The 66,653-nt window shown below is 49.0% G+C and overlaps 1 pseudogene; it reads right to left on the reverse strand.

Moving 5' to 3' along the window:
* Positions 1-20,320: 20,320 nt before the first annotated feature.
* On the reverse strand, positions 20,321-38,808 carry LOC103005970 (developmental pluripotency-associated protein 2-like; annotated as a pseudogene).
* Between the last annotated feature and the right edge of the window lie 27,845 nt (positions 38,809-66,653).

The raw sequence follows: 66,653 nt of genomic DNA on the forward strand, positions 1-66,653 counted from the left end.
GACGTGCAAAAGGCTACAATGCAAGTAAGTGTCTTTGTGGTAAAGCAATGCCAATCCCACCAGAGGCAGACACAGGACCCAAGGTAGAAGAAGAAGGTAAGAGAGAGGCCCCAGGTCTGCAGGGGCCTGAGGACAGGTCACAGATGAGCAGGGAAATGCAAAAACACCAGGGCAAAGGTGGCAAGTGTTTCATAAAGCAAACTATATTTCATTTAAAAGGCCATCTGGGGACTTCCCTGGCGGTCCAGTGGTTAAGACGCCACGCTTCCACTGCAGGGGGCACGGGTTCGATCCCTGGTCCGGGAACTAAGATCCCACATGCCATGTGGTGCAGCCAAAAAAAAAAAGGCCATCCATTGGTCATTCATTCTAAGAGTAAACAATTCCTTAGGAAGAGCTTTCTTTTTCAAAAATGATCAGCTCAACATCACTAATCATTAGAGAAATGCAAATCAAAACCACAATGAGGTATCACCTCACATCGGGCAGAATGACCATCATCAAAAAACCTAGAAACAATAAATGCTGGAGAGGATGTGGAGAAAAGGGAAGCCTCCTGCCCTGTTGGTGGGAATGTAAATTGATACAGCCACTATGGAGAACAGTATGGATGTTCCTTAATAAACTAAAAATAGAACTACCCTATGACCCAGCAATCCCACTACTGGGCATATACTCAGAGAAAACCGTAATACAAAATGATACATGCACCCCAATGTCCATCGCAGCACTATTTACAATAGCCAGGACACGGAAGCAACCTAAATGTCCATCGACACATGAATGGATAAAGAAGATGTGGCGCATATATACAATGGAATATTACTCAGCCATAAAAAGGAACGAAACTGAGTTATTTGTAATGAGGTGGATGGACCTAGAGTCTGTCATACAGAGTGAAGTAAGTCAGAAAGAGAAAACAAATACCGTATGCTAACGCATATATATGGAATCTAAAAAAACGGTACTGATGAACCTAGTGGCAGGGCAGGAATAAAGACGCAGACACAGAGAGCGGACTTGAGTACACAGGGGGTGGGGAGGGGAAGCTGGGGCGAAGTGAGAGAGTGGCACGGACATATATACACAACCAAATGCAAAATGGATGGCTAGTGGGAAGCAGCTGAATAGCACAGGGAGATCAGCTTGATGCTTTGGGACCACCTAGAGGGGTGGGATAGGGAGGTGGGGAGGGAGGCTCAAGAGGGAGGGGATATGGGGACATGTGTATGCATATGGCTGATTCGCTTTGTTGTACAGCAGAAACTAACACACCATTGTAAAGCAATTATACTCCAATAAAGATGAAAAAATATTTTTTTAAATGATCAGAATAGGGACGTCCCTGGCGGTCCAGCAGTTAGGACTCTTGTGCTCTCACAGCCGAGGGCACGGGTTCAATCCCTGGTCGGGGAACTTACATCCCCGCGAGCGGCGCAATGCAGCCAAATTAAAAAAAAAAAAAAAAAAGTATGTGTCTGTTGCCCTTAAAATTCTTACTTGGCAAAGCAAGAAGTCGGAAACATTAAGTCCTTCCAATTAAAAAGGAAAACAATGGCTCTGGGAGGCCGTGAACTTGAGGGCACCTCTCCATCGCCCAGCTTGGCACTGGCAAGCGAGGCCCTCTGCAGGGAGAGCTCCAGAAGGAAGGCCTGTGGGGAGAAACAAGTTTTTCTGACTTCTTTCTGAGAACCAGACGGAGCTTCCTTTTCTCTCCACGCCCCCAGCCCCGCAACAATCACCACATGAAAGCTCTGTTGTAAAAATGTCCCAGAGCAAAAACTTGCTCAATCTAGACTCAGGGACATGGCGTGTGTGCACAGAGGCCGGTCCCATCCGGGCCGGTGGTGGCCAGAACACAGATCCCAGGGGACCAAGGGCCAAGCTGACCTGTAGAGGCCCTGTTTGAAACCAGAGCTGCTTTTCCCATCCAGGGCCCCCAGCCATCCCAGGGGTGGCCTGGGGGCTCTGCAATTAAAGTATTAAATTGTGACGCCTCCTGGGCCGTCCTCCCCAGCGTTCCGGGCTCCCTGGAGCAGGTGGGTGGGGACCAGGTGGGAAAGCCACCTGTATTATCAGCGACATGGAGCCCAGTGAGGCCAGAAACATCCATGGCTGGAAGAGGCACAGTGAGACTGGCCACCTGGGGAAATAGAAACAACACAGACCCCCAGGCCAAGAACGTTGACTGCTCTAGGGCCTGGCTTCTGCGGCCTGAATGCAAACTGCACCGACGGGCAGAATGGGGGTGGGGGTGGGGGAAGGGACCACGCTGGCTTGCATCCTTGTGACTTTTACACACACAGGCGCTCACGCAGGTGCACACACACCGTTTTGTGGTACGACCCCCTCCCTTCGCTCACCTGGAGGGAGAGTTGAGATCCCTCTCCAAGGGCTCCTGGGCTGGGCTCCCCCAAATAGTATTCTGAACAGCTTCCACTCATGGGGCCCATCACAGGGAGCACTGTGACAAGGGACAGTCTGTCCTTGGACACCCTCCCCTGGCACCCCTGGCAGAGGACTGTGGCCCACCCCCTGTGTGGCTGAGAGCTTCCGTCCTGGTCTCCTTAGAGCGACCAACAGCACCAAGAAGGAAAATGTCTTGGTGTGGTTTCTTGGCCTAGCAGCTGCATCCAAGGATTAACAGGTCTGTAAACAGGCTCTTTTTAGAGAAAGGCTCCATTTTTTCAGATGTACTTTTTTCAGATCTCTTTACCACTGAAGATCCCAAATGGGGTTGATGCTGTCCTTGGAAAAGGGGGAAATTATTTTTGAGTCATTAAATGGAATGGAAACGAAGAAGGAAACTCCATTTGCAGTCTGTTGTTCAGTACAAAAGTTGGTTATTTGATCTAAGAGCCCTTGTCGGGTCCGCTGAGTTTTCTCTCCTAAAACCATCAGGCTCCCCAAGAGGCAACCTTGATGCCGGTGAGTAGTTTGTAAAATGGTGATTGTGAGAATCTGGAAGGCACGGCCACCCACTTTCCTGAGCCTCTGAAATCTGGAAGCGAGGCCAGGGGAGCAGTAAAGGGGTGTGGTGCCCTCTGGCGAGAGCGGCTCAAAACGTCCCGCCCGAGCGCCCAGAGTGGGCGTCCGTGGACTCGGGCCTCCGTCTCCAGACGCCCAACATCTTCCCACCTTTGTGCAAAACCCCAGATGACTAGTTTTGCATGTGGCCTTCGGAGTCTGCATCCTCGGGCAGTGTGGAGCTGACGCGGTTCAATCTTGGAAGACCTAATTGAGATTTTGGCCAAGTGGGGAGGGAAGTGTTTATCCCAGGGGAGATACACAGACCATGGAGGGGCGGAGATCACGGAAAGCCAGATGGCTGAGGGGTCCAGGCCTCGTGGTCCCAAACGCTGACCACAAGACTCAGGCAAGGAAGCCATAACCGGCCAGCTGTCACTACTGGAGCCCCAGGGTTTTCCTCCAAGATGAGGAAGGACCGGGCAGACACCAGGAAGCCTCCAAGTTGAACCAAGCAACTCTGTCCATCTGGGATCAGAGCACTTGTCAGATATGATTACAGAAATTCCCAGGGAAGATTCAAAACAAAAGCCACATGCTTGTTAAAGGGACTGTTCTCGGAACAACCCAACACCAAGACTCGTCTTCTGGGTCAAGTGGAAAAGTTTGCGAAAGGCCAAAGAAGATGGATTCTGGGCTTTCCGGGCCCCAGTTAAAGCCTAGAGGAAGTTATAGGGAGTGAGCTCTGGACGCAGCCCCGACGCTGCAAGAGTCTCTCCAGGCTCAGATTTACACGCCTGACGTTTCCAGGTCCCAGACCGAGATTCCATTCAGGGGCGGATGATTTGATTCCCGTAAATAACATATGTGGCTGCGCAGCGTTGATCAGGGGATCTGGGCGTGAACCGCGAGTCACCGGGGATCCAACAGGAATGTCTCTCTCCGCCATATGTGTTATTTGGAAGCTGAGCTCTTTCCAAACATTCTGATATTCCTTGGAGGGATTGGCCACAGACTCAGAGCCAGGCAAGAGGGGCTTCAGTGGACCCTGACACGTGGAGGAAGCCGAGCCCACCTCCTGCAGAGGGTTTGAAGGTCCTTGAGGCTGGGCTCTAGGAAGGCCCAGAAGGGACCCTGAGAAAGAAACTCAGAAGATTCCTTCACAACGTTATGGGCCCCACTAGAGACAGTCTGAAGCTTGCATGTATTCTCTGGCCTTAACATGCCAGATTTTAGATAGGTTTTTTTTCTGGAAGTACAAGAACACCAATGAGCAAATTTGAAAACATCCTGTACTTTCAGTGGAGCAGGAAAGCAAAAGCTTTCTCAGATTCAGAGCCTTGGTGTTGGTGCTGGGGGGTAGTCTGCCCTCCAAGGAGGGACTTGGGCTTGGGAGGAAGAGGCCTCCACACTCCCTTCCTCCCTCTGATGTGTCCATCCATTCTTTTTTTTTTTTTTTTTTTTTTTTTGGGCCATGTGGCATGTGGGATATCTTAGCTCCCCGACCAGGGATGGAACCCGTGCCCCCTGCATTGGGAGCACAGAGTCTTAACCAGTGGACCACCAGGGAAGTCCCAATCCATTCTTCATCTTTGTGATGTCTACAGCTCTCACCCCTATTCACGTTTTTCTTATTCTTACTTTTGTGACATATACATTTTTTATTGAGATATAATTCACACACAATACAATTCACCCTTTTAAAGTTATACAATGCAGTGGTTTTTAGTATATTCACAGAGTTGTGTAACCATCACTCCAATCCATTTCAAAACATTTTTATCACCCTAAAAGGAAACCCTGCACTCTTTAGCCATCATCCCCTAATCTTCCCATCCCCTCTAGCCCTAGACAGCCACTAATCTACTCTCTGTCTCCATGAATTTGCCTCTTTTGGACATTTCATATAAACGGGATCGTACAATATTCTGCTTTTTGTATCTGGCTTCTGTAGTTAATATTTCAAGGTTCATCCATGTTGTAGCATACATCATTACTTCATTTCTTTTTAGGTATGAATAATTTTCCATTGCGTGGAAATACCACATTTTATTTATCCATTCACCAATTGATGGCCGTTTGGGTTGTTTCTAATTTTTGGCTATTATGAGTAATGCTGCTATGAACATTTGTGAACACAATTTTGTTTACACATAGGTTTTCATTTCTTTTGGGTAGATACCAAAGAGTGGAATTGCTGGATTATATGGAAACTCTATGTTTAATCTTTCCAGGAACTTCCAGGCCATTTCCACCCCTAGTCACTTTACATCTAACAGTTGGTCAGTCATGTCTGGCAAAACAATCACAGAATCACCGGACCTTTCCAGAAAGATTCTAAACAAGTACTAGGGTTAAATTTCAATTTTAGCTCAGAAAGTTGGCTAACCGGCTGCTTTGGTTAGATGAAATTAATGGTTATACTTTTTAAAAATCCCATTTTGTTTTAACTTTTGCTGAGAAACATGCTAATTCAATTTGGCACGTCATAATTTCATCCCTTAGAAAGAAGGGAGCAGGGAAGATCATCTGACTTTCCTTGTCAGCTAAGATGCACCACCTTCAAGGATCACTCATCCATTCACTAATATTTTTTTTTTAAATGGAGTATAGTTCATTTACAATTTTGTGTTAGTTTCAGGTGTACAGCAGAGTGATTCAGTTACACATATATATTTGTATTCTTTTTCAGATTCTTTTCTGCTATAGGTTATTACAAGATATTGAATATAGTTCCCTGTGCTGTACAGTAGGTCCTTGTTGCTTATCTATTTTGTATATAGTAGTGTGTAGCTGTTAATCCCAAACTCCTCATTTATCCCTCCCTCCACTCCTCACTGGCACTAATTAAGGGCCAGCTGCAGGTCAGGCCTGGGGGCTGGGTGCTCCAGATCCACAGACGAACAAAATAGACAGTGTCTTTCCCTTCCTGGGCTAAGCTGTAGTATGGCAGAGAGAGTCAGACAAAGCAGACAAAATTATTTCTTTGCAGGTAACAGAGGAAAGAGAGAAAATTACAAAGGTGTTGGGTGGCCAGGGGTAGGGGTGGGCTGCTTCAGACAGGATGGTCAGGGAATTCCCTCTGAGGAGGTAGATTAGTTTTGCTGTCATAACAAGTTACCACAAATTCAACAGTTTAAAACAATACCCATTTATTCGCTCTCAGTTCTGTAGGTCAGAAGTCTGGTTGGGCTCACCTGGGTTCTGGGCTTAGGGTCTCACACGGCCAAAATCAAGGTGTTGCCTGGGCTGGGGTCTTCCCTGGAAGCTCTCAGAAAGAATCCACTTCCAAGCGCATTCCAGTTGTTCACAGAATCCAGTTTCTTGCAGCCATAGGACTCTGTCTTATTCTGTTGGAGCTGCTGTAACAGAATACCATAGACTGGGCGGCTTACACAACAAACATCTACTTCTCACAGTTCTGGAAACTGGGAAGTCCAAGATCAAGGCGCCAGCAGATTCAGGGTCTTGTGAGAGGCCACTTCCTGGTTCGTAGACAGCTCTCTTCTGGCTGTGTCCTCACATGGTGGAAGGGGGCCAGGGAGCTCTCGGGGGTCTCTTTTATAAGGGCACTAATCCCGTCCATGAGGGCTCCACCCTCCCGACCTAATCACCTCCCTAAGGCCCCACCCCCAAACACCACCACACTGGGGACTAGGTTTCAACATCTGAATTTGGGGGAACACAAACATTTAGTCTATAGCAAGGACTGAGATGGGAATTCCCTGGCGGTCCAATGGTTAGGACTCTGCACTTCCACTGCAGGCACCACGGGTTTGATCTCTGGTCCGGTAACTAAGATCCCGCGAGCCCCATGGCTCGGCCAAAACAAAACAAAAGCAAGGACTGAGGTACTATCTTCCGGCTGGTGTCAGCAGAGGGTTGGATACTCTCAGCAACTCTGGGGCACCCACATTCCTTCTCACGTGACCCCTCTATCTTCAAAGCAACAGTAGTATCCAGTCTTCCTCATACCTTGCAGCCCTCGACTTCTTCTCCCACCAGCTGGAGAAAGCACTCTGCTTTTAAGGGCTCGTGTCTTCCCATCTTAAGGTCAGCTGTGTCATAGAACATCACACAACAGCAGGAGTGATGTGATGTCTCCTCATATTCACAGCTTCCAGGGTTTAGGACATAGAATGGGGAAGGGCATTTTTAAAATTCTGCCAAGAACAGAGGTTTGTTTGTTTGTTTGACCTAGAGATTATTATATATTTTAAATTAATTTTTATTGAAGTATAGTTGATTTACAATGTTGTGTTAGTCTCTTCTGTACAGCAAAGTGAATCAGTTATACAACATATATCCACTCTTTTTTAGATTCTATTCCCATATAGGTCATTACAGAGTATTGAGTAGGGTTCCCTGTGCTATACAGTAGGTTCTTACTAGTTATCTATTTTATATATAGTAGTGTGTATATGTCAACCCCAATCTCCCAGTTTATCCCCACCCCAGTCCCCCCTGGTAACCATAAGTTTGTTTTTTACGTCTGTGAGTCGATTTGTGTTTTGTAAACAAGTTCATTTGTACCTTTTTTTAGATTCCACATATAAGCAATATCATATGATATTTGTCTTTGTCTGTCTGACTTACTTCCCTCAGCATGACAATCTCTAGGTCCATCCATGTCGCTGCAGATGGCATTATTTCGTTCTTTTTTATGACTGAGTAATATTCCATTGTATGTAAGTACCACATCCTCTTTATCCATTCCTCCATCGATGGACACTTAGGTTGCTGCCGTGTCCTGGCTATTGTAAATAGTGCTGCAATGAACATGGGGGTGCAAGTATCTTTTCAAATTATGGTTTTCTCCGGATATATGCCCAGGAGTGGGACTGCAAAAGCAGAGGCTGATGCTGAGACCCGGAGCAGGAGGAAGAGGTGAACATGTGGGCATGGGAGGCAGCATCCTCTCTGGGGGAGGAAGGCACTTGGTCTGCGTGAGGGATGGAAAGGCCAGCGTGCGCTGCAGGAAAGCATGTGATGTGGAGCACGGCTTGAGAGGGGGTGAGCTGCAGGGCGAGACCCTCTCAACCATCAGGGTGGTGGTAGACAGCCGTGGACAGGACAGAGCTGGAAGTAAACCAAACCCAGGACACTTAAAGGAGACTGCCTTTGAAAATTAAACCCCTGAAATAGCTTTTTTAAAAAAAATAGCTTGATTAAGATATAAGTTATAACTGACACGCGATACACAGCACATAGTTATAGTGTACAATTTGAAAACCTTTAACATATGTATACATCCACGGAAACACCTCCACAATCAAGCTAATGAACATATCCATCACGCCAAAAAGTTTCCTCAGGCCCCTTATTAGTTCTTGCTCCTACCACTCCTGCTTCCCCATCCCCAGGCAGCCACTGATCTGTCGCTATAGATTGGCTTGCATTTTCTAGAGTTTTACATAAAAACAATCATACAGGGGCTTCCCTGGTGGCGCAGTGGTTGAGAATCTGCCTGCCAATGCAGGGGACACGGGTTCGAGCCCTGGTCTGGGAAGATCCCACATGCCGCGGAGCAACTGGGCCCATGAGCCACAACTACTGAGCCTGCGCATCTGGAGCCTGTGCTCCGCAACATGAGAGGCCGTGATAGTGTGAGGCCCGCGCGCCGCGATGAAGAGTGGCCCCTGCTTGCCACAACTAGAGAAAGCCCTCGCACAGAAACAAAGACCCAACACAGACAAAAATAAATAAATTAATTAATTAATTTAAAAAAAAAAACAGTCACACAGTATTTTATGGAATGAATTGTACCCCCCTTCCCAAATTCATATGGTGAACTCCTGACCCCCACGACCTCAGGGGGACTTCCCTGGCGGTCCAGTGGTTAAGATTCCATGCTTCCACTGCAGGGGGTGCAGATTCATCCCCGGCTGGGGAACTAGGACCCCGCATGCCGCACGGTGCGGCCGTTAAAAATATATATTAAAACATAAAAATCGAACAAATGTAAAATATAAAACTGGGAAATAGTGTCTTTAAGAGGTAGTTAAGTTAAAATGAGGTCATTAGAGGGCCCTAATCCAATATGACTGGTGTCCTTATAAGAAGAGGAGATCAGAATACAAACACACACACAGGGATGACCATGTGAGGACACCAGAAGGAGAGCCATCTATAAGCCAAGGAGAGAAGCCTGGGAAGAAACCAGACCTGCCAGTGCTATGATCTCAGACTTCTAGCCTCCAGAAATGTGAGAAAATAAATTTCTGTTGTTTAAGCCACACAATCTGTGGTACTTTGTTATGGCAGCCCTAGCAAATTAATATAAGTATGTGTGGGTTTTTTTCTTTTTTCATGTGGCAGAATTATTTTGAAATTCATCTATGTTTTTGCATGTATCACTAGTTCTTTTTTTTTATTGTTGAGCAATATTTCATTGTACGGATATACAATTAATTTATCCACTCACCTGTTGATGGAGGCTTAGGTTGTTTCCAGTTTTTGATTATTATAAATAATGCTGCTATGAACATTTGTTTTTGTATGGACATATATTTCCTTTTCCTTTGGATAAATTCTTAGGAGTAGAATGGCTGGGTCATAAGGCTGGTGTATGTTTAACTCTTTTTAAAACTGCCAAACTATCTTCCAAAGTGGTTGTACTATTTTTCATTCCCACCAGAAATATATGAGAGTTCCAGTGGCTCCTCATCTCCATCACTTGGCATCGTCAGTCTTTTTAATTTTAGCCATTCTAATAGGTGTGTAGCCGTATCTCATAGTGGTTTTAATTTGCAGTTCCCTAATGAGTAATGATTTTAGCATTTTCTCATATGCTTATTGACCATCCAGTAAGAAAAATACAAGCTTATTAAACAAAATAAGCATTATTTATTTGTTCAAATATTTCACCCATGTTTTAATGGGTTGTTTTCTTAACTTTTGAAAGTTCTTTATATATTTTATCAGACATATGATTTGTAAATATTTTCTACCAGTCTGTGGCTTGTCTTCAGTCTCTAACGGTGTCTTTCAAAAAAGTAGAACTTTTAAATTTGGATAAGCTCAATTTTTTAATTTGTTATTTTATGAATTGTGCTTTTGGTGCCATATCTAAGAAATCTTTGCCTAACCTGAGATTACAGGGTTTGCTCCTGTGTTTTCTTCTAGAAGTTTATAGTTTTAAGTTTTACATTTAAGTCTGTTTGGGGTTAATATTTTTAAATGATGCAAGGTATGGATCAAGGTTCTTTTTCTTTTTCTTTTTCTTTTTTTTTTTTTTTTTGGCATATGGATATCCAGTTGTTCCAGAACATTTGTTAAAATGACTATCCTTTTTCCATTGAATTGCCTTTGAACCTTTGTTGAAAATCTGTTGTCCATGTTTGCTTGGGTCTATTTCTGGGCTCTCTATTCTGCTTCACGGATCTATTTGTCTTTATGATAAAACCACACTGTCTTGATTACTGTAGCTTTACAAGGCTTAAAATCAGGTGGTGTGAGACCTCCTCCTTCGCCCTTCATTTTCAAAGTTGTTTTGGCTATTCTATGTCCACTACATTTCCATTTGAATTCTAGAATCAGTTTGTCAGTTTCTACCCCAAAAAAGCCTGCTGGAACTTTGACTGAGATTGCATAAAATCTACAGACCAATCTGAGAATTAAAAACTTGACAGTATATTTTAAATTAAGATATAATTTACATACCATAAAGTTCACCATTTTAAAGTGTACTGTTTGGTGGTTTTTAGTATGCTCACGACATAGTGTAACCATCACCACTATCAAATTCCGGCACATTTTCATCACCCCAAGAGGAAACCCTGTACCCATTAGCAGTTAATTCCCATCGCTCCTTCCCCCAGGCAACCACTAATCAACTTTCTGTCTCTGTGAATTTGCTTCTTCTGGATATTTCATATCAATGGAATCATACAACATGTGACATTTTGTGTCAGGCTTCTTTCACTGAGCAGATTGTTTTCCAGGTTCATCTAGGTTATAACAGACATCTTAACAATATTGATCCACAGCACCTAAATCAACGGAGAGGTAGACCAACTTGGGACAGTTTGCAGAAACCTCTTTAAAAAAAAAATCATTAGTTTATTATAAGAAACATGGAAATTATTTACACGATGAAAAGATTTCAGAACTTCAGTGGAATGGGCACCTTCACATGATGCCATTTCAATAGTGAATTATTTCAGTCTACATATTTTCCAAGAATGTCACCATCTCTAAATAAGAAGTAATCCTTGTCATCTAGAACTACTTTGGTGCCTCCACATTCTAGTAGAACTTTATCTCCAACTTTAACGCTAACTGGTTGAATCTCTCCACCCTTTCCTTTAGAGCCCAATCCAACAGCTACTACTGTTGCTTGCAATACTTTCCCTTGAGATTTTTCTGGAAGCATAATGCCTCCTTTGGAGAAAACGCTTTTTAGAATGAACCCCCTGGAATCAGCTTTTGTAACATATATATCTGCTTATATATCTTACTCAAAGTAAACCATGTGATTCGTTTCCGGTTAACTGAGGGGACGGCTGGCTGGTTAAATAAAATCATTGAACTTTAGAACTGACGGGAAACTTAGAAATTGTGTAGTGAAGTGGTTGCAAGCTGGTTGCCCAGAGGCCAACTTGGCAACCGGAGGTGTTTGTGTGGCCTCTACAGGATGTCCTTAATTTGTGAGCCAACATTTCAGAATTTGGGAATTTTCACAAAAAATTCTTTAAAAAATCAGACATCTGGCAGCCCAGGGCCCGCATTTTGCCTGGAGGTGACGGGCTGGCTGAGGGGAGGAGCCTCTTCTCCAGGTCTCCTTGGTCGTCACCACCCCACAGGCCACCTGTGTCCCCAGACCTGCCCCCTTTCCCTGTCAGGTTATCTACCCTGCCTGTAAAGAGATGAATTTGTTCCTCCCCCAATAGTCAGTCTCTCCTTTTTATAGATCAACCCCGGGGAGGTTACCCAGTTTTGCAAATAGTGAGTTAGGGGCGAGCCATGAACGTGACACTGAAGCCCATGGCTTTTCCTGCTGTGAGCGTCCCCTCCACCAAGGTGACCGTCTCATCCCAGTTTTAGAACCTAAAGTCCTGTAGCCCGGAGCCCTCCCAGTTCCAGATAAACCGGGATGGTTGGTCACCCTCCCTCTCACTTCCCATCCTTCTCTCCCAACAAAAAACATAACACGAGGGAATTTCCTGGCGGTGCAGTGGTTAGGACTCAATGCTTTCACTGCCCGGGTTCGATCCCTGGTCGGGGAACTAAGATCCCAAAAGCCGTGCCGTACGGTCAAAAACATAATAATAATGACACGACATAACACAATAAAGTGGAGGTTTTTTTACCTAAGTTTCATCTTTCCTCCGGCCAGCTTGCTGGGCCAGACATGGTGCTGTCAGCACCGCCATCCCTGGCTGCTTCCTAGTCCAAGCGGTGTGCAGTGGTGCCACCCTGACAACAGTGACTGGGGGTGGGGGGGACATTCTGGGCTTCCAGGGGCCGCGCGGCTGACACCAGGCCTGGTGATGGAGTCCACCTGGCACGGAGGGGCCTGGGTCCCAGCTGCCAGCAGCACACTCACCCTGGCTGCCAGATGGCAGAGCGCACCCCTGTTTATGATTAGGTGGCTGACTGCACTGGGAACCCAGCAAGCCGATGATGAAAGCTGTGAAGAGAACATTGTTATTTGACTTTTCATACTTTCCCAAGTAACTATGCCACTCACTGCTGCTTGAATTACTAAGGCCTTGGACGTGAGGGCCGAGATCTGTTCCCAAGCAGACTGCTCTTTTTTTTTTTCCTCTGTCACCTAGGCGCTCGGCATTGTTGTCGAAATGTTTTCCTGGGCTCACCCGTCCTCCTAACTCAGTACATTCCCTCGGAGAGAACTTGGCGCCCGGGAAGCCCGGATGGCCCAGCAGCCTCACTGCCCAGGTCCTCTGCGCCAGCTCCGCATCCAGCAGACAGCTTGCCGCGGGCAGGTGACCCCACTCTCCTGTGATCAACTGCAAAAGGCGGCGGTGGAGACGCAGACACAGCCCCTTTCCAAGGAGACACTGCTTTGCACAGGCAACTTCAGGTAGAAAGGAAAGGACCCTGCCGGACACGCGACCTCCAGGCCCCACTCTGGGGCCCTTAACTCCTTCCTTGGGCCACCTGGGGACAGCCAGAGAAGGTTCCTAGACCCAAGGGGCTCTCGGGTCTCTGCTGTCTTTATTACTGCTTAGAAAAGCTAGTAAACAGATGGTTTGGTTTAGAGAAAATATGCAGCCAGGGTTATTAAAAAGAAAAAAAAAAAGCAGAAAAATGAGGAGAGGAAAGGGAAAGGCAGGAAGGCTTGTACACAGCAGGACCGGTGACAGCTCGTAAATCCCAATGCCACTGGTTCTGCATGTGTCTCTGGCTGGGCTTACGGGGTCCTCACTGAGCCCATCTGTCCCAAAAGAAGCCCCAATGAAACCAATCGCAGGTGGAAAACACACTGCTCCCTCCTCACCATCCCACACGTACCCATGACACTCTGGTCAGGTGGGGCTGGGGGCTCTTAGAGCCAGAGAGGTCACGTGGGCTGCCCTCTGGAGGGGCGGGTCACACCGTGGATGGTCACAGGGAAGCTGTCCCTCCCGCAACGGTGAGGGAGGATGAGCGGTCTCCGAGACGTCCCTGAGCGAAAGGAGCTGAGACCACGGATTTCCTGCGGGAATACCAAGGACGGAGGGGGCGGAGGGCCTGGTTACGTCCCTGCTGGTGACCTCAGCCGGGATAAAGCTGCCAGCCCACTTGGATCCTGAGAGCCTTCCTTCAAGGAAAAGCCAAGGACGTGCGGGCTCAGGATTGAACCACAGGACGGGAACTCTTTTTTTTTATCATCTGCAAAATGGGGCTAACAATACAGCTGACCCTTGAACAACTCAGGTTTGAACTGCTGGGTCTTATATGTGGATGTTTTTTGTTTTGTTTTGTTTTTTTAATTTTTATTTATTTATTTATTTATGGCTGTGCTGGGTCTTCGTTTCTGTGCGAGGGCTTTCTCTAGTTGCGGCAAGCGGGGGCCACTCTTCATCGCAGTGCGCGGGCCTCTCACTATCGCGGCCTCTCCTGTTGCAGAGCACAGGCTCCAGACGCGCAGGCTCAGCAATTGTGACTCACGGGCCTAGTTGCTCCGCAGCATGTGGGATCTTCCCGGACCAGGGCTCGAACCCATGTCCCCTGCATTGGCAGGCAGATTCTCAACCACTGTGCCACCAGGGAAGCTCAGGACAGAGACTCTTAAGCAAGGAGGGGGCAGAGATGCCCCGTACCCCCTCCAGGAACCCCCTTCCCACGCCCTCAGCATCTCCCGGAGGGGGGCACCGGGCTGCCAGCATACAGTGGGTTGGGGGAGGGGGGAGCCCAGGGAAGAGGGAGGATCGGGGTGCAGCACCGTCTTCATGTCAGCAGTATAATATTCCAACCCAGCTCCAGAGGAAACTTGTCCCACATCTAAGGCAGAGAAGCCACGAGATGCCAAAAGAAGCAAGGTGCAATTCCTAAGGATCTGTAAGAAACTGAAAAGAGCAAGGCTTCTGTGCTTAGGGTCTCATACAAGGTGGGCAGAGGTTTCTCTCTCTTTTACTTCCGCTAAAGCAACATACACGGGAGTAGGAAGAGGACGGGGCCTGCAAGGAGCTGGGAAGGGGGCCCCAGGCAGATGCAAACAGCAGAGACCACTCAAGGTCAGCCCAGGGCGGGGCAGAGGGCGGTCTAAGGCAAGGCTGCTCCAAGTGTGGCCCACAGACCTGCGTTGGTCAGCGAACAGCATGCCCACAACCCACGGAATAAGTATAGAAATCGGGAGTCAGCACTCAGAAATTTCTATATGCCTTTTGCCCCTCGTTAGGTTTGTCCTATCATATTTTGTGAAATGCAATTTTGTGACCATTGAGTCTAATAATAAGAAAAGAAGTGGGAGCTTGTATTTTGGATGGCTTTTATTTCTTCCATTTTTTTTTCTCACCTATGTCATGGTTATTGTATTTCACAAAGGCAGCAGTCTGTGATGGCTTGGAAATGTTGAAAACTGCTCCTTCTCTGCAGATACTCACTGGCCCAAGGGATGTGAAGCACCAAGAAAAAAATCCCCCTCCTCAGGACTTCCCTGGAGGTCCAGTGGTTAGGCCTCCGCACTTCCACTGCAGGGGGCCCGGGTTCAATCCCTGGTCGCGGAACTAAAATCCCACAAGCCAACCCCCCAAATAAGAAAGAGAGAGAGAGAGAGAGAAAGAAGCCCCTCCTCAACCGTGGGACAGAGAGTGAAATCCTTGCGGCAGCTGGGGCTACACAGGGGTACTGAGCCCAGGACTGCCAACCCCACCGAGACACACAGGTTAGGGTAATCCCTGCCCTGCCCTGACCAGGCGTAAAAACAAGGGCGATCAGAGCCAGCCCTGCAGTGGCCAGGTTCACCGGACAGTAAAGAAGATGTGGGTGCCCCCAGCGTCCGGCCACGAGACACGAGGACTTCTGGGAATGGGGGCTCTGGAGACCCACTGGGCAGGCTTTGTTATGACCCTGCGGCCCCCTCCTTTCTCCCATCATGCACGTCAGGTGGAGACTCGAGATCCACAGCACAAGGGAAAAGGATGCTGTGGGTTTTTTTCTAATATCAGACCACGCCCACCCCATTCTCTACATGCTCTCCATCCCTGTGGCGACACCCACATGGCCTGTGGGACAGGGAAGGTGTCTTCTCCTCCTCTGCGTTCTCTCCTCCCCGGAATGGTGGTGAGAAGGGCCACGGGAACCTCCTAGAACCTAAAAATGCTGTTGGCTTCAACCCAAGAGGGAACATAGCGTACGCTTCCCTGTATGTGAAGTAAAAAAACAGGCAAAACTGTGAGCAGCTAGGATCATGGTCACCCTGGGGTATAGTGACGAGGGGACAGGGGACCTTTGGGAGGGCTGCTCTTGTTGGGGTGCTGGTGAAAGGGAGAGTTCACTTTGTGGAAAAAAAAAATTGTACCGTTATAACTGGTCCATTTTCCTCATGCACATTATGCTTCAATAAAAAGTTGGAAAAACCTCTCGTTTCCAACCATAATGATGAAAACAAAATAAAATACCGGGGCAGAGTCTTGCTCGATTCTCCTCCTGGTGTGTGAAAAGCACCGAGTCGTAGGCCCCCCGAAAAGAACAGTTACCCTGTAAGAGAAGCTGGGATCTGTTTTTTGGGTCACTGTTTTCCCAGGTGGTCGGGGGGGTGGGGGGACGGTTGACTCATTTTCCTTGCTCCCCTCCTGCCCTTGTCCCCTCCATGTGGGACTGGCCGGGGGCCAAGGGCTGGGAGATTTGGGCTGTTGCCTTGGTAATGCTTAAATATTGGCTTCAGGTTATGATGGTAAAATAAATAAGCAGAAGCCTTGGGGAGCTCTAAGTGGCCCTGCCCGGTGTTCCAGATGCCTGTCAAAGCCCTTGTGACGACTTGGACTTGACTCACCAACAGAGAAGCATGGAGCTCTCTCCTGGGGAACGCAGCACAGGTTAGCGGCTGCGTGTGCCCCGGATACTCAGAGACCCTTCACCATACTAGATGCCCGGTCTCGATAGACTGTCCTAAAATCCTTGCTCACAGCCATGTGGTGATACAGAGGCCAAGAACCCCAATTCAGAGCCTCGGGAAAACTTTCTCTCTGAAGGTGGGGTGGGCACAGAGGAAATTCATGGAGCTAAAATCACTGCTGAAGGTAAGATATACTCACTTTCAGAAAGTGAGGGCCAAGAAAATAAGAGTTGTTTCTAGAGCCCAGAAGCCACAATGCCCTGCCTCGGGGTGGGGTGGCGGTGGCGGGGTGGGGGGGGAGTACACTTCCAGGACCCAGGAGCAGGGGAGCCGAGATTTGCAGCAGTGGCCGAGAAGATGACGACCCTGGTCCAGGAAGTAGCACAGAACTTTGCCCAAGATAAATTCTCCATTCCAATCCCAGCTCTGTTGCCAAGAAGCTCTTTGACTTGGAGGTGTATAACAGGTCCTTAGCAGCTCTGGGCCTCAGTTTCCCCATCTGTAAGCCATTATTTTTATAGACGGAGGCGGGAGAGAGTGGGACTCCAGCCCCGGGAACAGTCCCTGCGAAGCTCATCCCATCACACTCTCCCCGGGCAGCTGCGGCAGATGTGCAGTGCGTATTCCAGGATTTACGACGCGGCTGCCCTCGGGGAAGTGGAAACTGTTCGCCTCGCCCATTCCGAAGCATCCAAATAATAAACCTCCACTGAAGTCTTGGCTCAGGCGGTCTGCTTGTCCTGCTGTGTGTGCAGGGGAGGGAAGAGCACACAAACTTGGGCAGGGGTGGGGTAGGGATAGCTCCCTCTGGGCAACGCTGAAGCATGGGGGCGGTGCTGGGAGGGGCCCTGAGTGTTTGACACCAGCATTAGGTCACCACTGTCTTGCCCCTGGGGTGTGATATGTCAGCAGGCAGCCATTGGCCCGCATGCCATGATTCACAGCGGCGTGCATTCCTCACCCTGGGCCAGGGCCGCCCTTCCCAGCCCTCTCCTTGCTCCTGTTCCCTCCCGGCTCCCTGCCAGGGCTCCAGCCTCTGGAAGCCAGGAGGGAGTGGAGTGAGGCAGTGCACCAGCAGGGCCAGTGCCCCCCCGGACGCACTGGGGATGCTCCTTTTGACAGGTTGGTCCTCTCCAGAGCCACGGGCTGCCCCCTGAAAATTTATCGAGCTCTCCTGCTGTTCCGTCTACACGGTGATAACAGTGGATGTTTATTGAGCCCCTTCTGTATGCTGTGTGTCAAATACTCTAGGTGATGACTGTCCTTCGAGGGAGTGTTTTTGTTTCCTAGGGTGCCCATTACAAATGACCATAAACGGGGTGGCTTAAAACAACAGAAATTCTTTCTCTCACACTTCAGGAGGCCGGAGGCTGGAAATCAAAGTGTTAGCAGGCCATGCTCCCTCTGAAGGCTGTTGGGGAGAATCCTCTCTGGCTTCCTCCAGCTCTGGGGGCTCCAGGCCTTCCTTGGTTATGGCCACATCACTCCCCTCTCTGCCTTGGCTTCACATGGTCTTTTCCACTCTGTGTATACCTCTGTGTGTCCTTCTCTCCTTTTCTTTCTTTCTTTTTTTAAATTTATTTATTTATTTATTTTATTTTTTGGCTGTGTTGGGTCTTCGTTGCTGTGCGCGGACTTTCTCTAGTTGCGGCAAGCGGGGGCTACTCTTCGCTGTGGTGCACGGCCTTCTCACGGCGGTGGCTTCTCTTGTTGCGGAGCATGGGCTATAGGGTGCACGGGCTTCAGTAGTTGCGGCACGCAGGCTCAGTAGTTGTGGCACACGGGCTTAGTTGCTCCACGGCATGTGGGATCTTCCCAGACCAGGGGTCAAACCCGTGTCCCCTGCATTGGCAGGCGGATTCTTAACCACTGCACCACCAGGGAAGTCCCCTCCTCTCCTTTTCTTACAAGGACACCAGTCATCAGACTTAGGGTCCACCCTAAATCCAGACTGATGTCCTCTGGGGATCCTTAACTAATGACATAGGCAAGGACCCTGGTTCTAAATAAGGTCATATTCGGAGGGCCTGGGTGGACATGAATTTCGAGAGCCCCCTTTTTAGTTTTTTTTATTTTTTTACTTTTTGCCTACACTGTGCGGCTTGTGGAATATTAGTTCCCCCACCAGGGATTGAACCCGGGCCCTCAGCAGTGAGAACACAGAGTCCTAACCACTGGACCACCAGGGAATTCCTGAGGGACCCCTTTTTAGAGATGAGGAAACCAGGGACCAGTGAAGCAAGGTGGTTGGTCCGGAGTGCCCCAGCTGGAAAGTGATGGAGCGGAGTCAGGATTCAAACTCAGGCCCCATGGCCCCAGGACCCACTGTAATACTTCTGCAGGACCCCAGCATCTGCAAGAATTCCTACCCTGCACGTCCAGGCAGGAGGTAAAACAAGTAGGAAATCCTCAGCTTTCAGGAGCAAAGCATCGTCCCATCCTCCAGTCACTCTCTAACTTCAGCTGGTGAACAAATCCCCGAACGGAGTTTGTAAAATCCCTCTCAGAGGTTCTGACCCAGTCAGCAGGATCTGCATTGTAAACAGGACCCTAAACCCCAGATGACCGGGTACAGGTGATGCAGGCGGGTCCAAAACCATGTCCTGAGAATCCCCGAAGCATCACTGAGATCAGACCCTGGAGTTAAGATCAGCCCATCACAGCTCAAGGCAGGAGCAGGGAGCACAGCTCAGCCAGAGGGACCGCTCCCCGTGTCTGTGCCAGATGAGTCCAGAGGGCCAGGCCTGCCAGGGACCAGAGGGCCTCATCCCGCCACAGCCAGCTGGTGCCGAGCGACCCAAGGAGGAGTGTTTGGAGTCAAACTCCCATTCCTGAAGGAGCTAATGCAAGCTCATTCTGGGAGAGCCCCAAGGCAGCTCTGGGCTCTGCCCAAACCCCAGCATGGAGGATTTGGAAAAGCCCAGAGAATGAGCCAAAACCCTCTTCCCCCTTTACAATTCCAGCGCCAATAGCTTTTCCCCAAGACCAGCCCTTTCATAGTGGCGTCATCTGTGAATCCTCAGTGCCAAGCGGTGATGGAAATCCGGCATTCCAAGTCTTCCCGGCCAATTGGAGCTGCAGCCTCGTACCCTACGGAGTACAGCTCCCGTCCACCACCCAAAGCCGGGAGGAAAACAGGTACAGCTGGTGAACAAGACGTCCTTGGCATCTCACTAGAGCCCTCTCTACCAGGTCTCATGAAAAGACATGAGCTCAGCTTTTGGACCAACCACCCAGGTCTCCAGGGCCGCTGCAGTGGGCAGTGGCTCTGCCAGTGGCCACACCCAGAATCACCTCTGGCTTAAAATTCACTGCAAGTCCCAAACCCTCTGAGGTTTAAGAAGGGAAAGAACAGGGGAAAAAGGAAGGAAAGGCGTCACACCATCCAGGCGGCCCTGTGAAATAAGGAAGCATCCCAGGATGCCTGGAGAGTAGACATCCACTGTGTTTGGGGTTCGTTTGTTTGTTTCTAAAAAACATTTTTTTAATTGAGGTAAAATTGGTATATAACATTATGTTACAGATGTACAACATAGTAATTCGATATTTGTGTACACTACAAAATAATAGACCACAATAAGTCTAGTTACCATTATTACCATACAATTACGCCCCTTCGCCCATCTCACCCACCCCTCACCCCTTCCCCTCTGGTAACCTTTTATTTTGTATTAAGACATGGACCATCTATGTTCCTTTTTTCCTTTAACTTCCTTTTTTTTTTTTGGCTGTGCAGTGAAAGCACCAAGTCATAACCCCTGGACCACCAGGGAATTCCCTACATGGACCATCTAAAAGCAATGATGTTGGTGTGTCCAAACCAGGTTTCTTCCTCTTCCCCATTGCAATTTATCTTTTCATAATTTTCTTATTCTTCTTAGCACATTCAGGGTATAACATATTATCTTCTAGGTCTGGGGATGGGAAAGTGCAGGCAGGTAACATAAAGAGAGAGTTCACCCTCCGGCGAGTGTCAGGCACCCAGGCCTGACCTGCATGGAACTGCAGGCGAAACCAACCTTCTGTGTCTGCCAAGAGCGGTCTGCCAGGGACCACACACCACTGGACAACTGAGGCTTGCAGCAGAAAGGACTCAACAGAGGTGGGAAGGGGCTATGAATTCACAGCCTCAGGCTGAACGTTCTTGCAGCAATTCTTGACCATGCTGCCAGCATGGCTTCCTGAGCTGAAGTTATCACTCCAACCACAATAGGCCTTTCCTGCTCTCACTCGTCCTGCTTTCCCGAACACTTGTTCTGTTGGTCACCATCTTGCGTTTCCTTGAACGCGACTGCAATCTGGACTCCTGTGATGACTGAGGAATATACTGATCTTTTTCAGGAGTCTCAGATAAACCCCTATTTTCTGGCCATCGGTACAGTTCCATAAGGTGTCCCAACTCGCTTTATTAACTGGAGGCATCATGGGCGGCAAGGGTTAAGCTGGTTTACTACAACTAGATTTGGGGCAAGCCTTGAACTCTTCTTTTGTTTGAGGAGGATGAGCTTGATCATTTGTATTCAGTGGCTCCACATTGACTTCTTTTTTTATATTTTTATTTATTTATTTATTTATTTATTTATTTTGGCTGTGCCGGGTCTTAGTTGTGGCACACGGGATCTTTGTTGTGGCATGCGGGATCATTTAGTTGTGGCACACAGACTTCTTAGTTGCGGCACGCGGACTTCTTCTTAGTTGCGGCAGGCATGCGGGATCTAGTTCCCTGACCAGGGATCGAACCCGGGCCCCCTGCATTGGGAGCAGGGAGTCTTACCCACTGGACCACCAGGGAAGTCCCTCCACGTTGACTTCTGAAGTTGAAGAAACACCTGGTTCCCTTTGACGGTCTTCAACAATTCCCTCATTAACTGGAACCAATGTAAGAGTCACATTTTCTTCATCTAATGCCTCTTCAAAGAAATTCTTCTTGTAATTTGGGTATGCCATTTTTCTGGGGTTTTTAAAAAGAATTTTATTGAGGTGGGATTCACATAACATAAAATTAACCATTATAAAGTGAACAACTCAGTGGCATTTAGTACATTCACAGTGTTGTGCAAACACCACCTCTATTTGGTTCCAAAACATTTTTATCACACCAAAAGGAAACCCCCTGCCCATTAAACCACCATCAGTCCTGTTCCCCCTCCTCCCAGCCCCTGGCAACCACCAATCTGCTTTCTGTCTCTGGATTTACCTATTCTGGACATTTCATATAAATGGAGTCATACACTATGAAACTAGACATCTGTTGTTTGTAGCTGCCCAGCACCCCATTTCCCCCTCTTCTGATCGTAGCACCCACATTTTACTTTGGGGAAGCCACCCCACCCCTCCCCTAAGTCCACTTGGCTGCCCATCGCTGCGTGCAGGGGCGGGCACATGACTCAAACCTGGCAAATCAGTCAGCGTGATTGGTTCAGGGATGGGCTTGTGACTCGATCCCCCTCAATGAGAGCAGCCACAGGACTTCTGGAGCAAGTGGCTTCTCTGCTTGGCTCACTGATCAGCAGAATGGGAGACTGCGGTTGCTGACAGCCACCTTTGTCACCATGGAAGGAGTGCCCACCTGGGAAAGAAACCCACCTGAAGGAAAGCAGAGACAAAGCACTTAATCCACGCAAAGGGCTCGTGTGTCCGAAGCAAAGAAAGCCAAACTGAGGGCGGGAGTTTGCAACAAAGCAAGGATTTTGTTGCAGGGCGCCAAGCAAAGGAATGGGAGACAAGTCTCAGATCCACTCCAACTTGGTCTCTGAGTTAGGGATTTCTAAAGGGGAAGAACAAAGGAGCTGGGGTTAATCATCTTAATCATCTGTGGTCTATGTGTCTTTGAACCCGTGGTCTGTGAACCAGGGGCATCTGTGTCAACATAATCTGTACAGGTCATCTTGACCTGGAAGATATCCCAGAACATCACATAAACTGTGATGCTTATTGGAAAGCTGTGACTCAAGGCACATGACCGTCACTACTCCTTATTAACTAGGCAAACGTGTGATCAAACAGGTATGGCCTAGGACAGAGAGGAATAAGAAGACCAAGAACAGAAACCTGGGTACTGGGCTTCCCTGGTGGCGCAGTGGTTGAGAATCTGCCTGCCAATGCAGGGGACATGGGTTCGAGCCCTGGTCTGGGAGGATCCCACATGCCGCGGAGCAACAGGGCCCGTGAGCCACGACTACTGAGCCTGCGCATCTGGAGCCTGTGCCCTGCAACAAGAGAGGCCGTGATAGTGAGAGACCCGCGCACCGTGATGAAGAGTGGCCCCCGCTCGCTGCAACTAGAGAAAGCCCTCGCACAGAAACGAAGACCCAACACAGCCAAAAATAAATAAATAAATTAATTAATTTTTAAAAAAAAGAAACCTGGGTATTATTTTAATTATAAATTAGTCATTATAATGACTAATAAATTTTAATTATAAATTATAATTATAATTATAAATTTTAAAATTTAAAATTATAAATTTTAATTATAAATTAGTCGGTTTCAGCAGGAGGCTGGTTCTTGTCCACATTGTCTGAGCACCTGGATCCAACTCTGCCTGAAGGTAGCCCTATCCTCAAAACATTTCACTTTTGAAAGTCGATCGCATCCTTTTGTGCTCAGGCTGATTGGAACTGGGTTTCTGTAATATGCAACTAAAGAGACCCAAACAATACATGTGGCATTTCACTCACCTGCCTTTGCATACTCCCATCCTTTACGAAATCAAATACAACTCCTTAGCAAGGAACGTACAGTCTTCCTGATGCAGCCCTGTCTCCTTCCTCCTTCATCCCTTGTAACCCCCCCTCCTCGTTTAATATGCCAGCCACACAGTTCATACACACACACACACACACACACACACACACACACACACACACACAAAATGCTTTTCGTGCCTTAGGGTCTCTGCTCTTTCTGTCTCCTCTGCCCAGAATGCTCTCATCACCCCCACCCGACTCCCAAACACTTACTCATCCCTTATCACTTGATTCAGGCATTACCTCCTCCAAAAAGCCTTCCCTGACTCAGTGCCCCACCTCTCCTCCAGCAGAAAGCCTTGTCCCCCGGGCTCCACACAACCCTGCGTGTGATTCAGTCACAGATCTTCACCACACATTGTTGTTCATTATCTGCCTATGTCTGGTCTCCACCCCGCCCCCCCGCCCAAACAGGGATCCTCCAGGGCCAAGTGTGTGCCTGGCTCTGCTGACATTACAGTGCTTGGGTCACAGTGAGGCTGAACTGCTTTATTTTTTTTTTTCCTTTATTTTTTTGGCTGCGTCCGGTCTTAGTTGCGGCATGTGGGGTCTTCGCTGAGGCGTGCGGGATCTTTCGATGCAGTGCGGGCTCTTCGTTGCCCCGAGGCACGTGGGATCTTAGTTCCCCGACCAGGATCGAACCCGCATCTCCTGCATTGGAAGGCGGATTCTTTACCACTGGACCACCAGGGAAGTCTGTGAACTGCTTTAAAAGAAAGCTTATTTCCCAAGTTTTTCCCAAAGATACAGACTTTAAATGTATGCAGCAGCCTTCATCCAGGCAAGCGTCAGCTCTGTTCTGTCCTGTATTAAGGATGCAATGTCTAAATAGAGACACAGACATAGAAAACAAATGTATGGATACCAAGGGGGAAGGGAGGGCGTGGTGGGAGGAGTTGGGAGATTGGGATTGACACTATACACTATTAATACTATGTATAAAATAGAGAACTGATGGGAACATATCGTATAACACAGGGAACTCTACTTAATGCACTGTGGTGTCCTAAATGGGAGGGAACCCAAAAGAGAGAGGATATATGTATATGTGTGGCTGATTCATTTTGCTGTGCAGTAGACGCTAACACAACATTGTAAAGCAACTATACTGCAATAAAAATTAATTAATAAAAAAATAAAAATTCAGATTTTGAAAATCAAAAAAAAAAGGATGCAATGTCTAATATTTCAGTGATTGGTCTTTGTTTTGGCTGAGATTGGACTCTCCCGGGAGCCACACACCGCCCCCCCCCCCGCCCACGGCTGGGGGAAGGCGAGGATGGCGAGAGATGCGACCCGCTCACAGGGAGGCCTCTGACTCCTACTCTTGATGCCGGGGAGCACGGAGATCTCTCCCCCAGCCTGCGATGACCCTGATCAGGCCCTTCGATGCCACCCAAAGCCTGTCTAAGGCTTTTCGTAGCGGCCACAATCATGCCTTTAAATGTGAGAGCCCGGAGGCTGTCAGAGGGGGTCATCTGTCGTCCCCCCTTCCTCACCGATGACTGATCTGCGGACCGGCCAAGGCAATCATGTCAGGCCTCTGCCTGCCTCTGGCTAGCTGGCTCCACGCACTTAAATGCAATGTCTGAGCCTCCGTGAGCAGAGAGGGGCGTCGGGAGGTGACAGTGGCGGGGTGGGGCTAGGAGGCTGCCAGGCGCGCTTTTCCTTGTTTCTGGGTGTCCCAGAAGGGACCGCCCCTCTGGATGCCGCTTAAGGTGTGAACAGATGGGGTGGGGCTGAGCTGGGTACCGGGGACATGGGGAACTGGCTATCCCGAGTCAAAGGATGAAGACGCACAGGTGCCTTTGCCTCCATAACAGGCAACTTCAGCTGGTTCCCAGTGGTTTCCTTCCCCCACCAGTGCCTCCAGCTACTTGTCAGGGAGTAAAAGTTGCCTCTCTGGACACTTCATGCCTCCTGTGACTTCTGGTCTAACTTCCCTGGACCGAATGCACGCCTGGGCCCTAGAATTCTAATGACCCGGCCCATCCTAGGACTTACTCAGGGAGAATGGGTCCCACTGTCCTGGCAGGTGTTGGGGAACCCACTGTTGGCTTCTCTCCTGGGGTCAGCAGGTCAGGACCGGGCGGATTGGAAGCCTCAGCCTCTGAGAAGCCAAGCCACTCACCAGCCACCTGCCTGCACTTGAAGCACCTTCATGGCCCTCGTACTCCCCTCCAGGGTCACTCAGTGACCCTACAAGCTCCCAACCAGACCCAGCTGCCCCGGCGGACGAGCATGGGACCCAGCTGCCAGAGTCAAAGGTTGCTTCTTAAGGATTCATTTTTCCAGGAACAGTCTATTAATGTGAGAGAAGAGGGATGTTTCATTCACTTATTCATTTATTAAACCTTCATCCAGACCCACTATGAACCAGATGCTGTGCTAGGCAGTATGTGCGGCGCAGAGATTTAAGGCAGTGCCCACCCTGGACCCAATAACAATAATATGAGTTAAAAATAGCTAAGTGGGGCTTCCCTGGTGGCGCAGTGGTTAAGAATCCGCCTGCCAATGCAGGCAACATGGGTTCGAGCCCTGGTCTGGGAAGATCCCACGTGCCGCGGAGCAACTAAGCCCGTGCGCCACAACTACTGAGCCTGTGCTCTAGAGCCCGTGAGCCACAACTACTGAGCCCGCGTGCCACAACTACTGAAGCCCATGCACCTAGGGCCTGTGCTCTGCAACAAAAGAAGCCACCGCAATGAGAATCCCATGCACTGCAATGAAGAGTAGCCCCCGCTTGCCACAACTAGAGAAAAGCCTTCGTGCAGCAATGAAGACCCAACGCAGCCAAAAATAAATAAATAAATAAAATTTTAAAAAAAAAAAAGCTAAGTGCTCGGGAATTCCCTGGCAGTCCAGTGGTTAGGACTCTACAATTTCACTGCCAAGGGCCCGGGTTTAGTCTCTGGTAGGGGAACCAAGATCCCGCGAAATGTGCAGCATGCCACAAAAAAAAAAAATATTTGCTAAGTGCCAGAAGAGCACAGTGACCAAGTGCTCTAGGACCTGGGAGACAACGAGAGAGCCGGGGTCCCTCTGAGGCTCTCGCCCTCCCTGATTTACTTTATGTGACAAGAACTTACAGAGCCTTCGGTGCCAAGCGTTGTTCTAAGAACAAACACTAAGCCGTTTCATTCTCATAAGAGCTTTGTGGGGTCGGTATTATTATAACCATATTTTATGGAAGCTGGGGGGCACAGGGCACAGAGAGGTTGAGCTGCCCAAAGTCACGCAGCTGCTAAGTGGCACAGGGCTGTTTGCACCCCAGCAGGCTGGCTCTGGTCTTGCTCTTAGCCAGCCCACCAGGATCTAAATGACTCTGAGGTCAGAGGTCAGCCGAGCCGAGGGCTCCACGCAGGGCTGCAGGGCTCTCAGGCTGGATAGCTCTGTCTCTGTCCACCAGCCACCAGGGCTGGACTCCGGGAGCCACATGGGTCCGTGCCGTGCAGCAGCAGCAGGTGGCCTCCCGCCCCTCAGAACAGGGTTCTACACCCGCATTCAACTTGAATGGACTGTTTTTGAAGGAAAAGCAACACAATGAAACCCGACACTGGGTAAAGGGCCTCTCCTTCTACCAGTGAGAGGGGATGGGCTCCGAGAGGGAGCCCCAGGACCCGTGCGGTCCCTTCCTCCTGGACCGCTGACCACCACGTGAACGCCAGCCAGAGAGAACATTCCGAGGCCCCTGGCGGCCTCATCGCCTCTCCCAGGGGTTTGGGAGGGGGCCCGCCTAGGAGCTTGCAGCCTCCCTCATGAGGGCTGACTCTCTCCTGGGAAAATGGACAGGTGAAGTTCTAGAAGCAGGAGTGGATCATGTTCCAAATGGTCTCTGCTCTCAGAAAGGGGCAGCTTCTGGATTGGGACAGCCTCACTCGGATGGAAACTCCACCAGGGCCCGACTTCTGTCTTCTTCACCACGTCTGTCATCCCAAAGCCCCACAATCGTCCTGTAAAGGACGAGACAACCAGCTGTTTAAGTCCACAGGTCCCACCACACGGCTGAGACCATCACTCTGCCACAGCTGCTTTCCCTTGTTCAGTACGTAAGGATGGGCTTGGCTTGTCCCAGTAGAACTTTATTTATGGACACTGACATTTGAACTTCATATTATTTTCACGTGTCATGAAATAGCGTTCTTCTTTTGCTTTTTTTCCCTCCTAAGCGTTTAAAAAGGTGAAAACCACTGTTCATCTTCAGGTTGTACAAAAACAGGTTGTAGCTGGATTTGGCCAACGACCCCTGACATGGTGGCCGCACAACCCTTGGGATCAAACCCAAGCCCGAGGGGCCTCACACTCCGCCAGCCAGGGCCCCCCGGACCCCCCAGACCCCATGTAACATCTGCGGTTCTCAGTTCACACCTCTCTTGTGGGTTCTTCTGGACCATTCCTCCTCCCTTTCCTGCGCTTGATTGTTTTTAAGGCCCAGTTCAAGCATCCCACTTCTGGGAAGCCTCTCTCAATACACAGTTGGGTTTAGATGCCCTTCTCTTTATCACTTGAGCCCCAGAACCGGGCCCCGGTGTGGTTGATACCAAGTCTGAGGACAGCGGTTTGCTCCTTGGCCTCAGGCATCAGCCTGGAAGCTCCTAAGTGCAGAGCCTGGGCTTTCCATCCCCATCCCAGGGCCTCCACGGGGCTTGGAACATGGTAGGTGCTCAATAAAGGCTTGTAGGAATAATTCAGCCTTCCTCTTCCCCCTCCCCTTCTCCTTCCCCCCTCCCCCTCCCCCTCTCCTTCCCCCCTCCCCCTCCCCCTCCTCTCTTAGTCCCTAAGGTGTTGGTCCCCAGGGCCCAGGCCTGGGCTCTTCTTTTCTCCATCCACCCTCACACCTTCTGTGAGCTCACCCCACATCGGGGCTTTAAGGCCATCAGCTTCCCACTCATATCTCCAGCTGGATATGGGGCAGGCATCTCGAGGCTTCCATGCCCCACACCTGCTCCTCTCACAGGCTTCCCCATCTCAGGTGCCATGCCCCCAAACCCTGCGGTCGCCCCTGAGCCCTCTCTTCCAGCCCCTCTCTCACAGCCCCTGTCTAATCCATCAGAAAATCCTATTGGCCAGACTCTCAAAATACATTCACCACCTTCACTGCTCCTGCTGGCCCCAGCCACTGGCCTCTCACCTGGATGGAGGCCGAAGCCTCTTAATTGGTCTCCTCTCTCCCTGGTCTCTGCTTGACCCCCCTTCACACAGCAGCCAGAGGGACCCTGTGACAGCATAAGCTGTTGAGCAAGTCGCGCCTCTGCTCAGAGCCCTCCCGTGGCGCCCATCTCCATGGACGAGTACATGATCTTAAGAGGGGTCTGTCTGCCAGGCACCACTGAAGCGCTTCACTCATTGCCCCTCAGGAGAGCCCTAAGGTAGGGCCTGAGAAACAAAGGCCCAGCGAGGTTAAGTAGCTTGCCCAAGGCCACACAGCTAGCCATGATAGAACTCAAATTCCTGACATTGGCCTTCGTGATCACACCCCACTCTCTGAGGTCAGCTCCTCCCCCCCAAAGGGAGCACCTTTGTCCCAGGTACCCTAGTCCCCTCCTTCTTTCTTTCTTTTAAATATTATTTTTGAATAAATACTACATGTGTATAGCCTCCAATTTAAAGTGTATACAAGGGGGGAATTCCCTGGCGGTCCAGTGGTTAGGACTCATCCCTTTCACGGCTGGGGCCCGGGTTCAATCCCTGGTCGGGGAACTAAGATCCCACAAGCCATGTGGGGTGGCCAAAAAATAATAAATATATTTTTAAAAAATTTTAGGGCTTCCCTGGTGGCACAGTGGTTGAGAATCTGCCTGCCAATGCAGGGGACACGGGTTCGAGCCCTGGTCTGGGAAGATCCCACATGCCGCGGAGCAACTGGGCCCGTGAGCCACAACTACTGAGCCTGCGCGTCTGGAGCCTGTGCTCCGCAACAAGAGAGGCCACGATAGTGAGAGGCCTGCGCACCGCGATGAAGAGTGGCCCCCGCTCGCCACAACTAGAGAAAGCCCTCACACAGAAACGAAGACCCAACACAACCAAAAATAAATAAATAAATTTAAAAAAATTTGTTAATGTACACAAGGGGAATAGAGTAAATCTCTCTCCAACCCCTGTCCACCCACAGCCACCCACTTCTCCTCCCAGTGGCAGCCTCCTGGAGTTCAGCAAAGCGCTGCCCCGTAGGTGTCACGGGCATGGAGTCGTGCGCCGTGGTCTCTGCGTTATACGTGCAAAAGGTCTGGGAGTGCTGGCTGCCTCTGATCAAGTCACTTGTTCTCTGAGGGCCTCAGTTTCCTCACCAGCAAATCGGGGGACCAGAGAAGATGATGCGAATACTTCTGCTGCTCTGAAGGTCAGCTTCAAGTAGTAACAATGATAAAGGAGGTAATAGGTATGAAAGTACCTCGTCAGCGGGAAACATTGAGGCATCATGACCCCGTGGGCAGAGGAGCCATGGAAATCAAAGAGACTGGCCTGGGAGCAAACAGCCCAGTGTGTGCTCGGCTCAGACCGGAGGCCAGAAGGGCATTGGTTGTTGACCCCGGTATTCCAACAGCATCCCCTTCATCTGGTCCTTCATCCATCCTTCGCTCCCTGGATGGATAAAGATGCTCTCCAGCCGGCTCATGCATCTGCTCCTCTTTGCTAAGCTCTCTTCTGAGCCTGTGTTCACAGGCCAGAGCCCCGGCCACCGCCCTGAAGACCTGGGCTGCAAACCCACATGGCATTTCCAAACTTGTGAAAGAGACAAGGGGCCTGGAGATGAAACATCTGAGTTGGGGAGGAGGTGGCCACTTCCAACAGAGCAGCTTCTAAGACTTTGATCTTGTCAAATGTTAGCTGTATCGAGCCATGGAGCATGTCTACGGCCCTTGGGATGCTATTATTCTCCTAAACAGGCTCTTTGCCCAGAAATCATCTTGATCCACAGCCTATCACTTTCTTTTCATAATATCACAGCCTTACTCCTACTTACATCCTCCCAGACTTTCCCAACCTCTCCTTCCATCTGGGACCCTTCACATCTGCCAGATGAGGCCGTGTCTCCCCAAAATCTGTGCTACGGCTGTCATTTCATCTTTGCTCATAATCAGGCCCTCCAGCCTCTTCATCACTTTTATTGCCTTTTCTCCTCAAAATTCCCTCCAGAGTCGCCAGTGAACTCTCCATGTGAAGACCCAAAAGAAAATTCTCCCAATAAGAAACATCCTCTTATCTCCAAGGGTGCTATTTTTGTGCAAGGACTTCTCATCAGCCTGATTGCAGACACGATTTTGGCTGGATCGAGCATATTTTGTGATACTCGTGGTATCACATGCTGTTATCTGAGCGTGGGTTTTCTCCCCACTCCCAGCCTGTTTTCCTGCTCTCCCTGGATCCTCTTTATCAAGCTGTAAGAGGAAACTGCTTTGTGTTATGATCTGTTTCTGCCTAAAGCACATTCAACCTGAGGAACAAAGCCGTGGGGCTCAGCAGGTAATCCTGGAGCCCTGGGCCCACACCAGCTACCTCCGCTGGTCGTTCCAGCATCCCAGGGCCCCTGCAAATGTCCGTGGAGCATCTTCCACGTGGCAGGTAACGCCAGAGGGCTTGGCCACATTATCTTATTTCCTCTGAAACAACCATCCTAGGAGGTTTCCATTATAGGGAGTGGACACTACGGTTGGACGGGTTAAGTAACAAACTTGGCCATACAGTCGGGAAGCAGCAGGACGGGGATTTGAACCCAAGGCCTTATCTTTCCTGTGGAACCCGTAATGCCTCAATGGTTGTGGCCGATCGGCCGGGACACCATGGGGCTGGTGCTTCTGGTAAAGAGAGACTTGTTCTCCAGACACTGCTCTACCTCCAACAGTAAACAGCCAATGCGCTTCTGGTCTCTGATCCAAGCTGAGCAAAAGATACGCCAATGACTGCACTCGTGCATCTACTTCCCCAAGAACTGCATCACACCGTCAGTCCTTATTGAGATGGGAATGCAGGAAAACTCCAGATGTTGGGCACAGAACTTTCCTGTACTTGAGCAATTGGTGTTTTGTTCTTCTAGGTAGGACTTAACATTTACCCCTTTAATATTGAATACATGAAACACGAATGTTCATAGCAGCACTATTCACAAAAGGTGGAAACCACCCACGTGTCCATAGACAGACGACTGGTTGAACGCAGGGTGGCACAGCCATGCAATGGGATGTCACTCGGCCATAAAAAGGAATGAAACTCTGGCACACGCCACAACCCGGGTGAACCTTGTAAACATGCTCAGTGAAAGAAATCAGACCCAAAGGGCCACATAGTCTATGATTCCATTTTATTTATGTCCAGAGGGAATTCCCTGGTGATCCAGTGGTTAGGACTCTGGGCTTCCATGGCAGGGGGCACAGGTTCAATCAATCCCTGGTCGGGGAACTAAGATCCCGCAAGCCACGTGGCGTGGTCAAAAAAATTTTTTTTTAAGTTCTTTTTTTCATTAAAAAAAAAAAAAAGAAAAGAAATGTCCAGAATAGGTAAATCCATAAAGACAGAAAGCAGACAAGTGATTTCCAGGGGCTGGAGGGAAGAAGGAACCGGAAGTGGGTGCTTAATGGGTGGGGGGCGCCTTTTGGGGTGATGATAAAGGTCAGGAACTAAATAATGGTCATGGTTGCACAACATGGTGAATGTATGTAATGCCACTGAAGTATACACTTTAAAATGATTAAAATGGTAAACTTCATGTGATGTGTATTTTACCACAATAAACGAAAAGTAAATGGGGCTCCAGGCTGGCGTTGCAGAGCCCTCTTGGCTGACACAACAGCTCAATCATCCTTCACTGGGTAAAGTGGCTGGAAGGGAACATGATATGATCTTGTACTGCCCATTTGCCCATTCTGCCCTCCAAGATATGATGGAGGCCCTGGCATTTTCCTTACAGCAACGAAGTGGAGTTAGCCTCGGGGGGTCTTGTCATTTGTAGACAGTATGATGTCCGAGATTTGCTTCAAAATAATACAGGATGAGGATGCAGAAGAGTGAGTGGAGATGTAGGCAAAACAAGACTGGCCATGAGTTGACCATTGCAGATGCTGGCTGACAGGTATGTAGAGATGCATCATAATATTCTGTCCACTTCTGTATATGCTTGCCATTTTTCATAATAATAAAAAAATGAAAATGGCACTTTTTAAGCTTTTGCAGAAATTTTTGAAAATATAGGAAAGTTTGAGAACTGCAGCAGTCATCTAGAACACCACAGCCTGGAGACCATCCCTGGTGGTGTCTTTGTTCCATCCCCTCCGGGTCTTTTCCACGTGCACGTGCAAATCGTGCTCTAAGTACTATGCTTTATCACTTTGGAAGCTTATCATCAGGGGTACCTGGCTTTGGCTACCAAGTCACTGGCGTGCTGTGCAAGGAAAGGATTTTGGAAGTGCTCGGGGTGGAAGGATGGGGTGGGCTGCCTTTTAAATAGAGTGGTCAGGGTGGGCCTCCTGGAGAAGGTGGCTTTTCTCAGGACTTGAGGCGAGACAGCTGGCCATGGGTTCATTTGGGGGTGCTCCCAGCAGAAAGGTCAGCCAGAGCAAACTCCCCAAGGCCAGCAAGTGCCTGGCCAATTGGAGGCACCACGAGAAGGGAGGGAGAGGGACTCGGCCATGAGGTCAAAGAGATGAGGGGGGTGTATTTGCTTTCTGATGCTGCTGTAGCAAATCATCACAAACTTAGTGGCTTAAAACATCAGTAATTTATTTTCCTGTGGTGTCCTGAGGTCAGAAGTCCAAAACAAGTCTTACGGGGCTAAAATCAAAGTGTGGGGCGGGTTGGTTCCCGCCGGAGGCTCCCGGGCAGTCTGTTCCCGTATCTTCCAGCTTCCAGAGGCCGCCCGCATTCCCTGGCTCATGGCCCCTCCACTTCTGCCTCTGTGGTCACAGAGCCTTCTCCTCTTCTGGGGTCAAATCTCCCTCTGCTTCCCTCTTATAAGGACACTTGAAACCACACTTAGGGCCCACCCAGATAATTCAGGATGATCTCCTCCTCTCAAGATCATTAACTTGATCACATCATCAAAAGACCCTTTTCCCATGTAAGGTGACATATTCACCAGTCCCAGGGGTTAGGAGATGGCCATCTTTTGGGGCGCTGTTATTCAGCCCACACAAGGGCTCTGATCAAAGAGGGTCCTGTGAACCTTGTAGCAACTTCAGCTTTTTCTCTGAGTGAAATGGGGGCCGCAGGAGGTTTTGAGCAGAAACATGATCCGATTTATGGTTAAAAGGGTCAATGTGGCTGCTGTGTTGAGAAGATTCTAGAAAGGCAAAAGGGAGACTCCATAGGGGGTTATTACAGTAATCGGGTGAGAGAGGAAGCAGGGGAGGTGGTGAGAACAGTCGAATCCGGAACATCTTCTCATGTCACGTAGAACTGAAAGGATTTCCTGACAGGTTGAATGTTGAGTGTGGGAGAAAGAGCCAGGGATGACCCCGATGTCTTTGGCCTGGGCAACTGGAAGGATGGAGTGCAGATCACAGGGGTCAGGAGCCGGTTGGGTTGGGGAGGGCAGAAGTGGATCTGCAGAAGTTAGGTTTGAGCTTCCTGTTGGGCATCTCGGCCAGATGGAGAGGCAGGTGGATGGGGGAGTCTGGAGTCAGGGGACAGTTCGGGCTGGACTGATGGCTGGGAGGCACCTGGGAGTGACCAGAAGAGCAGGGGTCCGAGGGCTGGGTGTAGGGCACACCAGCATTGCCAGCTGGCAGAGGAGGAGCAGCCGTCAGAGAAGCAGGAGAAAACCAGGGGAGCATCACCCGTGACACAAGAGCCATTTCAGGGGAGCAGTGAGGGCAACGGCAGCCCAGAGCCTGAGGCTGGGAACGTTCCAGACCTCGCTCTGCACCCCAGTTCTAGAAGGAGTCCTCAGAACTTCTGCCCACCTGGGTGAAAGATGGCCCGTCAGATTCAGTCTTTTTTTTTTTTCTCACCATTTTAACCATTCTAAAGTGTGTAACTCACTGGTTTTGAGCCTCTTCACAATGTTGTACCACCATCACCACTATCTGACTCCAGAACATTTTCATCACCCCAAAAAGAACCCCCACCCCCATTGGCAGTCACTTCCCATCCCCCTCCCTGCAACCCCAGGCAACCACTAATCTTTCTGTCTCTATGAGTTTGCTTATTCAGGTCATTTCCTATCAGTGGAATCATACAGTATGTGGCCTTTTGTGTCTGGCTTCCTTCACTGAGCATCATGTTTTCAAGGTTCACTCATGTATCAGTACTTCATTGCTTTTTATGGCTGAATAGTATTCAGTACGGCTGTGCTACATTTTATCTGTTCCTTTGTTGATAGACATTTGGGTTGTCTCCACTTTTTGGCTATTGTGGATAATGCTTCTATGAACATCTGTGTCCAAGTTTTTTGCACAGACCTTATGCTTTCAATTCTCTTGGGTGTAAACCTAGTCTTGGAGTTGCTGGGTCTTGTGGTGACTTTAAGTTTTTGAGGAACTACCAGCTCATTTTCCACAGGGACCGCATCATTGTACAATCCCCCCACTGTGCATGAGGGCGGTCAGAGTCTTTTTGAACTGTAACGGTTCACGACCCTGCTCTAATTCCTTGTGTGTGCACACATGTGTGTACGGGGTGGGTGTGATCCAGTGGACCCCAACCTCTTTAGACTCTAATTTTAGAGAAACCAGTTTTAACGACCAGTCTAGAGAGTATCATGGCAACCTGCAGCTTCTGTGTTCTGGACCAAGCTCGCTGAGGGAGGGGCAGGAGGCCCCCAGGGGGGTCCTGTGATGTTCTCATTTCCAGGGTGGGAGAGAAAAAAGCCTCCTCGTTCATCAAAACCACAAGGGAATGTCCAGCGTAGAGAAATCTACAGACGGAAAGTAGATTGGTGGTGACTTAGGGCTGGGGACAGGGGATGGGAAGATAGTCGGGGGATAACTAAACCATATATGGTTTGCTTTTAAAGTGATTTTAAAAAACTAACATTGTAGGAGGTGATAGTTTCACATATCTTTGAATATACTAAAAATGACTGCATTGTACACTTTAAGTGGGCGATCTGTATGATATGTAAATTATATCCCCCAAAACAATTGTGTAAGAAAAACCCACAAGGGAGACTGGAGAAACTCTGGGACAGAAGCCAAAGAAATAAAGTTCTCTGAAGAAAACAGCAGGAAAGCCCAGTTTTCAGCTACAAGTTTTCAGCAACATTCCTGCAATCTCGACCCTCGCCTTGACTTCATGCACATCTCTTAGGTTTGTGCCCAAACTTTCCCCCACGGAGGAGTCAAATCTCAGCACATCTCAGAGGAGGTGGAGAAAAGAGCCAGGAGGACCTGTCCAGCCCCGCCACTCTGGGTCAATTCACGTGGTCTCAGCTGCCCCCTGGTGGACACTGGGGACTGAGCCTTAGAAAGGGGCATACGGAGGGAGCTGGCGGCTGGACCAGTCTGAATAGCCTGGCATACTCTTCCCAGCCCACAGGGGTACCTCTTGGTGTCTGAGTCCCTTTGTACCCAAAGAAGGTCAGTCCTAGCCCCTGTGTGACCCTTTTTAAAAAATTTAACTCCTTTTTATTATGGGCGTTTATTATAGAGAATTGCAAACATTTTTTAAAATAAAGAAATAGTCTAATGAACCCATACGTAGCCACCACTCTGCTTCAACAATTACCAACACGTGGCCAGTCTCATCCTCATTTCGTCTTGACCTCCATCCACTCCCTCCAACTGTATTATTTTAAACCAAATCCCAGAGAGCATATTCCATCTGTAAATATTTCTGAATGCATGAAAGATAGACTCTTTTTAATCTCATCACAATACTATCACACCTAAAAAAAAAACTTCAACATAATTAAATTAAATTTAATTAATTAATTTAATTAACTAGTCATAATTAAATATGACTAGTGTCATATTATCAATAGTCTCCTCAATGCCAAAAATATTCCTTTTTTTTTTTTTTTTTTAAACAGACTGAATCAGGATCCACCAAGTTTGGTTGGTCTGACATTTAAATTTCTTTTAGATAAAAAGGTTATAGGTTCCCTGTTCATCTTGCATCTTATTTGTTGAAGAAAACTGCTCTTCTATTTTTTCCAGCTTTATTGAGGTATAATTGACAAAAAATTATATACATTAAATGTACAACAAAAAGATTTGATATACGTACACATTGTGAAATGATTACCATAATCAAGCTAATTAACACATCCATCACTTCACGTAGTTATTTGTGGGGGGGTGGGTGTGTGTGAGTGGTGGGGGGTGAGACCACTTAAGACCTACTGTCTCAGTGTTTTTCTATTTTCACACATAATTTAGATTTGCAAGTGGCCTGGGATCGCAGCCGTGTTCACAAACAGAGGGAGTGGAGGCACATGCCGACCGTGTTTGTGGTTGGAGCTACAGTTTTATTTGCTTTTCTGTCCCAATTTTCCCAGCTCTCTGTGGCTCTGTTGCTTTTATCATGGAAAAACTATTTTTAAGACAGAAAATACACCTGAGACTCTGTCAGAGAAAAATGACAAATACCACACAATTGATGTCTTTCAAATGACCAGAACCTAAAATTTGTCCAGAAGTCCTTCTGAGATTTCCGAGCCTGTGAAGGAGGCGGTGAGAAACACAAGGATCTCTGAGATCCTGAGTCCAGGTCTGGGCAGGTGAGGCCCCCGCTCGGTTCCCAGGTTGGCCCCAGTCTACACAGGGAGCCCTGGACCCCTCTCCCTTAGCTGCCCCTCTTCCCTGAGCTCGGAGGCCCTCCTCTGCTCTCCTTCCAGAACAGTCTGCCATCCTCCAGCCCTGGCGGCCCTGTCACACAGCCTGTTTGCTGGCAGCACTCTGATATCCAAGGCAACATCAGTGATTTTAAATACTGTGACCAATTCAGATGTCACTTTGGGCCAACTTGGCCCTTTGAAATTTAGATAAACATGGCTCAAATGCCCTGATTTCACAACCTGCTCAGGTCCAGACTAAAACCCCAAATGGACACACGGACACACAGTGTTCTCCCCTCCTCCCCCGTGGTTCCCACTCTGCTCTCCCAGCAGTGGCGGCGGTTGGGGGGTCTCCATTCAGCTTCTGGTCAGCAGACCTGTGCCCTTTGCCAGTTTCCTCCAGAATCCAATCATACTTAGGATGTCCTGGGACGGGTACCTTTACTAAGATACTAATGGCCATGTGGGTGGGTTCCAGGGCTCCCTCATCAGAGGGCTCGGGGGTGGCTCTTTAGCTGGGCTAGAGCTGAGGGCACATTGACATGAAAGTTGTCATCAGCCAACTGAGGACAGCACCAGAAAATAATCCAGAAAGATGTTATTAATAAATACTTTTCTGGGACTTCCCTGTTGGGGCAGTGGTTAAAAATCCGCCTGCCGATGCAGGGGACACGGGTTCGAGCCCTGGTCTGGGAAGATCCCATATGCCGCGGAACAACTAAGCCTGTGCGCCACAACTACTGAGCCTGCGCTCTAGAGTCTGCAAGCCACAACTACGGGCACTTAGAGCCCATGCTCCGCAACAAGAGAAGCCACCACAATGAGAAGCCCGCGCACCGCAATGAAGAGCAGCCCCCGCTCACCGCAACTAGAGAAAGTCCATGCGCAGCAGCGAAGACCCAATGCAGCCAAAAATAAATAAATTTAATTTAAAAAATAATAACATTAAAAAAAATTTTTAATAAATGTTTAAATAAATAAATAAATAAATACTTTTCCTTACAAACACATTACCTAATAGGGTTTTTTAAAGTGGAATCTAGAATTTTCCCCTAATGACTGATCAATTACTTCACCAGTACATTATCGTTTTCTCTTAATTTCTTCCTTTCATGAGTTAACCAGCAGTCCCATCAATTTGGGAATTTGAAACACATACTTTGCCAATTTTTTTATCCTTATTTGTGGTTGCTGGAGAAGATGAGAGTGGATAAATCCCCTCCAAGTGCTGGCACTCAGCGTCCCTCAAAAACCAGGTGGCAGGGCCCTTCCCTGGACTTCCTGCCCCTTGAGGGAGGGTCCCAAGGGAGGACCTGTCTGTATACCCAGCCCTAGCAGCCCGCCTTAGTGGGATGGGCTGTCCAGGGCTGGTGTGGGCTTTCCAGAGGGGAAGGGGTTGTCTCCTTCCACCTCTGGGGATGTGTCCTGGGAGAGCCCAAGGGACATGGGGTAGGGGGAGATAGAGGACCAGGGGTAGGGTCTCCATCCCAGGTAGATTTGGTTATGGGTGTGTGAAAGGGTTTAGAGCACAATCCTGCAAGCATCCACCAGTCCTGTCCTGGGGATGGCGACCCCAGGACCCGAGAAGAGGAAGCTGGGAGAAAACTCAGCATGGCCACCTTTGGGGACCTTGATTAGTGCGTCATAAACCGCTGGCAAAGCAAGCTGCAGGCAGCTGCAGGGGCGAGTGTGGCCAAGAGACGGCCAGAGCGGCCGCTCCCGATGCGGCCACCAGGGGGCGCAGCGGTGTCAGCAGGAACTCGGGGAACTGACAATTCCCTCCCGCCGGCTACCACTGCTGTCCAGCTGTCAGCCCCGGGCCATCCACCCGTGTCACCTCGGTAATCTTCACTGACGCCCACGTGAGGTGTGATCGCCATGTTACAGACAGCCACAGACTTGGCAAGTTTCCCCGCTGAAAAGTGGTGAAGCAGGACTGGAGCCCAGACGCAGTCTGCCCACAGGTGGGAGACCCCCCAGCCCTTGTTTTTTATTTTTGCTGCTGCTGCTGCTGTTGTTGGCTGCGGGGCATGTGGGATCTTAGTTCCCCGACAGGGATCGAACCCGCGCCCCCTGCAGTAGACACGCGGAGTGTTAACCACTGGACCGCCAGGGAAGTCCCCACCCAGCCCCTGTTTTACAGTCACCGTTGGCGCCTCAAGTGTCCCCTCCAAGGCTGATGAGGCCTGGGGAGATGAGGATGACCCGGGCAGGCCTGGATGTGGGACAACTGCAGGCCTTCGCCTCTCTAGACAGCCTCTCGTGGGGGCCCTTCTCCTGTGAGCCCCAGCTTTCCTTCCACTCCCAGCTCAGGGGCTGATGACCAAGGTGAGGGGTTTTTGGCTCAGTGAATATTTTTTTAATGGGCTTTGTGTTTCAGAACAGGTTTAGGTTCACAGCAAAATGGAGGGGAAAGTTCAGAGATTTCCCATTTACCCCCTGCCCCCTCATACTCACAGCCTCCTCCACTACCACCATCCACCACCAGGTGGTACTGTGGCTACAGTCAATGAACCTACATTGACACATCATCACCCAAAGTTCATACTTGACTGTGCGGTTCATTCTTGGTGTTGTACATTCTATGGGTTTTGAGGAATGTATAAGGACAGGTATCCATCATTGGAGTGTCATACAGAGCAGTTTGACTGCCTAGAAATCTTCTGTGCTCCTCCTATTAATCCCTCTCTCCCCACATCCCCTGGCAACCACTGATCCTTTACCATCTCCATAGTTTTGCCTTTTTCCAAAATGTCATGTATGTAGTTGGAATCATAAAGTATGTAGCCTTTTCAGATTGGCTTCTGTCACTTAGTAACATACATTTAAGTTTCCCATAGTCTTGGGACTTCCCTGGTGGCACAGGGGTTAAGAATCCGCCTGCCAGTGCAGGGGACACAGGTTCAATCCCTGGTCGGGGAAGATCCCCCATGCCGCGGAGCAACTAAGCCCGTGCACCACAACTGCTGAGCCCGTGTGCCACAACTACTGAAGCCCACGTGCCTAGAGCCCGTGCTCTGCAACAGGAGAAGCCACTGCAGTGAGAAGCCCCGCGCACCGCAAGGAAGAGTAGCCCCTGCTTGCCGCAACTAGAGAAAGCCCGCGTGCAGCAACAAAGACCCAACGCAGCCAAAAATAAATTTTTTAAAATACATTTTAAAAAAGTATGATGTTAGCTGTAGTTTTTTTGTAGATTTTCTTATGAAGTTGAAGAAGTTCCCCTCTTCCTAGTTTGCTGAGAGTTTTAATCATGAATGAGTGTTGGATTTTGTCAAATGCTTTTTCTGCATCTATTGATATGATCATGTGATTTTTCTTCTTTAGGCTGTTGATGTGATAGATTACATTCACTGATATTTGAATGTAGAATCAACCTTACATACCTGGCATAAATCCCACTTGGTCATGGTGTTGAGTGAATAATTTTATGCACTAGCCATGTGACAAGTTATGCATCCCAAGCGCTACCACGCCCGCCCACCCCAACAAAGTTGACGCATGAGATTGCAGTGCTCGTCCTGACTCATGCCTCTGATTTGGAGAACTCCTTCCTTCCCTCAGTTTCCAACTTTTTAGAGCAAGTAGATGTGGCCAGGAGCCCACAATCCTGACATTTTCCTCCTCTCTCCTCTGCTCTCTCAGGGCTCTGCCCACTTGAACTGGAAGCCACCCCAAACCTTATGCAACAGATCAGGGGCCTAGCAGGTCTGGATCGCCCTTCTGTTGACTCTACATCCCCTACATGGTGAAACACAGGCTCCGTGGCCGAGCCCCTAGGCCCACACAATGTCCCCAGCTGGCCTTTTCAGCCTTGCTTGCTCTTACCTCCCCACTCCAGTTCCCAGCGCCTTAAACTCTGGCTATAACAGATAATAAATCAACAGGTGGTGCATTCATCCTGCACATAATTACCAAGAGCCCCTTTATGCCAGGCCCTAAGCTTGGTTCTGCAATACAAGGCAAACTAGACCCAGTCCCTGCTCTCAGGAACCTTCAGTGCAGTGGGAAAGAGATGTGAGTAAACCAACCCCTGTAACACAGTTGGGGAGTCAGTGCCAGAACAAGGGTGACACAGGGGTCTCTGGAAGCTCTGCAGTCTCCAGCCTCTCTGTTCCTTCTCTTCTACTCACCTCTTTAAAAGTTCTTCCTGGGGAATTGCCTGGCGGTCCAGTGGTTAGGACTCGGCGCTTTCACTGCTGTAGCCAGGTTCAGTCCCTGTTGGGGAACTAAAATCCCACGAGCCACAGCCAAAAAAAAAAAAAGTTCTTCCTGGATTCTTGGTGCAGCAAACTCCTATTCATCCTGCAAAACCCAGCTCAAATGTTTTCTCTTTCATGAATCGTTTCTTGGTTGTCCTTTCTGCTCAGGCAGACTTAACTGCCCCTTTGTCTTTGCTTTTATAGCATTTGATGCGTGCTCCAAGGCCCACCTTTGGTTTACGCTACACTGGATATTCCTGACCCCAAGTACAACTCCCTAGGAGAGTGTAGTGCTGGTCCCTACGTGGCCACCATGTCCCACCAGGCAGCCTGGGCTTCTGCTTTCAGGTCCAACTGCATCCCCCCAATTCTCCCTCTGGTGCCAGCATGAGACCTTCCCCAGTCCCCCTCCTTTCTGCTCAAGCACTTTAATCTCCAGTCTTCTCCCAAGACTAGAGGAGCATCATTTAAAGCATCCTTGAAAGCGCACAGTGGCACTGGGCATTGGGAGCCTGGACAGGGCCACCCTGTATGGTCGGGCAGGATGTGCACATCGCACATCAAAGGGGGTACCATTCACATCACGGGCACGCTGGACATCATAGATTTGTATGTTTAGTGCACCAGTTTCCTGACAATCAAGGGTCTTGAGGAAGGGCTGCCTTTTACGAATTTTCACAGGGCAACGGCCCTGGGCCTGAGGTAGCCGAGGCTGGAGGAAGCCAGCTGCCTCGGGTGCTGAACAACACTGAGGACGCTGGGCCCAGGGAAGTCGAGGGAAGGAGGGGGAGCGGAGAGCATGGTTCCAGGCGCAGCCTCAGCCCTGGGCTTCCCCCTGTTCTGGACTTTCTGCTCCTGGTGGCTCCCACGGGGCCAGGTACAAGTGGCTACCGATGAACAGAGGCCTCCAGGCAGCTGTGTGCGGCTTTTACCATGAACTGTGGGCATGTGAACTTTTCAAAGTCAAGTGTGGGTGAAGAGGCATCTAGATGGAGATGGAGAACAAGGCTGTGGGTGTGGTGAGCAGCGTGCTCAGCCCCAGCTGTGCGTGACCTTGGACAAGTTACCTCATTTCTCAGCTTCTGCATCTGTGGGTTTGGGGCAGCGAGGCTACCCACCCACCCCACGGGCCTTTCGTGGAGTAGAAATAGGACTTCACGTGTAAATCGCTTAGCACATAAACCTGGATACGGGTGACCATCAAAGAATAAAACAGCAGTGGGTGGGAGGCCCAGCAGGAGGCACCGGGCTCTGGGACCTTTAGGAGACCACAAACCTGTTTTAATTACTTTACAAAATCAGAAGAAAAAAAATGAATATATTAGTAATGAATGTATAGCGGCAAATCCAGCCTGAATTATGTTTGTCTTTATACCAATGCAGTTATAAAATATATCTTAAAAAATTTTTAATGAAGGAAGGGACCCAGGAAAGCAGAAGTTCTCAGGGCCCGTGGAAGTCACAGCACAGCCCTGAGCCCCTGAGTGTGCGAACGTTCTGGACGCCCGTTCTTCGGGGATGTCAGTCCACTTTGCAACGAAATAACAACGAAGCTCTGAAAAGGACACAGTGGAGGACAAATTCTAGGCAGATGCTCTTGGGCCCCCCCCCATGCCCACAGCCCCACTGCTGTCCTGAGGGAGAGTGGAAGACAAACCACACATCTGTACCTTCGAGGCCTTGACAGTGGGTGACAGAAAGTATTGATCCAGTGATTTGATTCTGGGTTTCCCTGGCGATGTTCAGGTTCAGATTCTCATTGGAGAAAGAGAAACAGGAAAACACTTGGCACCAGAGACTCAAACAAACCGCTCTGATCCAGGAGGGCTGGCGGCTGCCAGAGCTTATAAATAACCGTGGCGTGGCCCCAGCCCTGGAGCCAGCGCGTACAGGCCGTCCCGCCTGGGCCTCGGCTGGCACCCGTGGCATCAGCGAGCTGCTATTTGCTGCTAGAGAAGGAGGGAGTGGCAGAAGGCGGCTCGGGTGACTTTCATGGGTGCACTTGCTCTGGTCCCACAGGTAGACAGGCTCCCAGCCGGCCAGCGTGGGAAAGGTCACGGGGCTAATGTTACTGGCCTTTTGAACGAGTGTCCCTCAGAGCCCCGCAGCCTGGGACCCGAACGTGTTTATTATGGAATGTGTTTTAACAGCCCATGCTGCTTTCTTCTGGGGCGAAAGGATGCGAGAGGAGGGGTGCACGTGGGCAGCCCCCTAAGAGCCGTCGGGCTTAGAAGCTGTGGCTGTGTGCAGGGACAAGGGGTCACCACCCTCGGGGGGTCTCAGTGAGCCCATTGTCCCATGGGCACTGTCCCTGACCACTGTCCCTTCTCACGGGGCCTGGCTGTGCCCTGCCAAGCTGTCAACATCTTGCCATCACTCCCACTTACGCACACCAAAAGGAAGCAACAGGCCAACCTGCCTGTCACCATCTAGGTTAGACTCAGTGTCTCCCTGTACAAAGAGGGGATGCTCTCTGGGGCCACTTCCGGGTCTGACCTCTGGTTCCCAGCCTGACGAAGCGTCCCTCTCCTGACTAGGGTACTTTAGGGGTCGGCAGGGGTGGGAAGAGCTTCCGAGGAGAGGACCTTCTGGGCAGGGCAATAGACAACCCCCAGGACCACTTCCAAAGCCTGGCCACTGAGGTTCGGGTTTAACCCTTTAATCCCCCCCCAGCCCCCCACCCCGTCCCGCGGCCCCTCAGGTTCCTGCAGTGCTAGCTGGTGCACGGAATGGAAGATCTCGGGGAGAGGCCAGGCCAGAGGCTATCTGAATTAGATTCCCAGTGTTCTTTTGAGTATTAGGGAGCCAAGGGCAAGAGCCCTGGGGGAGCTGACCGCACAGCAGGTCCCTGCCTGGCCACGGCCCGATCACAACCTCCCACTGCATCTCCCTCCCACGTGGGCAAAGCGGAATACTAGTGTCCACCGCGCAGGTTATTCCAGGGATTAGATGGTGTAAGTAGGTTAAGGCTTAGCCTACATAGTCCCTGGCACATGGCGAATGCTGCTTTATCTTAATACACCTTACAGATGAAGAACAGAGACGCAGGACTGTATTAATTTCCTGGGACGGCCATAACAAATTTCCACCAACTGGGTGGTGTAAAACAACAGAAATGTACTCTCTCACAGTTCCAGAGGCAGAGTCTGAAATCAAGGTGTCGGCAGGACCTGGGTCCCTCCGAAGGCTCTAGGGGAGGAAACTTCCTGGCCTCCAACAGCTTCCAGTGGCTCCAGGCCTTCCTTGCCTTGTGGCCGCCCCACCCCAGTCTCTGCCTCTGTTCCTCGCGACCTTCTCCTCCTACTGTCTTTTGTGAGAACACCAGCTATTAGATTTAGGGCCAATGACAGATAATCCAGGATGATCTCAAGTAGAGATTCTTAATTACATCTGCAAAGACCCTTTTTTTCCAGATAAGGTCACGTCCACAGGTTCTGGGTGGACCTATTTTTTGGGGAGGGGAGGGCACCATTCAACCCACCACGGGGCCTAACACCCCACGTGAGTTCATGGTGAAAGGGAAGATAAACCAGCTCCTTCAAGGCCCGCCAGTGGTGGATGGGGAGAACCGGGCACCAGGAAACACGGAGGGTCCAGATTCCCCACCGACGTGCTGACAGGTTACAAGCAAGGCCAACAGGTCTGCAGGTAGAGCTGGAAATGGAGGGAGAGCGTATTCTTCGTAATTGCTCTGAAAAGCCACCTGGCCTCCCCCTGCTTCCCCCGTGACAGGTCACTCTCATTGAGAACAGATGCGTGTGACTCTGTACATGTGACACTCCCTCTCAGATTAGCTTCTGGAACTGATTTCTTTGGCTGCTTTGCTATTTCCTAACCCTGCTGCTGTAATCACATCCACATTTGATCTGGCATCAGAAAGTGGTCCCTGCCCCGAGACAGGGCCACAGTCCTGCAGACAGGGCTAAAATTCTGTCACTTGCAAAATTGTCCCCCGTTCCAATCCCAATTCGTGTCTTAGAGCAGAGGGAGACAAGGGTCCAAAGGTGAAACGACCGCGACTGTTTTCTTTGTGCACGACCTTCTCCATCTCTGGGACCCACAGCCTAAGAGGCTTCACAGCTGTGCATGGCCAGCTCCTGTGTAAGGGCAGCTCTGGCACCTTTGAATAAGCCTCCTTGGCAGGTCCTGAGTCAGCCTGAAGCCGAAATTGGCGCTGTCATGAAAGTAACAATGAGTCAGCCTGAGAATTCACCCTGAGTGTGACTAATCTCAGTGGATATCACCTTAAAGCAATCGATAAGGGTATGGTTTTGTTTGTTTTGTTTTGTAACAGCTTCATTAAACTGTAGTTCACATAGCATACAATTCACCCATTTAAAGTATACAATCCAATGGTTTTTAGTATATTCACAGACTTGTGCAATCATCACCACAATCAATTTTAGAATGTGTTCATCACCCCTTACCCCTTAGCCATCACCCCCTAATTCTCCCTCCCCTCAGCCCGTGACAACCACTAGTCTTCTCCTTCTGTCTATAGATTTGCCTATTCTGGACATTTCATATAAATGGAATCATAGAATACGTGGCCTTTGTGTCTGGTTTCTTTCCCATAGCTTAATGTTTTCAAGGTTCATTCATGCTGTAGTCTGTATCAGCACTTCATTCCTTTTTATGCTGAGTAACATTCCATTGTGTGGATGGACCACATTTCGTTTATCCATTCATCAGTTGATGGACATTTAGATTTTTATGCTGTTTGGCTATTATGAATATGTTGCTATGAATATTCATGTATGCAAGTTTTTTAAATGTTGCTTTCCTTTTGAAATCACCAGCCAGAAGATGTACCAATGCCCTTAAGAGAGCCACATGCACTGTCTAGCCTGCCGCACTAGGAAAGCGTGGGTTATAAATCCTTCAATGGGGCTTCCCTGGTGGCACAGTGGTTGAGAATCCGCCTGCCAATGCAGGGGACACGGGTTCGAGGCCTGGTCTGGGAAGATCCCACATGCCGCGGAGCAACTAGGCCCGTGAGCCACAATTGGTGAGCCTGCACGTCTGGAGCCTGTGCTCCGCAACAAGAGAGGCCACGATAGTGAGAGGCCCGCGCACCGTGATGAAGAGTGGCCCCCGCTTGCCACAACTAGAGAAAGCCCTCGCACAGAAACGAAGACCCAACACAGCCATAAATAAATAAAAATAAATAAATTAATTAATTAAAAAGAAAAAAAAATCCTTCAGTGGCTTGACACAGAGGTGGATGTGACTTAAGCATCAAGGACCCTAGCAATGGTCCTCTTGTGGTCAAATATTTGCAAAAGTGAGATATTTAACTGCAATTAGTTAAACATTGCTTCTTTCCATTCAGACTTTCCCTCCAACTCTCCACCCCTCCTGTCAGGGGACATTACAGTGGCTGCAAACCATGTTTGGGGATCTGGTCAGGGGAAGGTGAGTTGGGTTTGGTGGAGCATATTGATACGGCTTATGGTCAAGTCGGTATATGTGAAATTATTGTAGAAAAGTCTTCCAGAAACACCTCCACTGCTCCCACATCTCCCACAGCGATGGCGGTGCAAGGTCAGAGAGCCTGCAGCCAAATGTGGGGGAAAGAGCACTAGGAGACTGCCTCCTGGGCAGCTGGTTAATTTTTTTTTTTAATATTTATTCTTTTTTTTTTTTTTTGGCTGCATTGGGTCTTAGTTGCAGCACGCGGGCTCTTCATTGCAGCACGAGGGCTTGTCTCTAGTTGTGGCATGCGGGCTTAGTTGCCCCGCGGCATGTGGTATCTTAGTTCCCCGACCAGGGATCAGACCCGCATCCCCTGCATTGGAAGGCAGATTCTTCACCACTGGACCACCAGGGAAGTCCTGCGGGTTAATTTTTTAATGTTGGGAACTCCCTGGCGGACCAGTGTTTAGGATTCCGAGCTTCCAGTGCAGGGGGCACGGGTTCAATCCCTGGTCGGAGAACTAAGAACCCGCAGGCCGCGTAGCCAAATAAATAAATAAATAAATAAATAAATAAAAATTTTTAAAATAAAATAAAAAATAATTTTGTGGGCTTCCCTGGTGGTGCAGTGGTTGAGAATCTGCCTGCTAATGCAGGGGACACGGGTTCGAGTCCTGGTCTGGGAAGATCCCACATGCCGCGGAGCAACTGGGCCCGTGAGCCACAACTACTGAGCCTGCGTGTCTGGAGCCTGTGCTCCGCAACAAGAGAGGCTGCGATAGTGAGAGGTCCGCGCACCGCAATGAAGAGTGGCCCCCGCTCGCCGCAACTAGAGAAAGCCCTCGCACAGAAACGAAGACCCAACACAGCCAAAAATAAAATAAAATAAATAAAATAGAATGTCATTTAAAACCATAGGTTTAAAAATAATAATAATCATAATTTTGTTTTCTGGATTGATTTTTATTTTTTTGTCTGTTCCCCACTTTGTGATGATTTCTTCTTGTCTCATGGAGGGCAGCAGAGTCCTGCTGTGCTAGAGGCACCTGTGAGGACATCTTAGCGGGAGGTCCGGTGCAGATTAGAAGGAGCTGATGTTCCAACAAGTTCGGGCGGGAGGGGTCCACTTGGAAGCTTATTAACACCCAGAGAGGGAATGAGTCACCAGGGAGAGACACCGCAGAGTGAGAAGGGCAGGCCCAGGCTTCCAGCCCCAGGAGGTGACCACAGAGGAGATGCAGGGCCCTCTGGGTTTAGCAACAAGGAAGCCATTGGGGACCTTGGCAGGAGCAGTTTCAGTGGCGAAGAGAGAAGTCAGGCTGAGGGCAAATACAGAGTTTGGCTGTGAAAGGGAGATGACAAGTGATGCCGTAGTGGGAGATACTCAAGGTGATTGGAGAGAAGGGTTTTCAAAGATGCTAAATGCTGGTGGGCAGGAGCCCATGGAGAAAATCGAGTTCAGTTAAAATGCAGAAGGTGGATAAAAGAACAAAATAGTGCCATTTGCAACAACGTGGATGGACCTAGAGATTGTCATACTGAGTGAAGTAAGTCAGACAGAGACAAATACCATATGATATCACTTATATGTAGACTCTAAAAAAGGGGTACAAATGAACTTATCTACAAAACAGAAATAGAGTTACAGATGTAGAAAACAAAGTTATGGTTACCAGGGGGTAAGGGAGGGAGGGATAAATTGGGAGATTGGGATGGACATAAACACACTACTATATATAAAATAGATAACTAATAAGGACTTACTGTATAGCACAGGGAACTCTACTCAATACTCTGTAATGACCTATATGGGAAAAGAATCTAAAAGCGAGTGGATATATATATATATATATATATATATATATATATATATATATATATATCCGATTCACTTTGCTGTATACCTGAAACTAACACAACATTGTAAATCAACTATACTCCAATAAAAAATTTTTTAAAAAAGAAAATGAGCTATAAAGCCATGAAAAGACAATAACATAAAATAAATAAAATGCAGAAGATGGAGATGGAAAACTGATCAGTGCTTGCCGAGGGTAGGAGGGAGGGCTGAATAGGTGAAGCACAGGGGATTTGCGGGGGAGGGGTGTGAAACCGTTCTGTATGATACTGTGATGGTGGATGTGTGACATTGCCCATTGTCAAGCCCCCAGCACAGAGTGCCTTAATGGAGGCAAATTTTTAAAAACTCAGTTAGGAGGTTGGGGGATGCCAGCACGGAATGCAGACTGTGAGAAGAGAATCTAACTGCGTTAGAAAAGTGGCATAACCTCCCTGAAGGAGGTGGGGGAGAAGAGGTGCTGATCTAAAGTTACCTAAGCAACTTTGGGAATGAGTGGCAACCGTAAGACTTTAGACAAAGTCTTCAGACAAAAGGGGCTGCACATAGCACTGTGCTCTTGCTGATAGAGTCGTTTCTCATGGTAAACAGGCTAACAATCCTGAACCTCATGGATAAATAAACAAGTAAAGGGATGACGGGTGGTGGGAGCCTGGTCTCTCCCTGTCAGAGAGGGAAGTTACAGATAAGCCAGGGGGAGGCTAGAATGAACCACGTGGTACTGGTTTCGGGCTAGAGGTTTCAGTAGGGACTCATGTTTAGCTTATATAAATATAGATGCATACACACAGAAATCCTAAGTACGTGTCTATACACAGGTTTCTTATATTTACACGTACATTTCCAGTTTCGTCCTGTGAGAGGGCTGGAAGCAACGACACCCACGTAGCAAGGAGCACACACAGCACCCAGACCTGGATTCCTAAGCCCGTCCCTCAGTAACAGACACCAGGGCTCCTTGGAGAACTGGCTGATTTTAGCCTAGGGGAGGAGCTGGGAGCATCTTGTAAAGCCAGGAAGTAAGGAAGGAAGTGCTCCCAAAATAAAGTGATGGGGCTACGTCAAAGGAACACAAAGCCAACAAAAGAGCCCCCAGTGGCAAACGTTGGAACAATTTGAACAAAAACTAATGTATTTGATAACAACCCAAAGAATAAAATAGATATCTGTGAGTCTACACTGATACAAATAAATGATTGAATAAGCAAATAAATGGGGGAGAGAAATCTCCCGTACAGGAAAATTCTAAATAATTGAAGTAAATATTGACCCTTCAGGGGATGGGATGAATTGGGAGACTGGGATTGACATATATACACTATTGATACTATGAATAAAACAGATAACTAATGAGAACCTCCTTATAGCACAAGGAACTCTACTCAGTGCTCTGTGGTGACCTAAATGGGAAGGAAATCCAAAATAGAGGGGAGATATGTACACGTATAGCTGATTCATTTCGCTGTACAGCAGAAACTAACACAACATTGTAAAGCAACTATACTCCAATTAAAAAAAATATATATCGACCCCCTCAAGGATGTGAAGCCTGACTCCCCACCCACTAAGTAGGGGCTGCACCTAGTGACTTCTCCCAAGGAGCACAGTATGGAAGGAGGACAAGGAAGAAGTTCACAGACACACCTCAGCCAGGTGATTAAGGTCGGCATCTGCGGTGGGAAGTATGTTGGCAGCAGACACCCTTGATATGACGTGACGAGAATGGCATTTTGCCTCTGTGGTCTTCCTCCTAAGAGCCCACAAACACCAGTCCAGTCATGAGGAAAAAACAAAAACCACCACGCAAACCCAAAACGAGGGGTAGTCTACAGAAACACCTGACCCGCACTTCCAAAAACTGTCAATATTATCAAAGACAAGGAAAGTCTGAGAAACTGTCACAGCCAAGAGCAGCCTAAGGAGGCATGACAGCGAAACGTCATGTGATGCTCTGGGTGGGATGCTTCTGGAACAGAAGAAGGACATTAGGTAAAAACTAAGGAAATCTGAATAGAGTATGGAGTTTAGTTAATAATAATGTATAACTGGGTGGGAGGGCTGTGTACAGAAACTTTCTGTATACTTTCCTGTAAATCATAAACGATTCTAAACATAAAAGGTTTATTTGAAAACAAAGCCACAACGTATAAGAGGGGACCAGAATGGAGCTGGAGGGGCTGTGGGAGCTTTGGGCCCCCACCCCCTTCCACCTCCCAGGAAGGGAGGGCAGGGAGGACCCCCTTCCACCTCCCAGGAAGGAGGGGAGAAGGGACGGTGCCGTGTGCATGGGTCCCTGGCAGGAAGCCACGGGAGTTCAAGGCAGCAGCCTGTCATCTGTTTTCCCTTTGCAGACAAGCTGGCGTCTTTTAGGGGCCGGGAAGGGGGGTGGGTGGAGTCCGAGCAAAGAGGAGGTTTGCAGAGGCCATTGCTGGGAGAGCACCCAGCGGAGGGCAGAGAGCTTGAATGTGCTAGCGTCATCTACTAAACTATGGAATACGAGCATTTTGCCTCCCTACTCTTGGAAGAGAAAAAAACGCAACTATCTGTGACTCTCTCCCTTTTGCCACCTTAAGACATACCAACTGGGCTCTGGGGCTGGACACTCAGAATCCTCTGCTCTGGGACAAAGTTCAGAGGTTTTTTTAGTCTCCAAAAAGAGTTGAATTGTCTGCAGCCGGGGGCTGAGGGAGTGGCAGGCAGGGAAAGGGCAGACTGAGGGCCGGCCTGTGTCCTTGGGGGCCCAAGTGGAAAGCCACCTGGAGGATGTGGGGACCAGGTGGGACTGGACCTCCCAGCTTCATCCAGAGGAGGGCAGCTAGGACGGAGGGCAGAGCAGCAGCGACCAATGAGGCCAGAAGTTCCGAGGGTCCTGCCCCAACGTCTCAATGGCCTGAGAGGACCCTCAGCATCTCCAAAGGTGGGAAAGCAGGAGGGCAGAGCCTCAGTAAAGCCTGATAATGAATTTCCCTTCCGTGCCGCATGACCCAGCCCCAGAGCAGATACACTTTGATTTAAAGAAAATTAAGTGTCCGGGGACTTCCCTGGTGGTCCAGTGGTTAAGAATCCGCCTTCCAATGCAGGGGACGGGGGTTCAATCCCTGGTCAGGGAACTAAGACCCCACATGCCGTGGGGCAACTAAGCCCACGCGTTGCAACTATTGAGCCCAAGCGCTCTAGAGCCCACGCGCCACAGCGGAAGGTCCTGCATGCCAAAACTAAGACCCGATGCAGCCAAATAAAATAAATTAATTAATTTTTTAAAAAAAGAATAAGTACGGCATGCTACCATTAAAAAGAAGAAGAAAATAAAGTGTCATGGAGTCAACTGTGTCCCCCCAAAATTCATATGTTGAAGTTATTGTCGAACCCGAATCCATGTGCCTGACTAACAGTGGGACCAAACAAACAAAAATGTCAGAGAGTTTGAAGCAAAGAAAGGTTTATTTGCAGGGCACCAAGGAGAAGGGGCAGTTCATGATTAAAAGACTCAAACTCTCTAATGGCTTATAGGCAAGGGTTTTTAAAGACAGAGTTAGGGGGTAGGTTGCCTGATCAGCTCACGCATCTTCTTCTGACTGGTTGGTGGTGAGGTAATAGGGTGATGTTTCCAGAATCTCAGTCATCAACCTCTGGGTCCAACCAGTCTGGGGTCTAGTGCTTGCGGTCAGCATGTCATCCTCATCCCCCACTCGGTGGGGGTTGGCGGGGGTGGGGGGGGCGGTGTCTTAGTTTCTGCAGAACAACTCAAAGATATGCATCAGATTGTTATATCTGTCTCTTCAAGAGGAACTAGGAGTCCTGCTGTAACTGTATTGTTCTAATCATTAACTGCTGGATCTGCTCTTTGGAACTCCAGGGAAGCCTGGGAGACAAGTCTTTTTTCTACAAAAAAGAAACAGGGGACACGGATGGGCTTTTGTACCCAGGAGGACCCCGGAGGGTCCTGCTTGCTTTCAATCCCCCTTTTCTTAGATGCTCCTCAATCCTGAGGGGGACAGGGGACAGGACGAGAAAGAGAATAAAGTTTTGGAAAAAGAGGTTAATCATAAACTTGGCAGGAGAGCTCGGTTTGAGATGGTCTCGCTTTCAGAAGTCCTAACTCCTAGGACCTCAGAATGTGACTGTATTTGCAGTCAGGGCCTTTAAAGATGTGATTAAGATTGAGTGAGGTCATATGGATGGGCTCTCATCCAATGGGACTGGTGTCTTCCTAAGAAGAGAGGGAGACACCAGGGAGGGAAAACCAGGTGAGGGAGGACGCAGGGAGATGGCAGCTGTCTGCAAGCCAAGGAGAGAGGCCTCAGGAGAAACCGAACCTCCAGCACCTTGATCTTGGACTTCCAGCCTTCAGAACTATGAGAAAATTAATTTCTGTGGTTGAAGCCACCCATTCTGGTACTTTGTTCAGGCAGCCCAAGCAGACTAAGACATTAGGTAATCTGACATTTGAGAAGAGGGAGTGGCATTGACACCCACTTGGATGGGAGGGGTGAATTCCTGAGTAGAGTGGGTGGGTTCCTGGGTGGCTGGCCAGGGGGCAGTCTCCTGATGCCCTGAGTCTCATCACGCTGGCATTAACCCTCATTCTCCAGAAGTGTGTGGGTTTCCAGGGGGCCATGACCACCACATCCTCTTTCAGGCCTTGACACTGGTGCAAGCTGGATCTGGGAACGAGAGCACTGGTCTCCATGTGAGACCGGGTGACCTTGCTCACTCACTCCATCCATTCTTGCCTTCTGTCCTTCAATATGCAAGGAATGCTCAGTGTAGTGGGGCGTTTTACCAGGTGCGGCGGCATCATTAACTCCTTTATCACCAATATCCCAACCTAAGGCTCAGTGAACTTTCTGCAAAGTGCCAAAGAGTAACTTCAGCTTTGCAGCCATCCCATCTATGTCTCTATTACATGGCTCTGCCTTCGTAGGGAAAGCTGCCACAAGCAATATGTAAATGAATGGGCATGGCTGTGCCCCACCAAAACTTTAAGAACACAGAAATTTAAATTTCTATAGTTTTCACCTGTCACGAAATAGTATTCTTCTGGTGCTTCTTTCCCAATCCTTTAAAAATGTAAAAACCAGGGCTTTCCCTGATGGTCCAGTGGTTCGGACTCCACGTTCCCAGTGCAGGGGGCACGGGTTCAATCCCTGGTCAGGGAACTAATACCCCACATGGCATGACCAAAAAATTTATTTATTTCTTAATAAATAAAAAAAATGTAAAAACCATTCTTAACTTCCGAGCCATACAAAAACAGACCTACAGGCTGTAGTTTGAGGACCCTTATTCTTTTTTTTTTTTTTTAGCAGATATTCATTTTTAATTATTATTTATTTATTTATTTATTTTTGGCTGTGTTGGGTCTTCGTTTCTGTGCGAGGGCTTTCTCCAGTTGCGGCAAGCGGGGGCCACTCTTCATCGCGGTGCGCGGACCTCTCACTATCATGGCGTCTCTTGTTGCGGAGCACAGGCTCCAGACGCGCAGGCTCAGTAGTTGTGGCTCACGGGCCTAGTTGCTGCGCGGCACATGGGATCCTCCCAGACCAGGGCTCGAACCCGTGTCCCCTGCATCGGCAGGCAGACTCTCAACCACTGCACCACCAGGGAAGCCCGAGGACCCTTATTCTAATTAAAAAAAAAAAAAATTCATCAAGCCAGATGTATAATAAGATGACCCCGAGTCTAACTGATTCATCAGGGTTCCTCTGTTTCGGTCCTTTTTGATGGATATGATTCTTGATGTCATATCTGAGCTACAAAAATCAAAGTTAAGGTGGGGCTGTTTCTACTATTCACAATCGCCAAGACATGGAAACAGCCTAAATGTCCATTGACAGATGAATGTATAAAGAACATGTGACATACAGATACAATGGAATACTACTCAGCCATACAAAAGAATGAAATAATGTCATTTGCAGCAACATGGATGCAACTAGAGATTATCACACAAAGTGAAGTAAGTCAGAAAGAGAAAAACAAATACCATATGATATCACTTATATGTGGAATCTAAAATATGACACAAATGAACTTGTCTACGAAACAGAAACAGACTCACAGACATAGAGAACAGACTTGTGGTTGCCAAGGAGGAGGGAGGAGGAGGGAGGGATGGATTGGGAGTTTGGGATTAGCGAATGCAAACTATTATATAGAGAATGGATAAACAACAAGGTCCTACTATATAGCACAGGGAACTATATTCAATATCCTTTGATAAACCATAATGGAAAAGAACATTAAAAAAAGAATGTGTATATATATATATATATATATATATATATATACACATATATATAAAAGAATCACTTTGCTGTACAGCAGAAACTAACACAACATTGTAAATCAACCATATGTCAGTTAAAAAAGAAAAAGATGGCGGGACTTCCCTAGCGGTCCAGTGGTTAGGTCTCCGCGCTTCCACTGCAGGGGACACTGGTTGGGGAACTAGGATCCCACATGCTGCACAGCATGGCCAAAAAAAAAAAAGAAAGTAAGAAAAAAAAAAGATAGGAGTGTTTCTGCAGGATAGGTACCCCCACCTCCACCTCCTCCTGGGAAGTTGACTCTGGAATGAAAGCATTCACTTAAATTCACTTTCCCAGTTCACTCCTCACTCAAGACTTGTGACTTGTGACCAATCTGCTTCTAAAATTCTGGGGATGGAAATGTGATCCATGACTGTGGGGTCCCCTGTGAGGACACAGATGGGGGCCAAGTCCCTGCACGGTGTCCCTAACAACCAGGGTTGAAGTGCCAGCTCTGCCCCTCGGTTGGAAGACTGGCCTGGCCCTGTGGTTGCCTAAGAAACGCTGGCAACCCCAGGCTTATCCTAGAGCATCAGCTGAGCCCCCTGTCCTCCCCCAGGGGAAGGCCTTTGGAGTGAGAGGGCAGAGCCGGAGGAAGGAAACATCTCCAGCCTCACAGTACAGCAAGTTCCCGGGACCACTGCCAGGACCAGCTGGTCTCCCAGGGATGGACAAACAGAGAAGGAAAGGAAGCAGCACCAAGTCGGCCAGTGCATGCCCCAAACCAAGAGACACATTTAAAACCTCACTCTATGCATAAACAACGAGGCCCTACTGTATAGTACAGAGAACTATATTCAATATCCAGTGATAAACCATAATGGAAAAGAATATGGAAAAGAATGTATATATATATGTATAACTGAATCATTTTGCTGTACAGCAGAAATTAACACAACATTGTAAACCAAGTATACTTCAATAAGATAAATTTAAAAAAACAAAACAAACCTCACTCTACACTGAACGGGAGGTGAATCTCACCTCAATTTAAAACAAAGACAAAAACATAGATACCCACACTTTAAAGGGAGACCTGGTCTAAAATTCACAGACTGTTTTAAAGAATTAAGTGTTATTATTTTCACGGACACAGGGTTATTGAAACTAAGTTGACCAACTTTTCCATAGCAAGGCTCACCCTTGACAAGGGGATGAGAGGGAGGTCTGGGCAGGGCAGTACCTTTCACCACTCTGTTATCTACTCACTTCGTGTGTACTTCCTGGGCTGGCCACCAGCTGGGCAGTAAACACTAAGGCAGGAAAGACAAATGTAAACAAATGGGACATCTGGCTGAGGTGTCCTAGGGGTGCAGAAGGAAGAATGCTTGGGTCAGGGAGAAGGTAAACCTACAGCGGGGAAAGGGGAAAGAGTCCCAGGCTGAGGGTACAGCATATACAAAGGCACGGGGGCATGGAAGAGTGTCACGTGGCAGAAGAATCTGGGAACGCTCCCGGGGTAAATTGCGCTTTTTTTTTTGGCCGCAATGCAGGGCACGCAGGATCTTAGTTCCCCCAGCAGGGATCGAACCCGCACCCCCTGCGGTGGAAGCACGGAGTCTTAACCACTGGACGGCCAGGGAAGTCCTGATTGTGCGTTGAAACGGTGGTTTTGAGTTCACACTCAGCTTGCGCCTTAGGATGGGAATCCTGCAGAGCCATGGTTGGGGGTGCAGGCCTTCTGCTAGACGCCCCCAACCCCGCTCCCCAGACTATTTAACTTAGTGGATTAGATGGTTTCAGGTATCCACCTGCATCCCCTCAGCCAGCCCCAGAGTCATGGCGGACGCTTCCCACGCGAGCCCCAGTGGCTTCCCGAATCCTCCATGAGGACATGCCCAGGCCGGGGACACACACGGTCGGAGGGAACCAGGAGCTGGTCGCCCAGCAGCAAATCTGAGGGAGAGACGCCCAGCCCCCAGCCCCCTCGGGGACGTCCTGAGCTGCGTCCCACTCAGCCTCCCTGGGGCCCCGTGGGGTCTGGCTCCACATCCCCGCGGTGGTAACAGCTCGTTGGCACCCGTTTACCCTCCCTCCCTCCGCCCACCTCCCTGCCCAGCCTGGGACCATGTCCCCCACCAGCTGCCCACAGCCGGGCTTTCTCACAGGTCCTAGGGTCTTTCTGGGTCACCAAGGCGGTATAACTTCAAAGCCCAGACTCACATGAAGGCGGGCCTGTGGGCACAAATTGTCTTTTTTTTTTCTTTTTTTTTAATAAGTTTATTTATTTATTTATTTTTAGCTACATTGGGTCTTTGTTGCTGCGCGCGGGCTTTTCTCTAGTTGCGGCGAGCAGGGGCTACACTTCGTTGCGGTGCGCGGGCTTATTGCGGTGGCTTCTCTTGTTGCAGAGCACGGGCTCTAGGAGTGCGGGCTTCAGTAGTCGTGGCTCACGGGCTCTAGAGCGCAGGCTCAGTAGTTTTGGCGCACGGGCTCTAGAGCGCAGGCTCAGTAGTTGTGGCGCACGGGCTCTAGAGCGCAGGCTCAGTAGTTGTGGCTCACGGGCTTAGTTGCTCCTCAGCATCTTAGTTCCCTGACCAGGGCTCGAACCCGTGTCGCCTGCATTGGCAGGTGGATTCTTAACAACTGCGCCACCAGGGAAGTCCACAAATTTTCAGAGGAGCTTTTTTTTTCTTTCCTCCTGAGTCCAGATGGACAGACACGTTTCTTCACCTGTCTTTGCTGGCAGTTATGTTAAAATCCACCTTCACAGAGGCTCTGGGCCCTGGAGGGTCCCCTGCACCATTATTCCTTCAGTCTCCTCATGCCAAACATCCTGGCTACAAAGTTCAGCCAACAACTGAAGGGTAGTCGTGATTCCCTCTCCATAGACCCCCTGGAGTAATTTCTCGAAGTTTTATGGAAGACAATATGGCAGTTCCTCAAATAATTAAAAATAGAACAACCACGTGATCCAGCAATTCCACTTCTGTGGAATACCCAAAAGAACTGAAAGCTGTCTGCAATCCTAAACAGACATTTATTTATACACCCACATTCAGAACAGTCTTATTCACAAAAGCCAAAAGGTGGAAGCAACCCAGGTGACCATCAACGCATAAATGGGGAAACAAAATATGGTACCATATTGTTCAGCCTTAAAAAGGAAGGACTGGGACTGCCCTGGAGGTCCAGTGGTAAAGAATCTGCCTTCCGATGCAGGGGACACGGGTTCGATCCCTAGTCAGGGAACTAAGATCCCACATGCCACGGGGCAACTAAGCCCGCGCGCCGCAACTACTGAGCTCGCGTCACAACTGGAGCCTGCCTCAAACTACAGAGCCCACGTGCTCTGGAGCCCGCGCTACAACTAGAGAGAGAAAACCCTCACGCCACAACTAGAGAGAAGCCCGCGCGCCACAATGAAAGATCCTGCGTGCCACAACTAAGACCCGACGCAGCCTAAAATAAATAAATAAAAATAAATAAATCTTTAAAAAAAAAAAAAAGGAAGGACCAACAAAAACAACATGGACAAACCCTGAGGACATTATGCTGAGTGAAATAAGCCAGTCACAAAAAGACAAATAGTGTAGGATTCCACATATAGGAAGTACTTAGAGCAGTCAAATCCATAGACAGAAAGTAGAAGGGTGGTTGCCAGGGGCTCTGTGGGGGAATGGAAAGGTAATGTTTAGTGGGGACAGAATTTCTGTTTGGGAGGATGTAATAGTTCTAGAGATGGATGCGGGCGATGGTTGTACAACAAGGTGAATGTATTTAACGCCACTGAACCGTATTCTTGAAAAAGGTTAAAATGGTAAATCATGTGATATCTATATTACTACAATTAAAAATAAATAAATGAACCAGAGAATAACTTGGTTTTGTGTTTTAAACGTTATCCTTTGTGTCTCATCTTGGATTTGGAGGAGTTTTGTAGCAAAGGGTGTTTTGGGGACCTCAAATCAGCCGTATTTCCAGAAACAGAGGCTCTGGGACCAAGGAGTGAAGGGCCTTGAAGGTCCCTCGGCATCCCTGTCACCATCCCCTTCACAAACTTGTAAACACGGTTGGTCTGCTTTGCGAGCCTGTTTCTCCCTGACTGTGTGATTCAGCCATGTCTGTACTGCTACAGACTCACGGGGCTTGAATTGGTGAAGTTTCGGCATATGAACTAGGATGTATTCAGAATGTAAGTTGCTGCAAGACAATCCCCAGACTCAGGGGGAGGTGGTGGGGGTGGAGTAAAAACAGCTCCTGAAGGTTGGAGTCCGTGTCTGTGCACACAGCCTGCCTGGCCTGGTGAGGGCCTACCTCTCCGTCCCCTGGCATCTCCCCTCCCCTACTCATCAGCCCCCAGCCACACAGGCCTCCTTCTTCCAGTTTCTCACACAATCCAAGCTCACTCCCACCTCAGGGCCTTTGCACCTGCTATGTCTCTGGTGGGGACACTCACTCCAGGTCCTTACATGTCTAGCTCCTTTGCATGCTCCACATCTAGCCTAATGCCACTTCTGCAGACAGGCCTTCCCTGACCACCCTCTCCAAAGGGAATGTTAGATACTTAAAGCATTTACCATCACAGTGCCCCACTTACTTCCTTCGTGGCATTGGACACGAGGTAATAGTTTATTGTACCATTTGTTCCTTTGTTTATTGACCGTCTTGCCTAATGGAATTTGAGCTCCGTGACGGGTGGGGGCCACTTCTTGTTCTTACCTGAGTCCCTAGTGCCCAGATCAGAAGGAATTCAGCTAGAAGCTGTGAAAAAAGAAAAAAAAAAAATCAGACTTTTCATGATTCAGTGACTCCATTAAGTCCTGAACTGGTTCCAGGCCTAGAAAGCAACACGTGGGTGGCGATGTCCTTCTGATGGTGACCACCCAATGGGGCAGATGAGGTGGGCTGGGGAGGATGGGCTGAGGAATCAGTAGACGGGCTTTGTCAATGTTTGTCCCCACCTGCCTATTCAATCCCCATCTGGAAGTGTCAAGTCGGTGGATATTCCAGAACAAATCCAGGGAAAGGGTGGAGCTGCAGATAGAAATTGGGAGTCAACACAAATGGATGTTGTTTTTTAAGTCTTGGAACCATATGGATGGTTTTTTAAGTCTTGGAACTTGATGACATCACCTAGAGAGAGGGTTTGGCCCCCAATCACAGCATTGGGTGGCTTGGCTGTCTTTGAGCGGTAGGGACCACATTTAAAACACTTTGTCAACCACCCAGCACGTAGCCTTCGGTGATGGGCATCGGGATCCCATGGAATCGGGAATGAAAAGACTCAGGTCTCCTGTTATTTCTGTCCCTTACGATCTGTAGAGCTATCGAGATGCAACGTCTCCAAGCCTCAGTTTCCCCATCTGTAAAATTACTGTGGGGCACATGACTTACTTTATTTATCAATAATCCAACTACACTCCCCCAGTGCCCGCGCATGCTGGTGTTAGGAACGACCTGTCCCTGTCCTGGGCCCTACAGTTTAGTGGGAGAGCTACAAGGAAGGAGTGGGCTGAGTCCCAAGGAAGCAGGGACCACTTCTTACTCTGAGAGAGGGTGTGTGTTGGGGAGATTCTGAACACCCTGGTGAAGTAAGCATTTTAAGCATCTTTTTATAAAAGAGGAAAGTCAGGTTCACTCCAGGTCACACAGCCTGTAAGTGGCAGAGCACACAGTGACATGCTCGGCTATCATTAGCTTTGATGCTCATGGCCATGGCCGTGGTAGCCAAAGCCCTCTGGTAATGAGAACCCAGCTTGTCCTCTTTCCCTACCCCTGCCTTCCTCTCCCTTCACTGGTAATAGATTTACAATTCAGCACAAAGAGTGGTGATCAATGGCAACGTGGCTTACAGATCAGGGAGAAAGAATAACTATGCATTCTCCTGAGAGCCCCTAATCCAGTCCTGGGAGGTTTGGAACATAGAGTCTGGAGCCCAACCACACTGGTTCAAAGCCTCTGTGCCTCAGTCTCCTCATCTGTAAAATGGGGACAAGAATAACATTCTCCACCTCACGGGGTTGTTGGGACAGTTGAGTGAGTTAATACAGGCACAGGTGCTCTATAAAGGCTACTAGGATTCTGGCTCCCTTTTGTACACCTGCCCCCTCCCTTGACCTGGGCCCAGGGTAACAGCAGCCCCGCTCTGCCCCACTTAGACTGTGGGGCTGCCAGGCCTGCAACCAGAGCCAGCTACCCATGGGAGGACAGCAAATGTGGGATAATTTCCAGGAGCTAATGAAGCCTTCAAACCCTGGTGCCCTGGTTCCCCCTCCCTGGGCCAGGCAGCCCAGGAAAAAAGCCCATTGAGAAGTCAGCCGTCAGAGCCTGAAGGACAGTCCCAGGATACACAGGCACCTGTGCCCTCCTGCACGTCTGCAGGGACCCACTGGGACTCTAGCCCTACTCCCATGTCCCCTGTCTACCAACTCCCCTGTGGTCCTACAGGAAGCCAGAGAGAGCTGTAATTTCCCCCAGTTCTGTCAGGTACAGCTGAGCTGAAGCTGCCCCAAGAAAAAGAGCCCTTCTCCACCCAGCTTCCCCAAGGCAGATCCTCAGTGCATTTCTCCTGTTTTGCTTACACGGGTGGGTGGTTTTCGGAGCAGTGTGAAGGGGTACACTGGGGTCGTCACTGGGCTCTGACATCCGCCGTCATCAGCATTGGAGTTGGGACGAGCACCCTGGCTCTAGGTCATCTATGTTGGGCCCACACATTTTTTTTTTTTTTTTTTTTTGGCCCTGCCGCGCAGCTTGCAGGATCTTAGTTCCCCGACCAGGGATAGAACCCCAGGGCCACAGCAATGAAAGTGCTGAGTCCTAACCACTGGACCACCAGGGAAGTCCCTGGGCCCATGCTTTAAAATCATAACTGGTCCAGGCTAGGCCAGGAGAGCCCAGCGTGACAGTCAGCAAGTTGGGGGAAGAAGGTAGAGGAAGCCATGCCCCCGCCAGCCGAAGGCTGTAACGGGAGTGCCCCCCAGTCCATTATACGTGGGCTCAGAAAACCAGCTGTCTGCCACAGGGACCACGGTCTGTATCCCCACCTCTCACCCATCCCTCACACAGTCTGTCATCTAAATAAATGCACAGCCCTTTCCTCTGCCCACTATGTCCTGACCCTGCTCTAGGCTACCACTCTTTTCTTGTCTGCACCATTCAAACATCTCTCTGATTCTAATCTTCCACCAACCAATTCTCTGACCACACAGCAGCCAGAAGCATCTTCTTCAGAAGTCTTCTCAGGTCGTACCAGTGCCCTTTTGAAACCACCACCCTTCAGTGGCTTCCCATTCCCCCCAGGATAAAGTGCAAAATCCTGGGCCTTATTGGTCTGACCTGGCTGCCCTCTCTCCCTGCCATTCTCTGGCCGCTTGGGACTTGTTCTCTCTCCAGGCCTCAGGCCCTTTGCCCCTGCTGCTCTTCCTCCATGGGCCATTCTCCCCCCTCCTTATAGCCTGGTTCATTCCAGGTCAATCTTCAGGTCTCCAAGAGACTGAAGTCCCAGGCATGCAGGACCCTATAAAATTCATCCACTAAGGATGCCCTGTGCCAGGCTCAGGTTTGCAACAGAGAAGCGGGCAAATCAGTATTTGTTGCATGAATGCATGAACGAATGAACGAGAAGTGTCTGCCCTGTTTCTCTCTCCTGCTCAGCCCCGTCCGCCTCAGTGGTTGGAAGCTGCTTTGGCTCTAGACACCGTTGCCTCTCCCTGTAGGATGGCTGCATCCACCTGATGGTCCTGGCCCAGCATCGCTCAGAGGTCAGCACAGTCGGCACTGGGTACCAGGTTGAGGAGGACAAGGGGCGTCTCCCCAGTTCAAGACCCCACCCTGTGGACAAGAACCCAGACCCTGCTTCTCAAAGTCTCTCACCCAACAGCCTTGCCAACTGCCAGCAGCAGCCCCCTCCCCAATCAATGTAGCTTAAACCCATATCAAGGGGCTGGGGAGCCAAAAGCATGATAATAATGAGGCTTATGTTTACTGGCAGTTTCTCTGGCCAAGGCACAATTAGCTTATGTAATCCTCTCCACAACCCCGAGAGGCAAGCACTATTAGTATCTATCTCCTCTTTATAGTAGGGGAACAGATGCTCAGAGAGGTTAAGTGACTTGCCCAAAGTTCTGGAACTTGAACCCACACGGCCTGACTCTAGGTGGGTATGGTTAACCTTTGTGGCCACTTGGTGGTAAAGCACTCCCATTCTGCAGGCAGGGTAGCTTGCCTAACCTCATCTAAGCTCAGTTTGCTCAGCTGCAAAATGGGTATAATAAGAGGTCGTGGCTTGTTGGGAGGATTAAATGAGATAGCACTGGACCTGGCTAGCGTGAATGTTCTTGCCATTGTCTCTCTCAGGGATCTGTGACCTCAGGCAAAGTCCTCAGCCTGGCCGCTCTGGTGGAATAACACTCACCTCCCAGGCTTGATGGGAGGATGAAGTGAACCACTGCTCCACAATCCCTCATCCACCATCCTAAAATCCAGAAAGCCCCGAAAATTGGAGGCTAACTCCCTTGGCAGCAGAACCTGACCTAGAGCCACCTCATGCGGCGGCAAACTCTGACCTTGCTGGATCATGAGGCTATTTACATGGTGTATTTTAATCCCACACGGTGTGACTATCCAGAACTGTTCTGTGCTTGCTGATGGAGTGCTGCCCTGGGGCTGGGGTGTCATCTAGTATGCAGTATATGCACCGTCCAGTGTTTCTAAAATCATCAGAATAGCTCTGACCTGTGACACACACCCCAGGGTTTTGGATAAGGGGCTGTGTTTACAGCATCCTCTGCACAAGGCTGGCATATAGCAGGTGATCAGTAAATAACCGTTCTCTCTTCTTTTAGGGTTACACATGTCCTTAGCCCCTCTCTCCAGCCTGCTCTGCTCTTTTAAATTGGAAATGAGAGTTCTTGTGCATTTCAATGGATGCAAATAGATACTTGGTGAGAATCCTGGTCATAACTACTGTGTATTCAGTATTGATCATGGGTAGGGCTCTAAGCTCTTCATGTGTCCTACCTCAGACCACACAGCTGGGTGGTTAAGAAGTGCATTCCCTTTGTTCAAATCCCAGCTCTGTCACTTATTAGCAAGGCCTGCTGTGTGATGACCTCCCCCCCACCCCATGACATAGTAAATGGGGATACAGTCATAGTTCCAACTGAAAGTGTCCTAGAAGGACTTAGAACAGTATGTAGCACATACTCAGTGTTAGCAGAATTATTATTATTAATCTTCACTTTGAAGTACATACCGTAACTAGCCTGGTCGAACAAGTGGGGTGACTGAGGCATGGGGAGACTAAGTAACTTGGCAGTTGGGCGACACAGTGCTATATTCTACTGGCTCTCAGAAGTTCAGGACAAAGGGAAGAGTGGGAGGGAGGGAGGGAGGAGGGAAGAAAAAGGGCATTATCCACCCCGGCAGTGCCTGCCCAGCCGGACAGACTGTCCAGTCAAGTCCCAAGCTTTATTCAAAATGTATCAGAAGCACAAGTCTGGGCCTCCTAGAATTTACATTTTACTGAAGGCGCTTTCCTTTTAAGAAACGGTCAGGAAAACGTGGGGTCGGGAATAATGAGCTCACAAATCATTTGGAAAAACAGGTTCCAGCCTGTGGACAAGGAGAGGGAGACCCACTGGCAGTGGCTTATCCTTGCAGGAGCCAGAACAACACGGCCTTTCATTAGTGAGAAGGCTTGGCTTGCGGAGCCTCATTAGCATTGTAACCAGAAACCCAGCTCAGGCTGGGTCTGGTAAAGAGAAAGGAAAGGAGGGAGAGAGGCTGCTGGCCTGTGTCCTTTGCCCCCAGTCACACCACCTGCCCCTGCTTCCCTCCAGCCCCCAGGCGGGCACAGGTCTTTCAGCATCTCCTGAGATGTGGGACCCCTCAGGAGAGACTTGTCCCTGCCCCAGCCTTAGACTCTGCAAAACTGAAATGCTCCTTACGAATCTCTGCAAAGAAATGAAATCCCAGGTCCTGGGGGTGGGATGGGTGGTGGGATGTTTTCCCTAGAGTGTCCCTTTTGCAGAAAAACAAGGATTAAAGAAGCAATTAAAGGTTTGACAGCCAACTGTCAGAAGAAGAAAGCAAAAAGAAACTGGTAACAGGTCAGCAGGAAGCCTCAGGACCTTCAAAACCAAAACCTCAGGTTTGGTTACCAAAACCCCAAGCAAGTCTCTCCTCCAGACCCCACCAAGTCTGGGAGTAGTCCACGTCTGAAACTAAGCAATGCCTAAGTGGATCTCCGGGTGTAACTATCTGTCTGTGCCCTTCCACATTTCTAAACTTGATATGATGTACACATATGCATTTCTGTAGTCTGCCTTACTTTTTTCTTTTTAATGAGTATTATTGAGATATAATTTACATACAATAAAATGCACCCATTTTAAGAGTAAGTTTTAATGAGTTTTGACAAGTGTGTATACCCTGACCAGAATACAGAACACTTTCATCACCCCAAGACATTCCCCTGGTCTCTTCGTAGTTAATCCCCTTCCCAGCCCCAGGCTCAGCCCCAGCCCCAGGCATCTACTGATATGTTCTCTGTCACTGTAGACTAGTTTTGCCTTTTCTAGAATTTCATATATAGAATCATGTACTCCTTTATGTCCGGCTTCTTTGTTGTTATTGTTGGGGTTTTCTGATGCTATTGTAAATAAAATTTTTTTAAACTTCATATTCACACTGTTTGCAGCTAGCAAAAGAAGTATTTCTTTTTTTGTATATTGACCTTGTCTCCTTTGAGCTTGCTAAATTTACTAATTAGTTCTAGCAGTTGTTATATAGATTCCTTAGGATTTCCTGGTAAACTATTACATCATCTATGACTAAAGACAGTTATACTTCTTCCTTTCCAATCTTTATGCCTTTTATTTCTTTTTCTTGCCTCATTGCACTGACTACGACCTCTAGTACCATGTTGAATAAATGGCAAGAGCAGACATCTTTCCTTGTTGCCAATCTTAGAGGGGCAGGCATGCGGTCTTATGCCATTAATTATGATGTCAGCTGTAGGTTTATTGTGACACCCTTCAGCAGGTAGAGGAATTCCTTGCTCCAGTTTGCTAAGAACTCTTTTCAGGAATGGGTATCCTGTGTTGTCAAATGCTTTTTCTGAATAGAGTCAATACTCAATAAAAGTGTCTTGAATGAATGAATCAGATAGCTTCCTTGACATGGGGCTCAAACAATGTATGCTTTTCAACATTTTGTCAGAAATGTCCAGACTTCTCTCTGGGAATGTCCCAGTCTTCTCTCCCACCGACACATACATCAGGGAATGAATGCTGGTCCAGCTCATTGCCACATGGCACAGCAACATGGCCTGGTAACCACAGCCACAGTCCCTTGGCTGAGCCGTGAGGGACAGGAGAAAAAAGCACTCCATTTCCCCCAGGCAAGCAGGGGGCAGCTTCACAGAGAAGGTGACTTCTGAGCTGGTCTCAGAAAAGGTCCAGAGGAGTCTGGCCAATGGAGGAAGGGGACATCCTAAGCAACAGCATGTTCCAAGGCAGGGAGGCATGAAAGATTGTTGCATCAGCCACTAACTAGATGTGTGGCCTTGGGCAAATCTATTCTGCTTATCCTTAAAAAGGGAAGGAAAACAACAGGGCTGCCAAAGAGTGTGAGTATCCAATGAGATAACTACATGAAAGACCTTGCAAAAACTCTTAACATGAAGGCAGCATTACTATTAACAAGGGGATGGGGAAGCCTGTTTATGTGTCCAGCACAGCCTAGACTGACAGTCCTTAGGGAAAGAAGGAGGGGGCAGGGTGCTGCTGTGGTGTGAGAAGCCTGGGTCCCAGTCTCAGACACCTCTATGGGAGAGCAGCCAAGATGGAGGGCTGTGCTCCAAGGATGGAATCTCCTTGGGTTTAGAATCCCACCCGGATGGGAACAGCTCCCTCCTGGTTAATAGGGTTGCATTACTCTCTCCTGTTTCTACTCATGCCTCATAAATCGTCTTCAGCTAAAACCAGCACTGACTTTCT

Source organism: Balaenoptera acutorostrata, chromosome 1, assembly GCF_949987535.1.
Source record: "Balaenoptera acutorostrata chromosome 1, mBalAcu1.1, whole genome shotgun sequence".
Taxonomy (NCBI): Eukaryota; Metazoa; Chordata; class Mammalia; order Artiodactyla; family Balaenopteridae; genus Balaenoptera; species Balaenoptera acutorostrata.